Source organism: Hyperolius riggenbachi, chromosome 9, assembly GCF_040937935.1.
Source record: "Hyperolius riggenbachi isolate aHypRig1 chromosome 9, aHypRig1.pri, whole genome shotgun sequence".
Lineage (NCBI taxonomy): Eukaryota > Metazoa > Chordata > Amphibia > Anura > Hyperoliidae > Hyperolius > Hyperolius riggenbachi.
This window is the reverse complement of record NC_090654.1, coordinates 205,047,382-205,108,329: the sequence shown is the minus strand read 5'-3', so window position 1 is coordinate 205,108,329 and position 60,948 is coordinate 205,047,382. Positions and strand designations below refer to the sequence as shown.

The 60,948-nt window shown below is 44.9% G+C and overlaps 1 long non-coding RNA gene across 1 annotated transcript; it reads left to right on the top strand.

Annotated features, from left to right (window-relative positions):
* Positions 1-1,325: 1,325 nt before the first annotated feature.
* Positions 1,326-29,639, top strand: LOC137531833 (uncharacterized). Its single transcript, XR_011023783.1, has 2 exons — positions 1,326-1,670; positions 29,109-29,639. It is a non-coding gene; the product is annotated as an uncharacterized lncRNA (long non-coding RNA).
* Positions 29,640-60,948: the final 31,309 nt, after the last annotated feature.

The window sequence follows — 60,948 nt, the reverse complement described above, 5'->3', positions numbered from 1 at the left end:
TAAATGGTGTAATAACCGTGACAAATGGGCAAATAAAATACATGGGTTTTAATTATGGTAGCAAGTATTATTTTAAAACTATAATGGCCGCAACTGAGAAATAATGATTTTTTTTCCATTTTTTTCCTAATCTTCCTGTAAAAATGGATTTAGAATAAAATAATTCTTAGCAAAATGTACCACCCAAAGAAAGCCTAAATGGTGGTGGAAAAAACAAGATATAGATCATTTCCGTGTGATAAGTAGTGATAAAGTTATTGACGAATGAATGAGAAGTGTAAGTTGCTCAGATGCATAAGGTGAAACAACACTGAAGGCTGAAGTGGTTAACGTTGCACCTAAATTGTTATTTACCGCTATTGTTATTTAACGTTGCGCCTAAATTAGAGCGCAGCTTTTTCAAATGTATGCCCTTTGCACTCCGGCTTTTGGGCATGGGAGCGCGGTGGGGGGTGCAATGTGTGGCTGGGCTGCACATGCACTGAAGCGCATGACTGGCCAGATTACCGGGGAAGATTACAAGAAAACGGAGCAACTGGAGAGGATGGGGGGACCCCAGGCACCTCGTGCTGGAGGAAGCCCCAGATAAGTATAAATACACCATTAAACCCCATCTCATGTACACTTTAAACATACCTCCCAACTTTTTGAGATGAGAAAGAAGGAAACTTAAGCCACGCCCCTGCCACACCCCTGATCATGCCCCCAACACAACCCTAGTAACGCATACCGTAAAGATTTCCTAAGAAAAATATGTTGTTTTATAATTCAAACCACACTGGTCCTTTCTATTCTGGTTCATTTTCCTTCATATTAACATTTTAAAATTAGTAATATATCAGTTTAAAGGATGGGAATAAAGTTTAGAGTCAATCAAACACATTTTTCAGTAGAGAAATATATATATTTACATAGAAAAAGGGACAAAGTCCTGAAAGAGGGACAAATGAGGAGAAAAGAGGGACAGAGGGACAGGGCTCCCAAATTGGGACTGTCCCTCCGAAACAGGGACAGTTGGGAGCTATGCTTTAAATGAGACACTACATTTTGCTTTATATCTATGTCATGAGGTCTGGTAAAAATGCTGCTATTTTTCTGGCCATAGAATGTACCCGTACTTTATTCCAGCTGACGTAAATAGACATGGAAATGAAATAAAAGTTGTATTGAAGGAAACGATTTGCAATTCTTTGGATAGTGCGAGGCTTTGCATGGTATCAAAACCCCCATGTTCATGGATACAATCAAACAGGCATATTTCATGATGCGTAAAACAATACTGGCTATTTATCTATTTATCTGCTGGACATAATATGTGTGTGTCAGCCAGCTACAGTCAGGCACCAAGGAAACAAACAGTTACTTGATAATTATATTTCATGGTACATTTTGTCTGCCCTGTCTAATCTACATCAGGAGGAGGCTACACCCTGGGCTGGCCATACTCACTCTTCTGGGACTCGGCCAAACAAGGAAATCAGCTACACATTGCACTAGAGGAAGCCAAGGGACGGAAGTCTATGAAGAAACCTATCCTGGACCTGCAGGGCGAGCTCCTCATTGCACACTCCACACAGCCTGGGACTATCGTGTCAAACTTACTGGCTTGGGGTTTTGGGTTAAAATTGTGAGGAAATATATCGCTGGAGAGAGAGAGAGGAGTAAATTTAGTAAGTATCATCTGGAGTTAGATCTCCAGTCCTCTGGACTCTCCACTCTGTCCTCTCTCTCAGTCTGGCTCTTCTCCTTGCTAATACCCTGTCTGCATTCATGTGATTTCTTTCAAGGCAACTCACTGTACTCTGTAACTGCTGCTCAGGCAGCTGTGTTCAGAAAAAGAAGCTGAGAATAAAAAAGTTTCCATGTAACAATATTAATACTTTTCTTTCTGTTATTTTTGTTTCATTTGCCATTATTTACAATGTATTTCTATATGAGAAGACAGGGGTTTTACATTATTAGAGGATGTGAGGAGCTGGACTGTGTTATCAGTTACTTAAAAAAGTTGTATTATATCATATACTATGAGAGCAGTGTATACTATCACAGCAGAGCATATATGCTATCATAGCAGTGTATATTGTGACAGCAGATCACATGTATACTATGAGAGTATCGTATACTATAACAGCAGATCTTATGTATGCTATCAGAGCAGTGTATATTGTGACAGCAGATCACATGTATACTATGAGAGCAGTGTATACTATCACAGCAGTTCATGTGTATGCTATGAGAGCAGTGTATACTATCACAGCACGTCACATATATACCATGAGAGTAGTGTATAATGCGATAGCAGATCATTTGTATGCTATGAGAGCAGTGTATACTATCACAGCAGATCACATGTTGTATGCCATAAGAGCTGTGCATACTTAGACATCATATCATATGTATACTGTGACAGCAGATCCTAAGTATACTATAAGATCAGTGTATACTATCACAGCAGATCCTATGTATACTATAAGATCAGTGTATACTATCACAGCAGATCCTATGTATACTATAAGATCAGTGTATACTATCACAGCAGATCCTATGTATACTATAAGATCAGTGTATACTATCACAACAGATCATATGTATAGAATGAGAGCAGTGTACACTGTGACAGCAGTTTATATCTATACTATGAGAGCAGTGCATACTGTGACAGCAAAGCATATGTATAAAACCAGAGCAGTGCATACTACCAGAGCAGTCTATACTATTACATGCATACTATGAGAGTAGGATATACTGTGACAGCAAATCATATGAATACTATGAGAGCAGTTTATACTGTGACACAAGATCTAATGCTAGGTACACACGATCCTCTTATCTTTCTTATCTTTTCTTATCTATTTCCATTCATTTCTATGAGAAATCGACCAGAAAAATGATCAAAAATAATATCAGACATGGCAGAAATTATTGAACCATCTATCTAGCTCAAAGTTGTACGGTGTGTACCTAGCATAATGTATGCTATGAGAGCAGTGTGTACTACCACAGCAGTTCATATGAACTATGAGACCAGTGTATACTGTGACAGAAGATCATATGTATACTATGAGAGCAGTTTATACTGTGACACCAGATCTAATGTATCGTATGCTATGAGAGCACTGTATACTACCACTGTAGTTCATATGTATACTATGAGAGCAGTGTACACTGTGACAGCAGATTATATGTATACTATGAGAGCAGTGCAGTGGCGTAGCTAAGGAGCTGTGGGCCCCGATGCAAGTTTTACAATGGGGCCCCCCCAAGCACTCTATACATAACAATTGATACGGCGCACCAAAACCTGCCAATGGCAACTACAGTGTCAGAGGTGCAAGAAGGGGATGGGGAACAGTGTATTAGTGATTACCACTATTCAAAGTATCTATAGGAGTGATTATTATGAGCACAGGACCAATAGAGAGCTAATAATGTAGTTGAGGGAGAGCCCTTCGGGGCCCCTCTGGCCCAAGGGCCCCGATGCGGTTGCTACCTCTGCACCCCCTATTGCTACGCCCCTGGAGCAGTGCATACTACCTCAGCAGATCATATGTATACTTTGAGATCAGTGTACACTGTGAGAGCAGTGTATACTATCACACCAGATCATATGTACAGTATACTGTAAGAGCAGTTCATATATATACTATGAGAGCAGTTTATACTGTGACACCAGATCTAATGTATCGTATGCTATGAGAGCACTGTATACTACCACAGTAGTTCATATGTATAGAATGAGAGCAGTGTACACTGTGACAGCAGATTATATGTATACTATGAGAGCAGTGCATACTACCTTAGCAGATCATATGTATACTATGAGAGCAGTGTACACTGTGACAGCAGATAATATTGCATACTGTGAGAGCAGTGTATACTATCACACCAGATCACATGCACAGTATACTATAAGGGCCCGTTTCCACTAGCGCGAATTCGCATGCAGACAACGCATGCGGATTCGCATAGGCAATACAAGTGGATGGGACTGTTTCCACTTGTCAGTTTTCATTTGCGTTTTTATGTGCAGGATTTTTCTGCACGGTAGACCCTGCAGAATTCGCCTGCGTGTGGAATGCAGGCGAATCGCAGGCAATGTATTTAATAGGGAAATCGCATGCGTTTTTTGCATGCGTTTTTTGCCGCGATTTCGCGTGCGATTTTGCATTGAAAGTAATGTAAATTGACACAGGCAGTGACATGGTTAAAATCGCATATACCCTGCCTATGCGAAATCGCGGCAAAAAACGCATGCGGAATCGCATCCGCATGCGATTTTGTCAGCGGTGATATGCGGCGATTCCGCACCGCACTAGTGGAAACGGGCCCTAAGAGCAGTGTATATATATATATATATATATATATATATATATATATATATATATATATATATATATATATATATATATATATATATATATATATATATTATGAGAGCAGTTTATACTGTGACAACAGTTCATATGTATACTATGAGAGCAGCGTGTACTGTGACAGCAAATCAGTGTATACTGTGAGATTAGTTCATATGTATTTTACAAGTGTACTCTATAAGTTCATGTGTATAACATAATAGCAATGATACTATCACAGCAGTGTATCCTATGAAAGCAGTATATACCGTGACAGCAGTTCATATGGATGATATGACAGTAGTATTAATTATGACATCACTAGATAGATATATACAATAGATAGATAGATAGATAGATAGATAGATAGATAGATAGATTGGAATCCACAATGAAATTCTCAAATGTAATTTTTGAAAATTGATTGAAGTTTGGTAATATTTTGGTAACATGGAAAAATAGAGGTCAGCTAATTTAATCTGTCAATCCTAAACTGCTATGGACAGATTTTCAAAGAAAGGTGATGCATTTTGTACAGCGTAAACAATCACTTACGGTATCTCTAGAACACAGTGGTACAGTCAGCACTAGGTCCATAAGACACAATTAACAGCCAACAATGCCAGTGTGCCCCCTAATTTAATAATTTATTATTATTTATATAGCGCCGACATCTTCCGCAACACTGTACAGAGTACATTGTCTTGTCTCTTAACTGGCCCTCAGAGGGGCTCACAATCTAATCCCTACCATAGTCATATGTCTATGTACATATCATAGTCTAGGGCCAATTTAGGGGGAAGACCAGTAACTTATCTGTATGTTTTTGGGATGTGTGAGGAAACCAGAGTGCCCAGGGGAAACCCACACAGACATGAGGGGGAGTACAAACTCTATGCAGATAGCACCCCGGCTTGGATTTGAACTGGGGATCCAGCGCTGTAAGGCGAGAGTGCTGATCACTATACCACGGTGCTGCCCATAATGACTTCATAAACCAATAAATATGAGCATTTCCATTAGTAAATACATTCCTGAATGAAATCAGGATTTTGTGTAGTCTCTGCAGCCTGGCAGAGCATGTCTTAATGTTGCTGCCACAGGACGCACCCCAGGACGCCTTTTCTATGTTTTGTCTTTCTCAGGCACATTCTTAGACTCCCCCACAGTCTGACACACCCTGAAAGTTTCACAGTCCTTGCTTCTATTTAAACAACCAACATCCAGATCCTCTTAGTCTGTTTTATTAAAAGTTAAACATTTGCTTCAAGCGCTCCCTTGAAGCGTAAATCGTTCTACCGTATACATAGCAATACAAACCACTCCTGTACCACCCCCCTGTATCAGACTGTGGAAACTCCTGTACCCCCCCCCCCCCCCCCATATCAGACTGTGGAAAGTGTTGCTTCCAGCAGTTTTGCTATGCCACTTCCATCCTGTGTCCCTTTTTCCCCCCATTACAATAAAACAGCTTCACAAAGCCTTACTGCAGAACATGGGCGTAACTCCATGAGAGAAGCTCCTGCGACTGTGGTGGGTCCAGAGCTGTCAGGGGGCCTCAACTACTGCATCTCTGCTTCTTATAAAGGGATCCATCCTTCAGATCAGGTGTTTTTGTTGCTCCCCTTAATGAGTGTGTAGATTATGGCCCTTGCAAGATGGGCCCCCGGGTTGTGTGGGTCACCAGGGATAGGCAAGTGAAAGGGGGGGGGGGCATTGGGGCCCCCATCAAAGTTTTGCTGTGGCCCTTTATGATCTGTAGTTACACCACTGCTGCATAATTGAGAGCTGGGACTGGGAGATAAAATATGATCTTAAAGAGGAACTGTAACTAAAGTAACATTTAATAACTTTATTTTTTTTTTTACAATATTCATTTACAAATGATTTAGTCAGTTTTTGCCCATTGTGAAATCTTTCCTCCTCCTGACTTATTTTGTGAAAATAACCACAGGCGCCAACATTGTTAGTCCTGTCAGGGGAATGTTTGTTACTGAGAGTTCTAAAGCTAGTCCAAAAACATAGCTGGTCTCCCAGAATGCAGGGGAGGGGGGGGGGGGTACTCTGCATAATAAACAGCCTAGGATAAGCCTCAATGGGAGGGCGTGGCAATATATATATATATATATATATATATATATATATATATATATATATATATATATATATATATATATATATATATATATATATATATATATATATATATATATATATATATATATATATATATATATATAGTGTTTCTAGTGCTGGAACCAGGATATTTAATGAAAAGTGGGTATCTTGAATACTTTTACTGCATTCTTAAAAAACTGCTCCTTAGAGCTACCTGTAGATGTTCAGCGTTTGTCACTGATGGCAATCGTTTACATCTGGAAAGAACACCGGAAAGAACTCGTGAGCTTGGCCAAGCTTAAATTGCATGTCTGTATTCTTACCACAGACTTTACAGAGGGAGCTTTAGACGTGGCAGCTATTCTTACATTACTACAGGACTTACTGAAATGAAGGGATCTCTTTATACCAATATGAACACTGGATTTCATCTATATCCTCCCCTTATTTGCCATTTGCTTCTCAAAGGTCATGCCATTATTCACAGAAGAAGCCACCCCTATCACAAGCTCCTGCTAAACATCTGCGCCTGTACTTGTCCTTTGCATGTTGTTGTATGGTGGTTCTCTGTCACCCTCGCTATATTAAGAAAGCAGCAAATATTATGTCCCTTGAAAAATACACTGCAGACCTGGTAGTTTGAGCCTTGCCTGGCTTCAGGGAATACCTGCATGGCAGCATTTTGGGCTGAATGTTGACATGAACAACCGTTCACATAGCCATTGCCACATATATTTCAGAATAGTATAATTTGATTTTGCTAGCATTCAAATTGGGCAATGTTCAGTAGTTCCCGCTATAATTATGGGGTATGGATAGTAGCCATTATAAATTTGGGTAAGCATTTTGATCCAAGAGCCAAACGACTGTGGCAAGTTATCTGCACTCTACTGTAAGGGCATTGGACAATTCCATAGCATGCATCTGCGTTGGAGTGTGTAATGAACCCAGGGCCTATGATCTCTGTTTGGCGTGTGGATGAGTTTTACAAAGGATACCGAGTTTGCATATTTGTAAAAGGGAAGCTGGGTAAATTTTGGCTCTAGTTGAAACTGCTAGTAGATTATTAATTAGTTAATACAGCTGATATTCTACTAAGACTTCTACCTCCTACTAATCCTTCCCTCAGCTACCCCTAAACCTAACTCTACTGATAACACTATGCTTTGTCGAAATTATACACCGCTTTTGTAGTTGCAATTAACGTATGGAACATGAAAAACCAGAACGACACGGGATTCTCTGTACTAAAAAAAGAATATACTGAAAACACAGTACCGTGTTGCCTCTCTTTTGGAGGCTACCGTTACCAGCACATACCCATAAAGACCACAATGGTATAATTTCAGTCGGCATCCCTTTATGCCTGTGTATGCCAAGTAGGTGTACAGAATCATTGGTTTTAACACAGCTTGTAGTCAATTTTTTTTTAGACTTTTTAATTTTCAGTTGTGTGGGTTATGAATTTGTATAACTCTGTGACTAAGATCTGGTTCACACTAGACTAGGAATGGTCTGAGAATGAACTAGTGGACATGTCATGAATCTTATGTTAAACATAGGATCTATTCAGACATGTGTCAATATGTCCAGGTGTGATGTAACACAAACTCATGGCATGCACAACTTTGTCAGACTCGGATTATGCCATGGATGCTGTTGGCAACAATGAAAGAGGGGTCCCTTTTCTACTCTTGCAGTGACATCTGGGAAGGAGCATGGCCCTCTCACTACTTGTGACTTCCCTTCACTGCAGACTGAATTAGGTATGGCTGTAACTGCCACAGACCTTCATCTGCTCTATAGTGGTGGGGACATGGTTTCTGTGAATGAAGGGTGAGGGCAGGGTCTCTTGGGATGCAGAGGAGGACTGGCTCAGGGGCAGGGAGAAATATTTCCTCAGGCTACTCTCTTCTGTTCAAAATGGGCTGTTTGGGGCAGGGGTGTAACAATAGACCCTGCAAGGGATGCAGCTGCAGGGGGCCCCAGAAGCCACAGGGGGCCCCATGGGGTGAGAAGTTTCTTTTCCTGAGAGACTGACAACTAAGTTGTTATGAGATACTGACAACTAAGAGCATGGAGAAAAAAAAACCGTTGTGCTCTCTGCACAATTTTTCTAATGACTGCATCTGCTCAGCCACTGATAAGGAATCCTGCAAAGTTTTGAAGACAAAGATTTGTAGACAGTCCCTGTTCAGCGTGCAGCAGGATCTTGTGTACAGTGCCCAGCCCCCAACCACTCTACCCCTCCCCAAGTGTTCTGTAGTGATGCTGGAGAAATCTGCAGAGCCATCAGAGGAGGACAGAGTTAGTGTAATAAGCTGAAGCTGGGAACACACGCGTCTGTTGGTTTTCTGTATGTTTTTTTTGCACACCATGTGTACGTGTGAAAACATGCAGGTTTTATCACAGAAACTAATGGAATTGATAGAGAAAATGTGTGCAGTGCTTCACTGCTGTCTTTTTATCTGCATGGGGAAAACACATTCAGGTGTGCACTAGGACTGGGACCTTTTGGCCTGGGGGGAAAACACAAACTAGAGGCCCATGTTCATGGCAGCCTCAGCCCAAATGGTCCCTCCACACACACTTACTGTATATCCAAAGAGAGACTGTCCCTTCAAAAGAGGGAAAGTTGCTAGCTATGATGGTAAGAGAGCAGACAAAGTTTTTTTTTCCCACAGACCCTCCGGGCAAGCCTCTTCTCTGCATCATGCTGTGTATATTTACTTTCCCGCCCTCTAATTGCAAATTGGGCTTTTATTTCCCTCAGCCAACCTAGTGGTTCATATTGCCTTATACAATAACCTGAATGCAGCAGGCCATGCACCAGCCCTAAATCACTAAATGAGAGGCAGCCTGGGGGGAAATCTCCACCCTTTCCCCCTGGCCAGTCCTCCCCTGGCACTAGGCCATCTGAATAACATTGGTTCTCAGTTTACCTGTGCAGAAAGTGAAGCGGGAGGGGGCCCCATCCAAAGTTTCACAGGGGGGCCCAGTGATTTCTAATTACACCCCTGCCCTCTATATAAATCTCCTGTGAGGCGACATCTGGAGTATGGGTACAGTTTTGGGCACCACACTATCGGAAGTACAGGTACAAAGACAGGCAACTAGATTGATCACAGGGGTGGAAGGGCACTTGCCAAGTTAGGTTGGTTGCAATTATATTTGTGTTTCTCCGCGTTTGTGTGCTATTTTCTGGATTGCGGTGAAATGTACTGTAACCGGTAACACATGTCTCTTGCAATTTTATATAATGGAAAAACAACAAACGGTACGTGAATGAACAGGGAGAATGTACAAACTCCATGTAAATTATGTCCTCTTGGCCCAGATTTGAATTGGGGCCCCCAGCGCTGCAATGTGAGAGTCAGTCCCGGTGCTTCCAAAGGGGCAAGCTGGCAATCGGCCATGGTCTCAGAGCCTATAGAGGCCCCCCCAAGTCTTGCCCCTTAAAGGAGCTTTGATATAGGGCTGCAGGAATGCATTGCGCATGGGGTGCAGATGTACAGTGGAGTCTCATATCTCACCTTTCAGCATACTTGTCCCTCTTTTTTCCTCAGGGTGCCCCTTCGTCCCCATGGCTCCCTGTAGCGGACTCTCTGACCCCATGTCTTCTGAAATAGTATGTTAGCGCTAGAGATGTCGCGAACGGTTCGCCTGCGAACGGTTCCAGGCGAACTTTGGGGGTTCGCGTTCGCCTGCTTCAGGCGAACTTTTGCGGAAGTTCGATTCGCCCCATAATGCTCTAATGAGCAAAACTTTGACCCTCCATTTCACTGTCAGCAGACACATTATTGCCAAACACACTGGTCTCACTGCTGTAAGCCCACTCTCCCTCCTCCAAGCAAGGTCCTTATACCATTTGACTCAGTTGTCTGCCTACACTAATTAGTTATGGGACAGCTGCTACACACTCTGCTAGGGAGATTTTAATTAGCCTCTTGTGGGTCTCCTCCCACCTCCCTCCTCCCTTCTACCCTTCTACCTCCGGTAGGAGGGAGGAGGGTCTCATCTGCCAGGGAATTATCCTATTTCAAAAACCAGTATACATCATACCATGGCTGGGAATCGAACCCAGATCTCACTGTGTGGTGGGCAAGCACACTAACCACGGTACCACTACAGTAGTAACTGAAGCTGGCCTAAAATTTACCATTTATGCTAAATGCAATAGAAACATTAGGTTGCTTAAAGGGAACCTTAACTGAGAGTGATATGGATGTTTCCTGTAAACAATACCAGTTGCCTGGCAGTCCAGCTGATCTTTGTGATTGCAATAGTGGCTGAATCACACCCTGAAACAAGCATGCAGCTAATCCAGTCTGACTTCAGTCAGAGCACCTGATCTGCATGCTTGTTCAGGGGCTGTGGCTAAAAGTATTAGAGACACAGGATCAGCAGGCAATTCAGGCAACTGGTATTATTTTAAAAGGAAAAATCCATATCCTTCTCCGTTTAGGTTACCTTTAAGGATTTGTAGCATAAAAGCCAGCTCACATTGGCTGGGATTTGAACCTGGGTCTCACTGTGTGGTGGGCAAGCACACTAACCACTGTACCACTACAGTAGTAACTGAAGCTGGCCTAAAATTTACCATTTATGCTCAATACAAGAGAAAAAGTAGATTTATATCACAGGGAGGGAGGTGGGAGGAGGGAGGAGACCCACAAGAGGCTAATTAAAATCTCCCTAGCAGAGTGTGTAGCAGCTGTCCCATAACTAATTAGTGTAGGCAGACAACTGAGTCAAATGGTATAAGGATCTTGCTTGGAGGAGGGAGGGTGGGTCCTCCAGCAGTGATGTGTATTTCACTCTATCAGGTGTGCCTCCAGGTATTAGAGCTCTTGAAACATGTTTTCTATCATTTTTCCAGCCGGTAGAATTTTTTAAAATTTTCAAAGTTCGCCTCCCCATTGAAGTCTTTTTCGCGAACCGAACCTTTCGCGGAGGTTCGCGACATCTCTAGTTAGCGCATACATGTTTGCAAGCGAACTGAGAGGAAGCATTGATCGAGAGATGCAGGAGGTTGTAGCATGCTGAAGGAGGAGTAGAGTGTGGTGCGCAGGATGGGAGGGGGGCCGTGAGAGGAAAACAAATTCCACCCAATACCAATATGTGAGTTGGTGAGAGAGACAGGTCACTAATACCACTATATGAAGGGCATAAAGGCGTATGTATTATGGTGTCGCCGGGGAGATGGGTGCAGGGTGAGATGAATGACCGCTCACCCTGCCCTGCTGCTGTTCAAATTGCCAGCAATGCTATTCCCACCTCCAAGTTGTAGAAACTCGGAGAAAGATGTAATTCGGGATATGGCAAAAGCTGCATATTCAAATTACTTTGCGTGGGCTGCGCAGCATAGCACTAGTGCTATGACGGTGCCCAGCTTCGGCGCTGAAATGACCTGTTTTGGTAAAGAGGCCTCCTAATAATACTGCTATCTCAGGGGCGCAAAAGCCATCTAATATCACATTATGAAGCACAATTTCCACCTTGTACCACAAGTGGAAGGGGAGGGGGCAGAAAGATTACCTAATACCACTGCTATGTGGGGGTGGGGGAGACAAGGGCCACCTAATGCCACTATAGGGGAGGAGGCCATGTTCAGTGCAGAGGACCCCATTTCAACCGAAAAGTGGCCCTCAAGAGGGCTATCCACTACACCATTGTTTCTCAAACCTGTCCTCGTGGCTCCCCAGCAATGCATGTTTTCTCACCTATGCACAGGTGGGGTAATTAGTGTCTCAGCTAGTTGGATTCCATGTAGCTGAGTCACTAATTACCCCACCTGTGCATAGGTAAGGTTGCCTGCAGGACATGCACCATTGGGGAGTCAAAAGGACGGGTTTGAGAAATACTGCACTACACCACTAATGTAGTGAACTATCTCCAGACAGCAAAGAGTCTAACCTAGTTGAAATTCCTTATGCTGATGTCCATTGCTCAGATTAACTAACTAGCTGTAAATATATCATGTTGATGAAAAATTGGCATCTGCATAGTCAGTTCTAATCAGACTTGCTATTTCGCTGTTAGCAGTAGGTAGACTATTGGTACATGTAAATATCGGGGTATTTCCTCCTACTCATTTGATCTGAAAATGTTGCTCTAGAACCAGCTTCTGGCACACAAAAAGGTGAGCAGTGAGAATGAGAAACTTTACAGATGCTTTGAAACATTGTTACCAGGGTGACTTTGCTTTATGACAGGCTGCTTTCTTTATTTATATTGTGCTTTATACAAATGCATTATTTATCAGGTTTTTATGTTTTTTTAACATATTATACCAATTAATCACAGGGTGCTATGAGAAACTGAGTACAAAGATCACTAATGAAAACACATTTACTGGATAAGAACCAAATGTTCACCCTTTGCCCCAAGACTAACCAGATCAAGTGACACACCAGAGAGACATTTATTAAGGGCCTGTTTCCACTAGCCGCAAATTCGCATCACATCAAAGCTGGCGTCAATAGATGTCAATGGAGTAGTTTCCATTGCAGGCAAATTTTGCGATGCGATGCGACCCAGGAAAAGAATCAGATGCATGCTGCAGATATCCACAGTACGCATCCGATTCCCTTAGGTCAGTGATTGGCAAACTTGGCTCTCCAGCTGTCAAGGAACTACAAGTCCCTCAATGCATTTCAGGAGGCTGACAGCCACAGTCATGATTCATAAAGGCAAATGCATTGTGGGACTTGTAGTACAGCTGGGGAGTGAAGTTTGCCTATCACTGCCCTAGGCAGTAACAGACGGCCACACCTGGACTTCCGGTACACAACCAAAAGTCGCCCACAGCTATGTGCAATCACATCCACGCAATGGAAACGGGCCCTAAGGGAAAACCATGCATCCATTTTAAGTGGCAATACAGAGCCCTCTGCAAATGTAATGACTCTATAATTTATTTATTTTCCATTTATTTGATGCCTGATTCACTAAACTTTGCATTATGCTGGCACTGCAAGTAAAGTCAAGTGTAGCTGGCATTACGCAAACTGTAAAACGCCTTTTACGTAAATTGTATAAGTGCACAGTGAATACAATGCATAAGTTACCCTGTTGACCTCGACATTACATTACTATGCAAGATGGCTACTTTCACAGTAGCTGTTGTTACCAGGGGGTGAACTGAAAATGACATTGCTTGTGGTCAAAGAAAGGCAGAATAGCTACATAAGAAATGAGAATTTGGATATTTATCAATAAGGTTTTAAAAAAAAAAAATTAAGAAAAAAATAAAATAAATATATATATATATATATATATATATATATATATATATATATATATATATATATATATATATATATATTAATCACAAATCGCAGCAGCAATCAAATACCAGCAGGAGAAAGCTCTATTAGTGAGAAGAAAAGGAGGTAAAATTAATTTAGGTGCTAAGTTGTATGACTGAGCAATAAACCGTTGTGAAGTGCCGCATTGTGCCAAATCATCTGGTCCCTAGGGGGGTATGAGCCTCTGGTCCTCAAGTGGTTGAAGGACAACTGAAGTGAGAAAGATATAGAAGCTCCCATATTTATTTCCTTTTAAGCAGTCACAGGGCTGGCAGCCCTGCTGGACTATTTGTGTCTGAACAGCAGAAACAAGCATGCAACAAGCATGCATTTTTGACAAAAATTTCGGAAACGCCTGATCTGCTGCATGCTTGTTCAGGGTCTATGGGTAAATGTATTAGAGACAGATGATCAACAGGATAGCCAAGCAAATGTTATTGCTTTAGGCTTCTTGCACACCAAGACGTTGCATTAGGTGCCACGTTAAGGTCGCATAACGTGCACCTAACACAACGTATGGTGCTGCAAGAGCCGACGGTAGAGTGAGCCGCGTTAGGCGGCTCGAGTCCTATAATGTCTCCCAGAGTGGCGCTGATTGGCCAGCGGGTCCACGTGATGCGGAGCGAGACACTCCGCATCACGTGGTCCCGCCGGCCAATCAGCGCCCGCCAGTGCAGTGAATATTAAGTAGCCATGTGCGCGGCTACTGTAGCTGGCTCTCCCCGCCTCCTCTCCGCCCCCCACTGCGCATGTGCAAACAGTCTAACGCGGCTATAGCCGCTCCAACGCCGTAGCATGCTGCACTTTGCACAGAACGTGCAGCGTTACATGTAACGCAACGTGGGCTGTGTGAACAGCCCACTTGTGTTACATTGCTGTGCGTTGGGGGAGCGTTACAGGCGCACTAACGTGCGCCTGTAACGTCTTGGTGTGTAAGCAGCCTAAAAGGAAATAAATATGACAGCCTCCATATTCCGCTCATTTCAGTTGTACTTTAAAAGGAACCCGATGTGTGAGACCTATGGAAGCTGACATGTTTATTTCCTTTTCAACAATACCAGTTCCCTGGTAGTCCTGCTGGTCAGTAGGGACTCAATCACACACCTGAAACAAGCATGCAGCTAATCTTGTCAGATTTGGCATAGACAGCTGATTGGCATGCTTGTTTAGGGTTTATAGCTTAAAGTATTGGAAGAAGTGGGTAAACAGGAGGACAGCCAGGCAATGTTCATTATTTTAAAGAAAATAAACATGTCGTCCACCATATCCCTCTTACCACACCTTTCCTTTAAGTTGTAAGGATGTTTATCTTGTATACAGTGATGATGGCTTTTGTACAGATCTAGCACATCTCTCTTACTGTATGTATCCTCCCTTCCTGCCCCTCTTGCAGCCCACTGTGTCAGCTCATCCATCAGTGGCTTGTCGGGGTCAGTGAGAAGTACTATTTCTATTGCAGTAAATTATACATTTTTTTTTTTTGGTAAAACAAATACTTATGAACATTAATTAGCAGTAAATGATATGTTTTGTTGAACCTACGTAAACTTACAATTTTCGGGCCATCAAAAACAATTGTGATTTCATTGCTATGAATGCAGTTTACTGGAAATTTCGTCCTTCCCACAAACAACTAATCAGTCCAATATATCATAGTTTCCACTATGGAAGAGCTCCTTTAAAGAGGAACTCCAGGGAACATTTTTACTGTTGGCAGGTGATGTAGCTGCTGCATGGTTTTTTGGCAGTTGGAAACAGCTGTAAACAGCTATTTCCCACAATGCAGCAAGGTTCACAGATAGAGATGGCCCCAACCGTTCGCCCGCGAACGGTTCCAGGCGAACTTTAGGTGGTTCGCGTTCGCCGGCGAAGGCGAACTTTTGCGGAAGTTCGATTCACCCCCATAATGCTCCATTAAGAACAGCTTTGACCCTCTACATCATAGTCAGCAGGCACATTGTCGTCAATCAGACTGCACTCACTCCTGGAGCCCCACCCCCCCCTTATAAAAGGCAAGGTTCTCCTGCCGTTTTACTCACTCGTCTGCCTACAGTAATTAGTTAAGGGACAGCTGCTGACAGACTCTGCTAGGGAAAGCTTAGTTACGCTCTTGTAGGCTTGTTAACTTGCTCCTGGCTGATTGTTATTCCTTATATTGCACCCCCCACAGCTCCCCCCTCCTCCTCCGGAGGAGGGTCTTGTCTTCCAGGGAATTGAAGGATTTCAAAAGCCAGCATACATATCTTGGCCGGGAATTGAACCCAGGTCTAAGTGCTTGGTAGGCAACTCTCTTCACCACTATATCACCACCAACACTACATGCTGAAGCCAGCCTAGCATGTACCATTATGATATATCCAAGAGAAAAATGAGCTTGCTTGGGGATGTGTAGGATTTCAAAAGCCAACTCACATGCATTGGTCAGGAATCGAACCCAGGCCTACCGCATGGTAGACTGCTATCCACACCATTATACCACCAACACAACACACTACGATGCTACATCTGGCTTTTGAAATCCTACAATTCCCTGGAAGACAAGAGCCTCCTCCGGAGGGAGTAAGGGAGTAGGCAGGATTACACTTACTGATGTTGTAAAGTAGTGTAGGCCTGCAATTGAACATTTAATGAGATTTCTGACCTTAAAACACTGCTTTGTGTCAAATCTAGAATTTTTTCTGGCACTTTTGAGGTCTATTCCACTCAACCATGTCTTCCTCCAGGTATTAGACCCCTTGAAACATCTTTTTCATCACTTTTCTGGCCAGCATGAGTGTTTCCAGTTTTCAAAGTTTGCCTACCCATTGAAGTCTATTGCGGTACGCGAAAGTTCGCGCGAATCGAACCTTCCCCGAAAGTTCGTGAACGGGGTTCGCGAACCGAAAATCGGAGGTTCGCGACATCTCTATACACAGATACGAAACTGCCAAGAGTACGTACTTTTCTTGTTTCTTGTGGGAGGGGTTTCACCACAACATCAGTCATATAGCGTCCCCTGCTGGTCTGTTTGTGAAAAGGAACAGATTTCTCATGTAAATGGGGGTATCGGCTACTGATTGGGATAAAGTTCAATTCTTGGTCGGAGTTTGTCTTTAAGCAGGACACGTTATAATACACTAGTCAACTAGGCCTGTTTGAAAAAACGTCTGCGCGCACGAACCTACTTACACCACTGCGCGTCCGCCTGAGCGCGACAACGCCTGTCTGCGGCTTCACTTACTGCCTGACACGGATGCAGCCCAATGACGCAGATCCATGGACTTTTATTGGGTAGGATGTCATATGTCTTCACTGCATACACTTTACAATTTCCTTGGCTTAAACTGTTAGTGACAGTCTTGGCTAAAAATCTGACCCCTGACGTCATTGGCCTCCCTTGTAGCAATCTGTGGGGCAGGTCGCCCGTGGTTATTGTGGCGATATCAGTCCAGCATGTAGCACTGATAAATCTCGGGGCAGAGTACTCTGCAGGAGTCAGCTATTGTTCCTAGCCACATGGCTCATTAATATTCACTGCACACTGTGTTGTTCAAGTAGGAGCTTATCTGTGATCAGGAAGCAGGCAGGACATGACGACACATTTGACAGAAAAACATGGAGCCTGCCATGAGCTGTCAGGAGCATCTATCTCTGCATATACTATATACAAATTCTGTGAAATCCAAACGTGGACAGTGAAATGCATATGTAATGTAAGTACAGCCAATCTTTAGCTACTGATATATGTGTTTATTTTCTCTGAGACCTTATACCTAACAGCTCCTCTTTAACAATTCTTTGCCCATGAGTTATGAACATACTCATACCCAACTTTATAGCATGTTACTAAGGTCTAGGGTCTCCATGGGAACACAGAAACACTGATAGGTTCACATTCATTTGGAGCCCCAATTTATTGATAAATTATCATAAAAGAAATCTGGAGGCTGCCATTGGTGACTTTCTTTTAAAACCGATGCTAGTTGCCTAATTAGAGAAAGTTTTTGGTAAATATAGGTCAATTTATGTCAAGGGATTTCATTAAAAATTATTTTTATATTAATTTCAATAAGTTAGCACTTATGTTTTACTTTGAAAAATAAAAAACTAACACATGTAAAAACTTTACATGTACCATTTGTAGGCATTTATGAACACCTGACTATTTCCTCTGCAACACAGTTCAGCCTGCAACTCTTTATTGATCTGAGACGTACCGGTATCTATGCGCTAGAAAAGCGCTTTACAAATGTTATTGTATTGTAATACTCTTAAAGAGACAATGAAGTGAAAAAAAAATGATATAATGATTTGTATGTGTAGTACAGCTAATAAATAAAACATTAGGAGCAGAGACATAAGTCTAATATTGTTTCCAGTACAGGAAGAGTTAAAGCAGGAGGATTAGCCATACTGTGCCAGGGAAAAAAAACACATATATAAGTAGATAAATACTTGATCTACTTACATAACACATGGTACTGTCCACTGTTTGATTTCAGTGAATAGTAAAGGAAGAGATTTCTGTTCCTGGTGGGAACCATGTCTTTTGCCCACAGTTTGAGGTTAAATACTGATGTCATTTCTTCCCTCAACTTTTTTTTCTTTTTTCCTACAAACGCTGAGTCACCTCAGCCTTGCTTGTAAACACAAGTGAGCAGAGGATCATGTTTCAGCTAGGCAGGGAAATAAAGGGAAGAGGAGAGATAAAAAGACCCCCCAGCCTGCAACCATTTGGTAATAGCACTTAAAGAGCCAGTGCTCCTGAGGTATGTGATAACTCCAAACCATAACAGCAGAAAAAGTTTTGAAAGTGTTGCAGGCTTGGCATCTTTATCACTTAATACACTCAGACCAGTTGCTGTTGAAATTTGATGTTTACGGTGACAATCCCACTTTAAGAAACTCCAGTTGTTATATATGAAAAAGTACCATTGAACTCCAGGACTCTCAAAATCACAGAGAGCTCTGTCTTCTGAAGCTTATCTCAACTGTCAGTCACTGTATTTACTTTTCTCTCCAGAGGACAGCCCAATCGTTCACTGGGCTGCTCTGTAACAATCATTTAGTATGCAGAGTAGTGTGTAAACTGCAAATATTAGAGAATGATGCAATGTTATAAAAAACATATAACTGAAAATAAAAATATGAGAATAATTTTTTTGCTACTAATGTTCTAATAATTGAAAATTGCGCAAAAGGTGGATCAGCGCATCACCAGGCCGCCTCCGAATGGCCTCCAATCAGAGGTGCGCTGAGTCCCCCCAGAAACTGCAAACGCACCTTGAACCCAAACAGAAGCTCTGCATATACACTAAAAGCAAGGCTGCTAAGTGGGAGCAGCTGACCAAAAATGAATTAAATTAGTACATAGCAGAGAAATGAACAGCGCTACTTAAAAACAGATAAGTGCCTACCTGCAAGAGAGTGCAAGCCCCACTTGTGGCATAAAATACACACCTAGCATACACGTAACCTGTCTACCACTGGAGGATGTTGGTTTCCTGTAACAGTGGTAGACAGGTTACGTGTATGCTAGATGTGTATTTTATCCCACAAGTGGGGCTTGCACTCGCTTGCAGGTAGGCACTTATCTGTTTTTAAGTAGCGCTGTTCGTTTCTTTGCTATGTACTAATTTAATTCATTTTTGGTCAGCTGCTCCCACTTAGCAGCCTTGCTTTTGGTGTATATGCAGAGCTTCTGTTTGGGTTCAAGGTGCGTTTGCAGTTTCTGGGGGGGTTCAACGCACCTCTGATTGTAGGCCATTCGGAGGCGGCCTGGTGATGTGCGCTGATCCACCTTTTGCGTAACTTTCGATTTTACTTGGTAGCACACCCAGGCTATGCATATGCACAGGTTAGGATTTAGTTAGTGTTGGGTCCCCTCCCATAGGGGGATGACTTCTCCGCAGTGGGAGGGACGAGTACTTAACAAGTTGCATGCAAGCTGTTACAGGAAACCAACATCCTCCAGTGGTAGACAGGTTACGTGTATGCTAGGTGTGTATTTTATCCCACAAGTGGGGCTTGCACTCTCTTGCAGGTAGGCACTTATCTGTTTTTAAGTAGCGCTGTTCATTTCTTTGCAATGCTCTAATAATTATCCGTACTACACAACCAATTACCGTATTTCGCGCCGTATAAGACGCTCTGGAATATAAGACGCACCCAGGTTTAGAGGGCAAAAACCAGGGGAAAAAAAATACTAAACCTGGTGCGTCCATATTCCAGGAGCGTCTTGTACATGTACTTCTGTGTGTCCTCATGTGTGCTCCTGTGCCCCCATATCCTAATGTGTCCTTCTGTGTGTCCTCCTGTGCCCTCATGTGTCCTTCTGTGCCTCCCATGTGTCCTCCTGTGTGTCCTAATAAGCCCCCCATGTGTCCTTCTGTGCCCCCCATGTGTCCTGTGTCCTCATGTGCCCCCCCCCACGTGTCCTTCTGTGCCCCCCATGTGTCCTCCTGTGTGTTCTCATGTGCCTCCGTGTCCTCATGTGCCCCCCATGTGTCCTCCTGTGTGCTCCTGTACCCCTATATGTCCTCCTGTGCCCCCCATGTGTCCTGTGTGCCCTAATGTGCCCCCATATGTGTGCTCCTGTGCCCCCCATATGTCCTCATTTGCCCCCCATGTGTCCTGTGTGCCCTAATGTGCCCCCATATGTGTCCTCCTGTGCCCCCCATATGTCCTCCAGTGCCCCCCATATGTCCTTTTCCCCCAGCCTTCCTCCCTCCCACCTACCTGCGTCTCCTGGCCCCCCCCCCCCCAGATGGAAGTGTCAATAGCGGCGGCAACTTACCTTTGGCAGGCTCCTGCGCTGATCCTAGATCATTGCGCTGCCCCCCGCTAGCCTCCTCTGCATCCCCCCTGCTTATCTGCCCCCCCCCCCCGGGTGAATTAATAAGTAGCGGTAGCTTACCACCGCAGTGCGCCCGCGATGACTGCAGACGTCCGTCTTCCAGGCACTTCTCGCTCTAGTGGCCGGCTTGAACTGATGATGCGCAGTTCAAGCCGGTCACTAGAGCGAGAAGTTTTTGACACTTCCATCCGGGAGGGGGGGGGGGGGGGCCAGGAGACTCGGGCAGGCATGGGGAAGGCAGGCAGGGAATCCCCAACATGGCGGCGGGTCGGCGGTTTGGAACGGCGGGTGTTATTAAGTTGGGGATTCCCTGCCTTTGCCGTATAAGACGCAGGGACTTTTTCTCCCCATTTTTGGGGGAGAAAAAGTGCGTCTTATATGGCGACAAATACGGTAATTATATCATAATTTTTTTTCCGCTTCAGTGTCTCTTTAAAGGGATACTGTAGGGGGGTCGGGGTAAAATGAGTTGAAGTTACCCGAGGCTTCTAATGGTCCCCCGCAGACATCCTGTGTTGGCGCAGCCACTCACCGATGCGCCGGCCCCGCCTCCGGTTCACTTCTGGAATTTCAGACTTTAAAGTCTGAAAACCACTGCGCCTGCGTTGCCATGTCCTCGATCCCGCTGATGTCACCAAGAGCACACAGCGCAGGCCCAGTATGGTCTGTGTCTGCGCAGTACACTCCTGGTGACATCAATGGGAGCGAGTACAGGCAACGCAGGCGCAGTGGTTTTCTGACTTTAAAGTCAGAAATTCCAGAAGTGAACTGGAGGCGGGGCCGGAGCATCGGTGAGTGGCTGTGCCAACACAGGATGTCTGCGGGGGACCATTAGAAGCCCCGGGTAAGTTCAACTCATTTTCCCCCGACCCCCTACAGTATCCCTTTAAGTATATTCTGTAGTTTAACTAAAATAAAAAATACATACAAAAAAAATTTGAAAATGCTTGTGCCCTAAGTGGACTTTCAGTTGTTACTACAGTTCCGTGTTTTGTTTTTTTAAATGTTTTAATCAGTTTCACTTGTTGCTCATTTTGTTTCTAGAAGTACTAAGGCACAAATGCTTTTATTGAAGATGCCATGTTGATGCACACCGAAAACTTATTAAACAATTCTCATGCCTGTGATAATGAGTAAATGTGGAAAGCGCAGTGCTTTCTGATAGAAGAACTGTACATTACATGTGCTTTAGAAGTGACTTTGCTCACTGTGCATAGCTATTTCCTGGTAACTTTATCATCTGTTTGCCTCCCAAGGTCACAATGACCTTAAAGGCTACCAAGATAACCTCATACACACTGCAGGTTTCATTCTGCTTTCTAATCCTGGACTCTCGCTAGATGCTTGCAGCTGATCACTAGCCATATACATTGCAGAGACAAAGGCCCATATGCAATTAACTTTTTCTCTTGCGTTATCTCATAGGAGCTTATTTTAATCTTCTCTTCAAAATATATTTTCAGCATTTTATAATTGAAAAGTACCCAAAAGTTGCTGAAGAAGTAGTATCAAAATAATTTTGAGTATTTACTTGCTTGCTGGTGCTTTAAAGGGAAGGTTCAGGGAGGGTGGGTAAAACATAAAAATCAATTTCCACTTACCTGGGGCTTCCTCCGGCCGTGGCAGGCAGGAGGTGCCGTCGCCGCCGCTCCGCAGGCTCCCGGTTGTCTCCGGTACCCGACCTGGCCAGGCCGGCTGCCAGGTCGGGCTCTTCTGCGCTCCAAGGCCCGGAACTTCTGCGTCCCACGCCGGCGCGCTGACGTCATCGGACGTCCTCCGGGCTGTACTGCGCAGGCGCAGAACTACTGCGCCTGCGCAGTACAGCCCGAAGGACGTCCGATGACGTCAGCGCGCCGGCGTGGGACGCAGAAGTTCCGGGCCTTTGAGCGCAGAAGAGCCCGACCTGGCAGCCGGCCTGGCCAGGTCGGGTCGGCCACCGGAGACCCCCGGGAGCCTGCGGAGCGGCGGCGAGGGCACCTCCTGCCTGCCACGGCCGGAGGAAGCCCCAGGTAAGTGGAAATTGATTTTTATTTTTTACCCACCCTCCCTGAACCTTCCCTTTAAATGGCATTTTAAGACAAGGGGCCATATGCAATTAACATTTTCTCCTGAGTTTTCACCTAAGAGATAATTTTTCATCTTTGATTTATGCCCAGTGCACACCAAAAACCACTAGCAGATCCGCAAAACGCCAGAGGTTTTTGAAGCAGATTTCAGAGCGATTCTGTTTTCTAAACATGCCTAGCGTTTTTTGGAGCGTTTTGTGTAGCACATTTCAAATATTGTTACAGTAAAGCTGTTACTGAACAGCTTCTGTACCAAAAACACCCGGAAAACCGCTCTGTTCTATCGTTTTTCAGAGCGGTTTTCCACTTTCCTATACTTTAACATTGAGGCAGAAACGCCTCAGAAATCTAAAAAATGCTGCAGCCCCCGAGTTTGCGTTTCTGTAAACAACAACCCGCTCTGGTGTGCACCATCCCATTCATTTTCATTAGTCAAGCGTTTTTCCCCCATTTTAAAAAATGCTCCAGAACCGCTCTGGTGTGCACCAGCCCTACGAATAGCTTTTCAGCACTTTGCAATGGAAAAAGTACCAAAATGTTGGTTAACTACTTAAGGACCGCCTCACGCCAATGGGCATGACTGCAGCGGCAGCCCCAGGACCGCCAATTGATGTCAAGTCCTGGGGCTGCAGTTTCCCAGGGAATGGAGTTCCGTGATTAGCCTGCTAGCCGCCGATCGCGGCTAGCAGGCTGCTTGTAAACGTAAGGGGAAAGAAATCCCCTTTGTTTACAAGCGTACAGCGCTGCTGGGGGCCGCAGCACTGTACGAGATCGGCGATCCCCGGCCTCTGATTGGCCAGGGAGCGCCGTCCTCTCATAGGCTGATGCCTATGAGAGGTGGAACAGGACGGATCGCCGTCCTGTTCCAAATTAGATGACGGAGGGGAGGGAGGAAGGAGAGGGAGGGGGACGGGGACGGGGAGAGAGAGAGCCTCGCTGAGGCTTCAATAAGAAAAAAATAAACAAAGTCTGCATTGATCGGACATGTTCCCTTAGGGACAAAAGAAGGTGAGTCCAATCGCTGGGCTCCCAAGCTGGGCTGTGCAGGAGGCTGAAAAGCATATGGGCCAAAGTGTCTGTCATGTTTATTAGGCTTTTAATCAAGAATATTGAAGCGAATCCCTACACATTGCAATTTCATTCTGCGACATGTTTTTGATTTCTTTTTGGTTTGTTTTTTTTGGTTTGCTATGATAGCTTAGTTGCTATGAGGCTATGAGAGTTCCAGCAAGTGATTGTAGAAATTATGAGGTGTGACTGATCCAGGTCTACAGATGGGATTTTTTACAAACATTAAGACTACTTACACAATAGGACATTGCGTTTGATTCGACGTTAAGGTCGCACAACGCGGCCCTAACGCAGCGCATATACACTTTCACAGTGCGACGTTAAAGTCGCACGTTACAAAATGAATTTACTATGGAAATGGCGCATGCGGAACATTTTAAAAAAGGGAAAAAAAACATTACTGAGCATGTGCAACACAAGTAACGCAGCAGATTCATTGTTAAACGCACAGCATGCAGAACTTTTTAATAACTCTACACGTTACACACTAACGCAACGTGTGCACTGTAAATGTCGCACAGACTTTGCATTGCTGTGTGTTACTCTGCGTTAAAGTATTTTGTAACGTGCGACTTTAACGTTGCACTGTGAAAGAGCCCTAAATGGAACCAGAGAGATATACAATAAACGTTTTTTTTATACATACCTGGGGCTTTCTCCAGCCTCATGTGCACGGATCACACCCACGTCACCGCCCTCAGCCTTCTGTATCACCAGTACCGGGTCCCGTAACTTCGGCCAGTCACAGCCAGTCCGACAGCCGCCGGAGAGATACGTAGAGACCGCACTTCTCTTGCGTCAGACTGGCCGCAACTGGCTGAAGTTACGGGACCCGGTACCGGCGATACAGAAGGCTGAGGACGGTGGCGTGGGAGCGATCCATGTGCATGGAGCTGGAGGAAGCCCCAGATATTTAACTTTTACTGCATATTGTCTATGGTACTTTATACTTTAAAGTGACTTTTACTTTTTCACACACAATATGCAAATGCAAATGTTTTAAAACGCCTATTTTTTGGGGGTTTCCTGCTCTTTATTAAAACAAACGACTTTGATCTTTCCCGGATACAGCAGATTAAACTTTATACTTGGCTAGCCTTATCACTAGCATTTTTTTTTTTTGCTTATGTTAGTAGAAACCAAAAAACATTAGATCAGGGAGGAATGGCAAAATGCTCCAAAACAACTCCTCAGTAGTGGCTGCACCTAAAGAATAACTCATTGTTAATTTCAGAAGAGTAGAGGTGGTAATTTTCTGTTGCATGGGTTCACCAGGGTGAACTATCTCATAATGCCCAGCAATGACCTTTGTTCTGAAGTAGGCTGGCCAATAAGGATTGGGAGTCCTGTTGGCAGGGGCGGCCCTAACATGAAGCAGATTGAATCACATGATTCAGGGCAGCAAGCTGTAGGGGGCAGCATCAGACGTTCTATTTCAGTCTCTCCCTCTGCTCTGCTCTGCTGCTTCTGCCTGACTCGTGGAGCACAGAGCTTGCCTGCTTGCTCTTGACAGTTGTGTGCAAGAGCTTGGTTGATCCAGTGCTGGAGTCAAGCAGCCAAAGGAAGCTTTATTGGTAGTGTTTCCTTCCAGCCTCTATTGCAACACTTTCCATCTTTTTCACCACAACTATGTGTCATTGCTTTATGACACACCACAACAACACATCAACATATGTTTCATCATAATATCACAATGTTGAGTAGTAAATGTGTTTGCCTTCTTAGAAAGACAACCGATGAGGAGCCCGAAGCTGCTAAGCTATGCTACTGTGCGTTACCCTTCTAACGCCCATGTTACTTAGGTCCCACTGACTGTGCAATGCATGCCATGTACTCAGCCTATGATATGGCAAATCTGGTGTGCGCTCCCTGCATTCAGCAGCTTTACCAACAGGAATATGGCCCCATATCCAGTTAAATTATGTTGTCTCACACAATTTAGTTCTGTACTGCAGATTAATGCATTTGAGGCTGGAGTTCTGTTGGGTGCTCACAATGTGATCCGGATTGACATCACTGAGCTATTTGCAGGGTTTGCCGTTACTATTATTTATGCTGGTGTAAACCTGTCACATTACTGGAGTCATAACTGGCAGTTATGAGAGACTTCTGCTTTACAAGAAAGCCTCTATGTTGTGCAGACAGATCCATGCGATAACATCTAAGAGGAAGTGCAAAGCGGATCATACTACTCGCTTTTATTATGTTAACTTGTTCAACCGATTCTACTCTGGACTTCATAGAGGTGCATGCAGTACTGTAAATACAACTAGACTTCACTTATTGCTTGATTGTTCTTGGAAACATTGTCAGAAAACAGCTGAGTACCACCCAAACATCTCTTATGTCAATCAGCAATCTTTGTGCTGGGACTTTATAAATAAGAGAATAATAATAATTATAACCTTATGTTTGCTGTACACGTCTGATGCGTAGGGGCTGATTAACAAAGATTTTTCTGTTGAATTATCTCACCTTACTTATTAACTCACAATTTATCTCAACCTTAAATGATTAAACTCATGATTTATCTCTCCTTATCTAACGTTACTCATGATTTATCTCTCCTTAAGAGACTTAAAGGGACCTGAGCAGCTGCATAAAAGAATACCCACAGCTATTTGGTACAGAGTAGACACTCAACGGCCCCTTATCCATTTCAGACCGCGGGTTGTTTTCACCTTATGGACTAGAGACCTTTTCACATTTTAGCACTCTTCCCTTTCTCTTTCCCAATAACTTTATCACTACTTATCACAACGAATTGATCTATACCTTGTTTTTTCCACCACCAATTTAGGCTTTTTTTTGGGTGGTGCATTATGCTAAGCATTATTTTATTCTACATGTAATTTAATGGGAATAATAAGAAAAAAAATGGAAAACATTCATTATCTCTCAGTTTTCTGCCATTATAGTTTTTAAAATAAAACGTTCTATTGTGGATAAGAGCCACACATTTTATTTGCCCATTTGTCCCGGTTATTGCAACGTTTAAATTATATCCCTAGTACAATGTTTGTTGACAATATTTTATTTGGAAGTAAAGGTGCATTTTTTTCAGTTTTACATCCATCACTTATCACAAGCCCTAAATTTAATAATAATAATAATAATAATATACCCTCTTGACATATATATATATACAAAATTATTCTCTAATGTATGTAGGTGTAATATTACTATTTGGCCACAAGATGTCCTCGCGCACTGTTTCTTATTCACGTACAAGAAGTACGCTAAATAGGAAGTAATGCGTGGCTGTTACATTTCGGAAGTGATGCAGGCATCTCATTGAGATCACGGGGGCCTAAGGGGAGATGAATGAATGGGAAAAAAGTTCCCATTCATTAATCTAACGATTGGCGGTGGAAACGAGCCAGCGGGAGGCAGCGCGGTGACACCAATTGAGAATAATCACTGTTTTGGCTTTAGGGGACTTTTCCTTCCCCTGCCACCAATCCCCTTTGTCACTGGGGCCATCGCGATCGCGGGCTTCTGCCCGCACAGGCCCGCAGACTTTACGGACGTGAACTTCACATCCCTGCGGCTACAGCAGCACCTGTCGTTGACGCTATTAATTACATTGGATTCGGCGACTCTAAACTAAAGTCGCACTGTGACCCGTAGTAGGAAGCCTGGGGGTCCTCTCTGAGCATGTGTAGGCTTCCTGGTTTCTTCCCCCTCCCTCTGCCACAAGTAATATTGTGGTTCACGTGTGGAGGGGAGGAAGAAGCCAGGAAGCCTGCACATACGCAGAGAGGACCCGCAAGCTTCCTTTTCTGGCGCGACTTTGTCAGTCACCAGTTACAATGTAATGTATATTGGCCAGCCCGGGAGCAGGAGCACTTACATAAGGGGTCGATGAGTGTCTACTCTGTACCAAATAGCAGTGGGTATGTGTAACGGCATACACACGGCTTCTGCTCAGGGTCTCTAATACATGAGTCAAGTTTAAAAAAATCAGATTTCTTACCTTGGGCTTCCTCCAGCCTCTGGAAGCCTATGTGTCCCACACTGCAGCTCCACTCCCAGCCAGTCTCCTGGGGTCCCCTTCGTAGTGGACCCAGTCAGATTGGCAATTGTGAGCGCGTGGCCGTTCCATAGCCAAGGGCATTCTGAGCAGGCGCAGAAGCAGCCAACCTGGCCAGGTTGACGACTACTACGGAGGGGACCCCGGGAGACTGGCTGGGAGAGGAGCTGCCGCGAGGGACACACAGGCTTCTAGGGGCTGGATGAAGCTCCAGGTAAGTAAATCTGTTTTTTTTTTCTTTGTTTTGAATTTTTGTCTCATGCATCCTTTAACTCATAGTTTATCTCTCCTTATTTGACTTAACTAATGATTTATTTCACCAAGGAGTTGATGCAGAAAAGCCGGTAACATTGCACAATGTGCGGCAATGTCGCCAGCCTATACTAAACCTAGTAACGGTCATTCAGCTGACAGTGCAAGAGCGTTACCATAGCAATGCACATAGTGTATGTGCGGTACGGGGTAGCATACTGCACGCTACACTACTGCTGTACCGCGTGTGCTCTGTGTACGTGCATTGCTATGGTAACACTCTAGTGCTATCAGCGAAATGAGTGTTACTAAGTTCAGTACAGGTCGGTGATATTGCCGTGCTGCGTGCAATGTTACCGGCTTTTCTGTTGCAACCCCCTTGGACCATATCCTATTGTCTTTTCTGCAAGGAGACATTTTTAAACCTTACCAATAAAATACTTTAACTGCTCCGTCCGCCCCCTTGGCATAGCAACAGAATGCAAAGACGGCTACACAGCTGACTTCACATCTGTGCAGCCGGTCCCAGGGATGTCGCCCAAGCAGAGTGGGTGATTTTACTCAAAGGTGTGTATGCACCTTTAGGAGAAAATGTTAATTGGATAAGGACCTGATGAAGGGCCGAGCCCGAAACATGTAGTGTAATGACATGCAGTAAAGTGAACGCTTGTTCAATCCAGTGGAGTGCATCCTTCTGTGTTTAATAGAGTTTCACTGTGTGGAGCAGGAGTGGTGTACCTGCCTGAGGGACGCGCCGGCCAGAACTCTCTTAAATCAGGATTGAGTATAACCTGGAGTGATCAGCCAGATCGTATTGTAATTGGATAATGACCTGTACTTGTTTATCTCATGAATTACAGTATATCTCCATATTTATTTTTCTCTTGCATTAGTTCTCCTTAGGGTTAAGCTGAAAAATAAGTAAGCTTTGTGAATCAATATTTATATCTGTTTTATCCCCTGAATTGTTTCTCCTGATGTGTTTATCTTATGCATTAGCTCTCACAGTCAAGGTTAAAAAAATAAGCTTTGCAAATCAACCCCTATATGTTTTATTTCCTTTTGCTGCAGGTCCACCATGGCGGAGTGCAAATGTATTCTGTGGTGCATATTTTGGGTAATCATCTTGATCTTTTTGGGTTGGCCAATAAGCATCTTCCTGGGAGGTCTCTATGGGTTCCTGTCGCCTCTTACCACATGTATTGGACTGGATCAGGTGACAGACTTGCTGCTGCAGGGAGTAAACTTGGGTCGCACATGCGCAGAAAATGCACGTACGGGCAAATCTCTGTGCTGAAAGGAAGAGGAGGACCAACAGAGACCCAATCAAAGTTTCATCTCACACCTTAAGACTTAACCAATCCCTATCAGAGATCCGTGTCGGTGATACTACAGAATATAACCTCTAAAAGTCGGTGCTTTCAAGTCTTTGGACATGTGACCCAGGAAGAGTATTTTTCACATCAAAGCTTTGTCTCAGATCTGGATATATGTTTGTAAAGCCTATGTGATTTATCCATCTGTCTGTGCATTTTGTCCATCATTGCGTGACTGGACTGCAGTTTTCTCTTTATAATAAAATAAGGAAACACAGAAAGCAAAGCTCATTTGCATCTTTATTAATCAGATGCAATAAAATACCTTCGTAATGCATATTGAGATAGGAGATCTGCTTTTTAGCATAGCCTTGTTATAAAACATTCCTGTTGCAAACAGTTGGCTTCCACCCTGCACTGATTACTGCTGAAACTGGCTACTATGCACAACACTAGCACGTCTCCACCTAATGGGTTTACTCAATGAGCCAGCGAGAAAAGAGGCAATTTTCCAGAACTCATAAAACAATTTTCAGTTCATTAAAGTGAACCTGTGGTAATATTTATATAATGCCAGCTCTGTGCAGGTTGGCATTATACAGCCTTATTACATTTTTCTTTGCATTGGAGAAACAAAAGGTGTGTGCTCCTACCGAGTAGCACCTGACTTATGAAAGCTGCAGAAATGCCTCTGGGCAAATTTAAAGAGGAACTTTAGCAACAAAGGGGAAAAAATAAATCAATACATTGCAAAGTGAGAAGTTAAAAAATAGAGAAGCGAGATCAAGAAATGGTTGATATTCGTCATGTAATTTGTTCATATTGTTTGATCCATATTCAGCCTGCACTTTTACAACTGGCAAAAAAAAAGACAGCACTAACTGCAATTATTTATAACCACACCCTCTACCAGTCCGACAGACTTAAAGGTTGTTTGTTTTTTTTTTTTTTAGATTTACATATGCACAGAGTCATACCGGTTGCTTGGCAGTTGGAAATTGCTATTATTTCCCACAATGCAACAAGGCTCACAGACAGGAAACTGTCACGCCCTAGGTCCTGGCATCACACTGTGGGAGGGGTCTCACTACAATATCAGCAACATAGCGTGAGCAGAGTGCCTGCTCCCAGATTAAGCACGCTATAGTGTGCAAGGACACTAATTAAGGCATGTTAAGTTTTATAGTGCACGTAACAGCTGATAACTCATTGGCCCAATAGGCTGTCTGTCACAGCTAGCCTATTGGGCAAAGGAGTTATCAGAGTGCGGGGATCAGGTCCTTTAATGTGACTGGACCCGCTGGGGCTTGGTGGGAGGAGTGGAGCGGACGTTAAATTATTAGCGTTCGCTATGCTGCAATTCAGTAGCATAGCGTGCGCAGGGTGCTCACTCCCAGATTAACCACTTCGGCCTTCAGTGTCCTTTCACCTTATGCATCCGAGCAACTTTCACCTTCCATTCATTCGCCAATAACTTTCACTACTTATCACAATGAATTGATCTATGTCTTGTTTTTTCCGCCACCAATTAGGCTTTCTATGGGTGGTACATTTTGCTAAGAATTATTTTTTTCTAAATGCATTTTAAGGGGAATATTAAGAAAAAAATGAAAAAAATCATTATTTCTCAGTTTTCAGCCAATATAGCTTTAAAATAATACATGCTCCATAATTAAAACCCACGTATTTTATTTACCCATTTGTCCCGGTTATTACACCATTTAAATTATGTCCCTATAACAATGTATGCCGTCAATATTTTATTTGGAAATAACGGTACCTTTTTTTTCAATTTGCTTCCATCAAAATTTACAAGCTTATAATTTAAAAAAATATAGTAATATACACTCTTGACATGCATATTAAAAAAAAGTTCAGACTCTTAGGTAACTATTTGTTGTTTTTTTATATATATATATATATATATATATATATATATATATATATATATATATATATATATATATATATCCGGGACAAGGTCCTCCAGCATCCAAGGCTGAGACACCAAAGTGCACCCCCCCATCCCATCCCTCCAACCCCAGCCATCATACACTGATTGCTATTAGACTAAGACACACACACACACCTTAATCTCTAGTTATCTGGCTTGCAGTGACTGCCTTGCATCACCTTCTCACCTTCTCTTTTTTCCCTTTTTTTAAACACAATAGGGGAATGATAGCTGAGCGAGTTGTGTGCCCCTCCTACACTGCGCCCTGAGGCTGGAGCCTCTCTCGCCTCTGCCGTGTGTGTGTGTGTGTGTGTGTGTGTGTGTGTGTGTGTGTGTGTGTGTATATATACGATCTTACGAATTATTGCTGTCATTATTGTTATTTACTGTGTTAGGTGTTGGAGGTTAGTTTCACTTGTATTATTGGTGATTCTGCAGATCATCAATGATCAGGTGATATCTGTATTGTTGGTGATACCGCAGATCACCAATAATCAGATTCTCTCTGTTCGCTATATATTATATATATATATATATATATATATATATATATATATATATATAAATATATAGCGAACAGAGATCTGCGGTATCACCAACAATACAGATATCACCTGATCATTGATGATCTGCAGAATCACCAATAATACAAGTGAAACTAACCTCCAACACCTAACACAGTAAATAACAATAATGACAGCAATAATTCGTAAGATCGTATATATACACACACACACACACACACACACACACACACACACACACACACACACACACACACACACACACACACACACACACACACACACACACACACACACACACACACACACACACACACACACACACACACACACACACACACACACACATACAGGGCAGAGGCGAGAGAGGCTCCAGCCTCAGGGCGCAGTGTAGGAGGGGCACACAACTCGCTCAGCTATCATTCCCCTATTGTGTTTAAAAAAAGGGAAAAAAGAGAAGGTGAGAAGGTGATGCAAGGCAGTCACTGCAAGCCAGATAACTAGAGATTAAGGTGTGTGTGTGTGTGTGTGTCTTAGTCTAATAGCAATCAGTGTATGATGGCTGGGGTTGGAGGGATGGGATGGGGGGGTGCACTTTGGTGTCTCAGCCTTGGATGCTGGAGGACCTTGTCCCGGATATATATATATATATATATATATATATATATATATATATATATATATATATATACATATATATACAGTGGGTTGCAAAAGTATTCGGCCCCCTTGAAGTTTTCCACAATTTGTCACATTAATGCCACGAACATGCATCAATTTATTGGACTTCCACGTGAAAGACTAATACAAAGTGGTGTACATGTGAGAAGTGGATCGAAAATCCTACATCATTCCAAACATTTTTTACAAATAAATAACTGCAACGTGGGGTGTGCGTAATTATTCGGCCCCCTGAGTTAATACTTTGTAGAACCACCTTTTGCTGCAATTACAGCTGCCAGTCTTTTAGGGTATGTCTCTACCAGCTTTGCACATCTAGAGACTGAAATCCTTGCCCATTCTTCTTTGCAAAACAGCTCCATCTCAGTCAGATTAGATGAACAGCGTTTGTGAACATCAGTTTTCAGATCTTGCCACTGATTCTCGATTGGATTTAAATCTGGACTTTATGGCTTTATGTTTAGGGTCATTGTCCTGCTGGAAGGTGAACCTCTGCCCCAGTCTCAAGTCTTTTGCGGTCTCCAAGAGGTTTTCTTCCAAGTTTGCCCTGTATTTGGCTCCATCCATCTTCCCATCAACTCTGACCAGCTTCCCTGTCCCTGCTGAAGAGATGCACCCCCCGAGCATGATGCTGCCAACACCATATTTGACAGTGGGGATGGTGTGTTCAGAGTGATGTGCAGTGTTAGTTTTCCGCCACACATAGCATTTTGCATTTTGGCCAAAAAGTTCCATTTTGGTCTTATCTGACCAGAGCACCTTCTTCCACATGGTTGCTGTGTCCCCCACATGGCTTGTGGCAAACTGCAAACGGGACTTCTTCTGCTTTCTATTAACAATGCCTTTCTTCTTGCCACTCTGCCATAAAGGCCAACTTTGTACAGTGCATGACTAATAGTCAGAGGCGTAGCTAGGGTTTTCAGCGCCCGGGGACAAAGACTATTAATGCGCCCCCCAAAGTCAAGGTTGCGCCGCGCCAAAAAGGGGCGTGGTCACATAATAAATGTGCGCGCCGCGCCAAAAAGGGGCGTGGTCACATAATAAATGTGGGCGTGGTTATGGGTGGAGCCAAATGTATATGGAGGTTAGCAGGCTCACGCTCACCCACCCTCCCTCAGTATGTACCTTCCAGCATGTTCCAAGACAAATTCAGCAATCATGAGCCCCCCCCCCATCAAGACAAATTCAGCAATCATGAGACCCCCAACATAACCAACTCAGCAATCATGAGGCCCCCAACAAGACAAATTTAGCAATCATGAGGCCCCCAACAAGACAAATTCAGCAATCATGAGGCCCCCAACAAGACAAATTCAGTAACCATGAGGCCCCCAACAAGACAAATTCAGCAGTCATGAGTCACATAAATAGACAGCATTTCACATAAATAGGTAGAATGCCCCCTTAATATGGTAGACACCTCTCACCTGGCAGCAGTTCTCCAAAATACACTCAATCTGACGTGGTTCCCCAAAAATAGGTAGCCCCAGGTCTATAGTTGTCCCCAGAATAGGTGGCCAGCAGTATAGATGTCCCCAGAATAGGTGGCCAGCGGTATAGATGTCCCCAGAATAGGTGGCCAGCGGTATAGATGTCCCCAGAACAGGTAGCCAGGGGTAGAGATGTCCACAGAACAGGTAGCCAGGGGTATATGTGCCCAGTATATGTAGGCAGGGATATGTGTGCCCAGTATATGTAGCCAGAGGTATATGTGCCCAGTATATGTAGCCAGGGGTATATATGCCCAGTATATGTAGCCAGGAGAATAATATGTGCCCAGTATATATAGTCAGGCGTATATGTGCCCAGTATATGTAGCCAGGGGTATATATGCCCAGTCCATGTAGCCAGGGGATATATATGCCCAGTATATGTAGCCAGGGGGTATATATGCCCAGTATATGTAGCCAGGGGGTATATATGCCCAGTAGATGTAGCCAGGGGGTATATATGCCCAGTAGATGTAGCCAGGGGGTATATATGCCCAGTAGATGTAGCCAGGGGTATATATGCCCAGTAGATGTAGCCAGGGGGTATATATGCCCAGTATATGTAGCCAGGGGGTATATATGCCCAGTATATGTAGCCAGGGGGTATATATGCCCAGTATATGTAGCCAGGGGGTATATATGCCCAGTATATGTAGCCAGGGGGTATATATGCCCAGTAGATGTAGCCAGGGGGTATATATGCCCAGTAGATGTAGCCAGGGGGTATATATGCCCAGTAGATGTAGCCAGGGGTATATATGCCCAGTAGATGTAGCCAGGGGTATATATGCCCAGTAGATGTAGCCAGGGGGTATATATGCCCAGTAGATGTAGCCAGGGGGTATATATGCCCAGTAGATGTAGCCAGGGGTATATATGCCCAGTAGATGTAGCCAGGGGTATATATGCCTAGTAGATGTAGCCAGGGGTATATATGCCCAGTAGATGTAGCCAGGGGTATATATGCCCAGTAGATGTAGCCAGGGGTATATATGCCCAGTAGATGTAGCCAGGGGTATATGTGCCCAGTAGATGTAGCCAGGGGTATATGTGCCCAGTAGATGTAGCCAGGGGTATATATGCCCAGTAGATGTAGCCAGGGGTATATATGCCCAGTAGATGTAGCCAGGGGGTATATATGCCCAGTATATGTAGCCAGGGGGTATATATGCCCAGTAGATGTAGCCAGGGGGTATATATGCCCAGTAGATGTAGCCAGGGGGTATATATGCCCAGTAGATGTAGCCAGGGGGTATATATGCCCAGTAGATGTAGCCAGGGGTATATATGCCCAGTAGATGTAGCCAGGGGTATATATGCCCAGTAGATGTAGCCAGGGGGTATATATGCCCAGTATATGTAGCCAGGGGGTATATATGCCCAGTATATGTAGCCAGGGGGTATATATGCCCAGTATATGTAGCCAGGGGGTATATATGCCCAGTATATGTAGCCAGGGGGTATATATGCCCAGTAGATGTAGCCAGGGGGTATATATGCCCAGTAGATGTAGCCAGGGGGTATATATGCCCAGTAGATGTAGCCAGGGGGTATATATGCCCAGTAGATGTAGCCAGGGGTATATATGCCCAGTAGATGTAGCCAGGGATATATATGCCCAGTAGATGTAGCCAGGGGGTATATATGCCCAGTAGATGTAGCCAGGGGGTATATATGCCCAGTAGATGTAGCCAGGGGTATATATGCCCAGTAGATGTAGCCAGGGGTATATATGCCCAGTAGATGTAGCCAGGGGTATATGTGCCCAGTAGATGTAGCCAGGGGTATATGTGCCCAGTAGATGTAGCCAGGGGTATATGTGCCCAGTAGATGTAGCCAGGGGTATATGTGCCCAGTAGATGTAGCCAGGGGTATATGTGCCCAGTAGATGTAGCCAGGGGTATATGTGCCCAGTAGATGTAGCCAGGGGTATATGTGCCCAGTAGATGTAGCCAGGGGTATATGTGCCCAGTAGATGTAGCCAGGGGTATATGTGCCCAGTAGATGTAGCCAGGGGTATATGTGCCCAGTAGATGTAGCCAGGGGTATATGTGCCCAGTAGATGTAGCCAGGGGTATATGTGCCCAGTAGATGTAGCCAGGGGTATATGTGCCCAGTAGATGTAGCCAGGGGTATATGTGCCCAGTAGATGTAGCCAGGGGTATATATGCCCAGTAGATGTAGCCAGGGGGTATATATGCCCAGTAGATGTAGCCAGGGGTATATATGCCCAGTAGATGTAGCCAGGGGTATATATGCCCAGTAGATGTAGCCAGGGGTATATGTGCCCAGTAGATGTAGCCAGGGGTATATGTGCCCAGTAGATTTAGCCAGGGGTATATGTGCCCAGTAGATGTAGCCAGGGGTATATGTGCCCAGTAGATGTAGCCAGGGGTATATATGCCCAGTAGATGTAGCCAGGGGTATATATGCCCAGTAGATGTAGCCAGGGGTATATGTGCCCAGTAGATGTAGCCAGGGGTATATGTGCCCAGTAGATGTAGCCAGGGGTATATGTGCCCAGTAGATGTAGCCAGGGGTATATGTGCCCAGTAGATGTAGCCAGGGGTATATGTGCCCAGTAGATGTAGCCAGGGGTATATGTGCCCAGTAGATGTAGCCAGGGGTATATATGCCCAGTAGATGTAGCCAGGGGGTATATATGCCCAGTAGATGTAGCCAGGGGTATATATGCCCAGAGTAGGTAGCCAGGTGTCCCCCTCCCTGCCTCCCCAGCAGGAGGGGAGCAGCGCAGAGAAGAGGGAGAGCTGCTCTCTCTCCCTCGCTGTCCCCTCCATTAATGTCCGGGTGCTGGCAGCGGCGGGCGGAACTTACCTCCGTCTCGTCGCAGCGCGGATGGATCTGCCGCCAGGGGTATATGTGCCCAGTAGATGTAGCCAGGGGTATATGTGCCCAGTAGATGTAGCCAGGGGTATATATGCCCAGTAGATGTAGCCAGGGGTATATATGCCCAGTAGATGTAGCCAGGGGTATATGTGCCCAGTAGATGTAGCCAGGGGTATATGTGCCCAGTAGATGTAGCCAGGGGTATATATGCCCAGTAGATGTAGCCAGGGGTATATATGCCCAGTAGATGTAGCCAGGGGTATATATGCCCAGTAGATGTAGCCAGGGGTATATATGCCCAGTAGATGTAGCCAGGGGTATATGTGCCCAGTAGATGTAGCCAGGGGTATATGTGCCCAGTAGATGTAGCCAGGGGTATATGTGCCCAGTAGATGTAGCCAGGGGTATATGTGCCCAGTAGATGTAGCCAGGGGTATATATGCCCAGTAGATGTAGCCAGGGGGTATATATGCCCAGTAGATGTAGCCAGGGGTATATATGCCCAGAGTAGGTAGCCAGGTGTCCCCCTCCCTGCCTCCCCAGCAGGAGGGGAGCAGCGCAGAGAAGAGGGAGAGCTGCTCTCTCTCCCTCGCTGTCCCCTCCATTAATGTCCGGGTGCTGGCAGCGGCGGGCGGAACTTACCTCCGTCTCGTCGCAGCGCGGATGGATCTGCCGCTACTCTGGTCTAGTCCAGACCAGAGCAGCGGCTGCGGGATCCGAACTTCCGGCCGGCGCTGGAGCGAGACGGAGGTGAGTCCCGCCCGCTGCGCCAGCACCCGGACAATAACGGAGGGGACAGCGATGGAGGGAGGGAGAGCCCTAAGGTGAGAGAAGGGGGGGAGATGGCCCCCTTCTCCACCGTCCGCATAGCTCTCCCTCTTCTCTTCTCTGCGCTGCTCCCCTCCGCAGAAAAAAAAAAAAAAATCAGCTCAGCTGGGCGCCCTTAGGGACCCGGCGCCCGGGGGCACTTGACCTACCCCGACCCCCCTAGCTCCGCGCCTGCTAATAGTTGTCCTATGGACAGAGTCTCCCACCTGAGCTGCAGCTCGTCCAGAGTCACCATGGGCCTCTTGACTGCATTTCTGATCAGCGCTCTCCTTGTTCGGCCTGTGAGTTTAGGTGAATGGCCTTGTCTTGGTAGGTTTACAGTTGTGCCATACTCCTTCCATTTCTGAATGATCGCTTGAACAGTGCTCCGTGGGATGTTCAAGGCTTTGGAAATCTTTTTGTAGCCTAAGCCTGCTTTTAAATTTCTCAATAACTTGATCCCTGACCTGTCTTCTGTGTTCTTTGGACTTCACGGTGTTGTTGCTCCCAATATTCTCTTAGACAACCTCTGAGGCCCTCACAGAGCAGCTGTATTTGTACTGACATTAGATTACACACAGGTGCACTCTATTTTGTCATTAGCACTCATCAGGCAATGTCTATAGGCAACTGACTGCACTCAGATCAAAGGGGGCCGAATAATTATGCACACACCACTTTGCAGTTATTTATTTGTAAAAAAATGTTTGGAATCATGTATGATTTTCGTTCCACTTCTCATGTGTACACCACTTGGTGTTGGTCTTTCATGTGGAATTCCAATAAAATTGATTCATGTTTGTGCCAGTAATATGACAAAATGTGGAAAACTTCAAGGGGGCCGAATACTTTTGCAACCCACTATATATATATATATAGACAAGTTACTTGTTATAGTTAGTTTTTCATCTCGGATCCGCTTTAAGGCAACTGGCAGAAATGGTACAAGATCGGACAGCATGGAGAGAGCTAACCCATAGAATCACCAAGAGTCGGATATATATATATATGTTGAGCTTTAAAGGAGTTCTGTGGGGGTTTGCTAAAGAGAAAAACTGCCACTTACCTGGGGCTTCTATCAGCCCCCTGTAGCAGAAATGTCCCACACCGTCCTCCTCTGATCCGCCGTTCGCCGCCGCCGCCGGTCTGGCGTGGCACGGCGTCCACCTGCGGCTGCGCGGCCGTGCTCGCTCCTGCCTATGTCATCAAAAGCTTACTGTGCAGGCGCAGTACAAGAAAACTTTGTGCTGCGCATGCGCAGTAAGCTTCTGATGATGCGAACGGCAGCGCTCATTATTCGTCTATGACACAGACAATTAATGCCCGGTGCCAGCGGCGGGGAACGGCGCATCGGAGGAGGACGGCATGGGACATTACTGCTACAGGGGGCTGATAGAAGTCCCAGGTAAGTGGCAGTTTTTCTCTTTAGCAAACCCCCACAGAACCCCTTGGCGAAGTGTTAACATGGTTGCCACCCAGCTAGGCAGTAATTTCATTCTGTCGCTTATAGTCATTATAAATAGATCCCTTAGAATAGAAGGCTATTATTACACACTCGACTTTCTGTATTATCTCCAGGGCAGAATTGCTCCAACTTACAGGGAAATCTGCTGAAAGCTGTAACTCCTTTCAGATCATCTTCCTTTTTTGCACACTTTTATTGTCTATTGTTAATCTGTAACTTCACCCCAGTTCTGAGTAGCACCAGAGCCGGGACAAGGTCCTCCAGCACCCAAGGCTGAGACAGCAAAGTGCACCCCCCCCCCAAGCCCTCACACTGATTGCTATTAGACTAAGAGGCACCATGGGGCCCACAACCTCCCCAACACCTTAATGTCTAGTTATCTGACTTGCAGGCACTGCCATGTATCCCCTTTTATGATTTCTTTCTGCTTCAAACACAATTAGGAATGACAGCTGAATGAATTCTGCGCCCCCTCCTACACTGCGCCCTGAGGCTGGAGCCTCTACAGCCTATGCCTCGGCCCGGCCCTGGGTAGCACTACATTTTCCAGCACAATAACATTTTCTGGAAGATATTTGTGTTTACACCACCTCCAATAACATCCTATCACACGTGTCACACTGTTGCAATAATGTACCTCATTAGATCATAGTCACTGATATAAATAATTCTGACTTGATGCAGGTCCAGGATTATGAAAATTCAGCATGGAAATGTATGCAGCTTGAAAAATGTACCAATCAGCCTTGGTGGGACCTGACTGGTCCATTTTTAAGCTACATAAATTTGCATACAACATTTACATAATCCTGCATCAAGTCGGATGGTGTCGGCCAGCACTGGGACCTGCTAGTCCATCCTTATTTACACTACATTACTTTGAACAGATTGCTTAGGTGGATCCCCATACTATCCAGTTGTGGTATAACTGTACAAAGGCCGTGTGGTTAGATTGTGCAAATTTAAACAGTTCTAAAAAAAATTAGAATTACAGTATCTAACTGGGTATGAAAATGATCTAAATGTTTAAGAAGTTTATACAGTAGAGTCTCGGTTATCCGGCACTGATGGGGATCCTCTGATGCCAGATAAGTGTGCTTTCTGGTTGCTTGAGACTCAATGTTAAAAATAGGCCTAGCTCATACAGTACTATGTCCCACTCTATATGCATACAGTACCAGGGACTCTGTATTAAATGTATAGTATATTAACCTTGAGAGAGCTGTGGAACCCAGTCTTTAAAGGAACACTATCAATACCCAAGTTTTCTAAAATGACAATGTACAAATAATGTCCGTGTAAACATTTTCCTACTTTTCATGTTAAATATCAGAGGCAAAAGCTGTAATTCACTGTGTGTAGATCGTAGCTACCTTTGGAATGTCTCATTTGCATAGGTGAATCTCTGCAGTCTGAAATGCTAAAAACAGTGTAATATTGAAGCAGAGTTAAATGAAAACAAAAGGCTGTCAGGTATCAGGTTTAGAGTTTTTGTGAACATAGAATTTACCATTTACGAACGCGAACTTCTGCAAAATGTTTGCAAGCAGGCGAATCTGGCGAACTGCCATAGACTTCAATGGGCAAGCGAATTTTAAAACCTACAATTACTGTTTGTGGCCACAAAAGTGATGAGAAAGATGTTTCAAGCGGTGTAACACCTGGATAGGGGCATGTCAGAGGAGGATCCATGCCAAAAGTCTCACCAAAAATTACGGAGTTGACGCAAAGTCGGGTTTTAAACCCTAATGGGCAAAATAGGCAGAAATCACATTATGCACAGCTCTGAGTGTCAGTGGGCTGTGGAGTGTCTCACACAGAGAAATATAATAGTACTATCAGAATACAGTGAAATAATAATGTATTGGAGTGGTTCTGTGCCTGCATTTTAATGAGGCAACAGCAGTAGTGTGCGCACAGCTCTGGGTGTCAGTGGTGGGCTGTGGAGTGTCACACTCAAAAAAAAAAAAAACAACACAAGAGACCGATGTGCTAGCCCTCAAAATGACTGTTTGGAGTTCTTTTGGAGTGCAGCAAGTAAGGAACAAGAATACAGACCTAGCTAATGCTTTCCCTACCTATCTGCAGCAAGTCTGACCCTGCTCTCACTAACCGTTGGCAGCCAGCAGAGAATTGAACCAATATGGCCACTGCAACTGCTTTTTGATAGGGGTGGGGGGTCCAGGAAGGGGTGCTAGCTGATTGGCTGCCATGTGTCTGCTGACTGTGAGGTAGGGGATCAAAGTTTAGCTGAATGATGAAGTATAGTGGGCGCCAAATGTTCGCTGTTTGCCATCAATGCGAACAGCCGAGGTTCACAGAATACTGCTCACGGACAAACTGTTCGGGCCATCTCTAATCAGGTTTCACACTCACAATTACAAATGTGAGTGTTGCACATAATGTTTATATTGCACATAAGATACATTTCCTCTGCTCTCTGTGAGAGAAAGCTCTGCCTGTCTCTGACTGAGCTAACAGGTGCACTGTGAGGAAATTCTCCCTCCCCTCATGGCTCATTCTGCTGTCAGATTACAGCAGACTGCCATCAGAAAAGTGTGATTGGAAATAGATAACAGTAAACAAAAAGGATTCAAATGTATACACCAGTACATAGCAGCACTTCCCAAACATTTCCTATCTCAATTGAAAATAACATGTAAATCTATAGTGTTCCTTTAAGCACAGTAGAGCAGAGCCCACAAACAGCCTAAGAAGTTGGCCTTCAACACGGTGAGTGCTGCCGACAATTTGTGCCATTTGAAGCCCTGAAGAGCACCAAGTGGAGGCAACTGAAGGGGTGTGAACATTTTGGGGGCCCATCAAAGTTCGGGGGCCCCATAGATTATAGTTGCGCCACTTCATGAGCCAGTTTCAGTGGGCTTGATAAGTGCCAAAACGTAGATCTGGCCCTCTGCATTTGGCAACTTATTAGAATGTAAACCATGATCTGAATAGCCACAGTCTGTCTATTACGTCATTCCAGTAAAGTAGTCTATTTACATTCTACTTACATATTAATCTATTTGTTGAAAACAGAATTATTTGTAGTCTTCAAATTTAACTATAGACTGATATGCAAATCCAAATCCAAATGAAATATCATCAATTATGCTGCTTGTTTATCTTCACATTAATACATTGATTCAGACGCTTGTCTTACAGTCCAAGCTGTCATGCTTCCTCTAAATCCAACCTCACTGATGGCAGCATGTGCTGCATTGTATGGATTGGATCTCTGTTTTGTCCTAGACGGAATCCATTTATTTCCATTAATTATGAAATCTTGGTATGCAGTGTTTCTACATCAGGAGAGTGAAGGCTTTATAAGGTCATGAGAAAATATATTCAAAACAACCTCTTATGAACTTGAGAACCCTGCATACCCAATGATTCCACCTCTCTCCATACATACTTCATGTTTTCTCCAGCTTATTATTATTATTTATTGTATTTATAAAGTGCCAACATATTACGCAGCATTGCACAATAGATACATGTACAAGGTGGAACATACAAAACAAAACAAGATCATTTAAATGATTTGATAACAGTACAGTGTCATAGGTCAAAATACAAACTGTTCTAGTCCACAAGAGGGGTGATTGACAGTAAGATTGCATAATCAAGCTGGAAACACTAGGGAGGAGGGCCCTGCCAGAGACTTACAATCTAAAGGGTGGAGGTGGAGACAATAGGTGCATCTGTTGAGAGGGGGTCTAACAGAACATATTATGGTGCTGGTGTAGGGGGTACGCGAGCATGAAAAGGTGAGTCTTGAGAGCTTGTTTGAACGTATAAAAGGTGGGGGCGAGTCTGATGGCTGGTGAGAGTAGGTTCCAGAGAGTGGGGGCAACCCTAGTGAAGTCCTGCAATCGTGCATGTGACTGAGATATGCGTGGTGCGACTAGGCACAGGTCATTGGAGGATCGGAGGGGGCGGGCTGGTATGTGCCTGTGGACCAGATCAGAGATGTAAGTCGGGCAGGTCTTGTGCACTGATTTGTAGGCCAAGCACAGGATTTTGAAATTGATCCTAAAGCTTATGGGGAGCCAGTGTAGGGCTTTACAGACCGGAGTCGTAGAGGCGCTGCGATGAGAACAATGTATCAGTCTGGCTGCCGCATTCATTACCGATTGAAGTGGGGCAGTAGGGTTAGAGGGGAGGCCAGACAAAAGAGAATTGCAGTAGTCTAGGCAGGAGATTACAAGGGCGTGAATGAGGAGTTTAGTGGTGTCAGAGGAAAGGTAGGAGCGGATCTTGGAGATGTTGCAGCTAGTCCCTTGATTCAGACAGTCCAGCCAGTGGTGTCACTAGGCGGGTGTAGTAGGTGCGGCCTGCACCAGATGTCAGCTGCAGAGGGGGTGACACCAAGCATCAGGCTAAAAGAGAGTCGAGTAAGCATATGTAAATATAGACCAGGCTAGCGCCTGATGTACCTCTCCCTTCTGACTGCTCTGTGCTGAGCTGATAATGGAGTTCAAAGGCCACCAGGACAATTTGGTGATCACCTCAACATCACTCTATTCGTGGATGTCCCACCCAGGGCCGGTTTAAGCAACAATGGGGCCCCAGGGCAAAATAAACCTGGGGGGCCCCCCCAACATATACCCCGGAACAAAAATCGGCATTAAGGGACCTTTTTCGCAGCTGTTATAGTCAGGGTGTGAAGCCCCAATCGGTTGGACTCCACATTCTAGCTATCCCAGCCTGCATGGGGGACAAGGGTTTAAAAAGTTTCAGGAGGGGGGACCCCACATAATAATTTTTTTTTTTAAATTCCCACACTCTAAACATAAAAAAAAAATTGGGAAAATAGGGAAGAATGCCAGGGATCTTCATACAGCCATATTGCGGCTGTATAGCGATCTCTGGCCAAAGCGCTGCGGCTGCGTATGGACCCCCTGGAAACCCCGTCAGGAAATTTATTGCGCTTTCGTTTGATGCATGTAAAATTACACTACCGTTAGGTTTGCTACTAAAAGTTACATTTACCGCATTTAAAACTATACTTTTTTCCAAACTTTAAAATCGATTTTCTCAAAAACTATAAGGTCTTATTGAAAAATTGTTTTTTCCTCTTATTCCTAATGATCTCCTTAACATATCCTGCAAATTTAGGGGTTCTAGCATTTAAGGTGGATTTGCTATTAACCATTAAAGTCAGCAGGTTTTTAAATGTGTTTTTTTTCCCCTTTGAAACTTTAAAATCGATTTTCTCAAAAACTATAAGGCCGAATTTAAATTTTTTTCCCTCTTGTAGCCACTGGGGGCCCCTACAAGCTCTGGGGCCCTGGGGCAGCTGCCTCCTTTGCCTTAATGGTAGCGCCGGCCCTGGTCCCACCCAAACCCCCCACCCCCAAATAGCAAGTATGTCCAGCATGCTACGCATCCTTCACCCCCCCTAAAGATAACATGGCCAGACCCCCCTCCCCCAGCGTGTGGTACGCATAACAATCATAATCCCTCCCATAGCAAGTATTTTCTGTACAAACCCTTCCAACCAACAAGTGTATTCGGTGTGGCACTGCTCTCTCACCCCCCATAGCAAGCATTGCCAGAACCCTCTTCCCTACACCAGTATTATGGCCAGTGTAACAATCCCTAATTGCTCTCTCCCCCTATAGTAAATGAGTCCAGTATATCCCCACCCCAACTCCATTTTCAGAAAATTCCACAAATAACGTTATTACAAAAAAAATGATTATTGGTTTTGTTTAGCCTGGTGGGGTTGGAGGAGATTAATGGAGTAAGAGAGGGGTGACACCATGATTTTCCGCACTTGGTGACACCAACCAAAGTGACGCCTCTGAGTCCAGCCACACACCAGCAGCAGCATAACTAGTGCTGCCAGCTCATTTTACTCCATTGAAATTGGGCAACGGCTTTTATACACACTAGATCAGGGGTCAGGAACCTTTTTGGCCATAAACGCCACATATTTTAAAATGTAATTCTGTGAGAGCCATACAATATGTTTCAAACTGGGACAGTGCGCATGCGCAGCAGAGGGCTCACGTCCCTGTTGCCATGGTGATGTGTATACAGTTGATTCGCTGGGCAGTGGAAGTGTCAGACACGTCTTCAGCTTCTCTTGGGTTTCAGCAACATCAGCAATTTCCCATACAGGAGAAATACCTACTAACAGCTTGTACAATTAGCTAGCTGACTTGGGGGTTCATTCACTTTGTGGGACGAGATCCCTACACTTTAGCCCAATAGGCTGTCTGCCAAGTGACAGGCAGCCTAGTGGGCCAATCAAAGTGTGGGGATCGCGTCCTACAAAGTCACTGGACCTGACAGGATCCAGGGTGGGACAATTGGAGCAGCCGTTCGTTTTGGGGTAGCGCGAGTAAGTTAGTAGTGCATGCTACAGCAGTAGCGTACCTACTTTGAAAATGTTATTTGCAATGCCACACTAAGCTGCGCTGCTTGAACAGTGTAGCTTAGTGAATCAACCCCTACTGATTTATATGTGAGCCAGATGTAGCCATCAAAAGATCCACATCTGGCTCCCGAGCCATAGGTTCCCTACCCCTGCACTAGATGGTTCTCAGCTAAAGTGGCCAGTCTGGACAGTTTCTGCCAAGAATGTATACAATGGCCTGATGTGTAATTGAGAGATCTGGAGTGCCAGGTCGCCTTACCCCTCCGGCTGGAAGCTGCTCCTTCGTGTGCAACACTGCCATCCTTCCTCTGTTTCCCTAGCAACAGAATGGGACATGTCTTTATAGCAATAGCACTTGGCCCCCAAACTGTAGGCATTGAGTCCTGATCCTTCCAGGTGACAGTAACGGGGCCCATACACTAACCGATATAGCGGGCTGATCGACCTTACAATTAATTAATTTTATTGAATTGTAAGAGAATAGTGCTGCAACATGGCCAACCCATCAAACTTTTGATCAATTTCCTGCCAAAATCGGTCAACTGGCAGAAATGGAATTCGGTTTTGCGACAACTGATGGAGCCCCAGCCGGTGTCCCCCTAAGTATATAAGTGCCCCCCCATGCCCATGTACAGTGTTGAAGGCTCAACTAACCGCCGGTATGACTTCTGGCCTCCTCTGGTGTTCAGCGTCATTGTAAATGCCTATTCCACGTGATACTGGTGTACAGTATGTTGTGATGTCACTACATGCAAGCGTTGTACAGGCTCTCACAGTGATGCTGAACACTGCAGGAGGCCAGGAGTCATGCTGGTGGAGAGGTAAGCCTCTAACACTGCACATGGGCGCGGAGGTTTGGGTCGGCACTTACACACTTAGAGAGTGGCCCACAGGCAATGGTGGTGGCACTAGGGTGATTTCCAATGGTGTTTATGGTGAAATCAATTGGAAATCACTGTGCAGTGTGGGGGCAGGCAATAGGTCCCTATCTGATCAGAGAGAGATCTATCTATTGTTCGATCTGGCCATACAGCGAGCAATGTATGGCCACCTTCAATGATAACCCTTCATTCTGCTCCCCCCTTTGGTAAGAAGATTACTCTGCTAGATTGACAGCACCCTGCAGACAGTATTGCCAAACTGGCTTATGGCACTATTCATCCCTCAGCCACCATGAAAGCAGCTGTGCTGTGATATTACATCACATTGATATAAAGACAGAGTCAGGTGCTTATAATAGCTGTGCAACTATTTAGAAATGTATGGGCTTTAATGAGTTCATAACTGGACGAAATGGTGATTTTACTGCACAAAAGAAGGAAATGAAAAAGGTGAAATCACAACATTGTCTTTAGAATGAAGTACAATTGTTACACGATAGTTCTTTCTTTTTAGCAAGTGGGGATACCTGACTCTGAATAGATGGACAACTTCCAGGCACTGTTCAAAGCAAGAAAAAAGAAATAAAAATGGGAAGAGAAAGATGAGAATGATCAAACAAACACAGAACATTTATATCACGCTTTTCTCCTGGCAGACTCAAAGCACCAGAGCTGCAGCCACTCGGACGCGCTCTATAGGCAGTTGTAGTGTTAGGGAGACTTGCCCAAGGTCTCCTACTGAATAGGTGCTGGCTTACTGAACAGGCAGAGCCAAGATTCAAACCCAGGTCTCCTGTGTCAGAGGCAGAGCCCTTAACTATTACATTATCCAGCCATCTCTGTTTCTCAGTTATCTCTGTCTCACTGAGTTGTAGCTAATATGAAATGTGGAGTCCTAGAATGTTTAAGTTCAGACAATACAATGGACATTATTATGGACAAAGTTCTCCTGGGCTGGAGATCAATGAAGACCATAAACCATCCTGTAGATCTGCGATGAATTTAAAAATTGGCAGTTAGTATTAAAGGTTAAATATTTTCAACTCATACCTGGGTCATAAATCTGGAATACGCTGCTCTACCACCCAACCACCACTAGGAGCAGAAACCAAGGTTAGCCAAGACCTGGTTACTACCAGAACAATACTGAAAGCGTATTCCTTTCGCTGTCAGGCTTAAGCTCCACCTTTGGTGGCAAAGGCGGAGGCAACATATTTATTTCCTTTTAAACAATACCAGTTGCCTGGCTGTCCTGCTGAGCTTTCTGGCATCAATAGTGTCTGACTCACACACCTGAAAGCATGTAACAAGTCTAGTACTGGCCTCCCTGCACCCTCCGTTAATAATTCTGATGATGGGGGTACAACCTATGAAACAGCTGTAGGGTAGAGGGGAGCGTTTCCCACCGGTGGCTTCCTCTGCAGTTGTCTGCTTATGTAAAAGAAATATGCTTCACTTCTAACTGTGCCTGCCAGTCTGTTCTACTGGATGAAGCCACTTTTTTATGATGGGCAGCAGCAAGTTTGAGTAAGTGAATCTTATAGGAAGGAATCTATTGTTTGCGGTGAGCTGGCCTGGTCAATGTTCTTTTGTTGGACTTGGAAGCAGATCCAGTCAGACTTCAGCCAGAAGCATCTGATCTGCATGCTTGTTCAGGGTGTATGGCTAAAAGTATAAAGCTGAGTACACACGTACGATAACGATCGTTCAAAAACGAACGATAACGACAATCGGAACGATAATCGTGCGTTCAAAAAGTGTGAACGATCGTTTTTGTGAACGATAACGATCGTTATCGTTCAATCGGACCGATCCAACCCGGCGGATTTTTTCGAAAGATAATCGTTCAATCGTTGCAGTGTGTACAAAGATCGTCCGATAACGCATGTTCTTATTGCCTGTCATAACGTCACTTCCGTTTGCGCACGCATTTTTTAATCGTTCGTCGTTCAGTACTTTATACTTATATCGTTCACGTGTGTACACAATCGTTCATTACGAACGATCTTTTCCGTCTAATTTGAATATCGTGTAAACGTCACGAATCGTTCGTAACGAACGATCTTTATCGGACGTGTATACGAACCTTTAGAAGCAGGGGGTCAGCAGGCAATTTGCATTTTTTAAAAGGAAATAAATATGTCAGCCTCCATATCTCTCTCACATCAGGTGTCCTTTAGGGCCCTTTTACAGTTAATGTGTTGCACTGAGTTGAAGAGCCGACTGGCGTGACTGAGTCAGTTTACCAGGGCTAATTGCGGCTGAACGGAAGCACTCGGGGGGACGGCAAGGGTCGCATCGCTGCTCATGGGGCTGGAGGAAGCCCTGGGTAAGTATCAAATCTTTTAGTATCGCCGTCTCTGGTACACTTTAAAGTGAACCTGAGGTGAAAATAAACTGATTTAATAAACAATTGTATTTATACTCCTACTCCTAAAAATGACCTTTGTTAGATATCCCAGGGTTTTGTTTTACATTTAAACATATACAAAGTAGATTGAATGTTTTGTTGTCTTCCCTCAATGGCAGCCTATTAACCTCCGTGGCGGTATGATTATTTCCAGATTTTAGGGTCTTTTCTGAACATTTCAGACCCTAAAATCAGGAAACGATGCTGCCAGAAAGCCAGCAGCAGCCCCAGCACTCAGCAGGGTGGCGCTGTAACACTTTGGTGAGTTCAATGACGGCGATCTCAGAACCTCCGAGTGATTCAGAACCTCCGAGGATAGGAAGAAGAATGGCTACCGATGTCGGGATCCTCTGGGAGGTGAGTAAAACCTCCCGCTGCCCTCCATTGCCTTGCAATGAGCCTCCGGCAGCTAGCCGAGCTCAGCTCGAGATTACTGCCAGGGAGGTTAAAGGGCATCTAAAGTGAGAGAGATATGTAGGCTGTCATGTTTATTTACTTTTAAAGTGGATCTGAGCTCAGAACTTCCTCTCTGCTCTAAAAGATACACAACAGCATAATAAACTTTAAAGAAAAACAATTCTTTGTTACAGTTGATACAAATCTCACAATAAATCTGCAGTGTTTCAACTTCCTGCTTTCATGGAAGTAGACATATTGATAACATCCTGTGCTTTTAAATGAGCTTATGTGCCATGGCAGTCAGCTGATACTGGAGAAATCAAATTACAACTTGTGATTAGAGACAGATGAGGGGGAATTAGACAGGCTACACTCTCTAAACACAGTAAATGTGGGTGCATTTCTCTATGTTTTCCTTTTGTCCTGTGTAAGAGTTCAGGTTCACTTTAAGCAATAACAGTTGCCTGGCTATCCTGCTGATTCTGGGCCTCTAATACTTTTAGCCATAGACCCTGAACAAGCATGCAGCAGATCAGGTATTTCTGACATTATTGTCAGATCTGAGAAAATTAGCTGCAAGCTTGTTACTGGTGTGATTCAGATACTACTGCAGTCAAATAGATCAGCTGGACTGCCAGGCAACTGGTATTGCTTAAAAGGAAATAAATATGACAGCCTCCATATGCCTCTCACTTCAAGTTCACTTTAAGTGTCCCAGGGTTAAAATACATGAACTATTGACCTTTTTGTATCTCTCCCCTGCCCTCAGAAATTGTACTCTACCAGGAAAACTGTTATGCCTGTAATTTGCTTATCAGGGAAGTTTACTATGGTACCGACAAGAGAGAAGCTGTCACTCGCATGCCTGAAAATTAACTTTTTAAGGCAGCAAAATAAAACACAACAGCCTGGTTATTAATATGTTTTGCACTGTACATACACATTTATCTCATGTCACATACACATTTATCTCGCCTTCAATAATCTTTTTTTTTTGTGTGTGTGTGTGCAAATATCTTGTTGGCAGCTTTATACATAGGCCTCATACTGGGGCACTTTGATGCTTATTTTTCTGTCAGTGTAAAGCTGAATAAATTGCCTCACTAGAGCCCAGGTGGAGACATGTGCCCAGAGCAGGTGCTGAACAGCTGCATGTTTTATATAGATGTACAATAAACACACACTAGACTTGATTTCTTACAATGCTCTTACCTACTAAGTATTAGGCTGACAATGCCATGGTTATATATGTGTATGCACTAATCAATGTGCTATCCTGATTTTGTGATGTGATATGAAAACACACACACACACACACACACACACACACACACACACACACACACACACACACACACACACACACACACACACACACACACACACACACACACACACACACACACACACACACACACACACACACACACACACACACACACCTCCTACACACCTCCTACACACCTACACCCACACACCTACACACACACACACACACACACACACCTACACACACACACACACACACACACACCTACACACACACACACACACACACCTCCTACACACCTACACCTACACACACACCTACACACACACACACCTCCTACACACACACGCACGCACGCACACTCACACCTCCTACACACCTACACACACACACCTCCTACACACCTACACCCACACCCACACACCTACACACACACACACACACACACACACACACACACACACACACACACACACACACACACACACACACACCTCCTACACACCTACACCTACACACACACCTACACACACACACACACACACACCTCCTGCACACCTACACACACATACAACATACACACACACACACACACCTCCTACACACACACCTACACACACACACACACACACCTACACCTACACACACACACACACACACACACACACACACCTACACACATACACACATACACACACACACACACCTCTCAAAATAACTTGCCCTACCCCAACTGAAAAATGCCACAATGCCCAAAAGTTCACCCGCCTTTCATTATACAAAATAAGCTTGCAAGGAGGTGGCAAAACCACATTATTTATTATTCTGTCCAATTTATATATTTTTTTTATTGCTCACGAGATCTACATTCCCATCTTAGCACTTGCGCTTATGAAAGCACACATTAAACAGTACTGGAATCTCTATTCATTTTGGCAGTGCTGTACCAGATGTGTCTGTAGTCATTTTATAGCATTCAATGTTTATAATAAAGCAAAACATGATAGAGACATGACTAAATAAAAGAAATGTTTAGAGAAAAGTCTAAAGTTATATAATGTGTTTAACCCTCTGGGCGATACAATTATATCGCCCAGGAGGTGGCGCAGCACTATTTTTAAATTTTTTTTATTTTTTAAATCATGTAGCGAGCCCAGGGCTCGCTACATGATAGCCGCAGCGCAGCGGCATCCCCCCACCCACTCCGATCGCCTTCGGCGATCAGAGTAAGCAGGAAATCCCGTTCAGAACGGGATTTCCTGCTGGGCTTCCCTGGTCGCCATGGCGACGGGGCGGGATGACGTCACCGACGTCGTGACGTCATAGGGAGTTCCGATCCACCCCTCAGCGCTGCCTGGCACTGATTGGCCAGGCTGCGCAAGGGGTTGGGGAGGGGGGGGGCTGCGCGGAACGGCGGGTAGCGGCGGATCGGCGGCGAGCGGCGGCGATCGGAAGTTACACGCAGCTAGCAAAGTGCTAGCTGCGTGTAACAAAAAAAAAATTATGCAAATCGGCCCAGCGGGGCCTGAGAAATCCTCCTGCGCGACATACCCCGAGCTCAGCTCGGGATTATCGCTCAGGAGGTTAAATATGATAGGCCCATGTGCATGTGTCTGAGTTTTCTCCCGGTTGATATTTTCACAACTTGTCAAAAAAATGCCTTTTAAACCACCAGCAAGCAAGAAAATACTCAAAATAATTGTGACAGTACTTTAGCAAATACTGTTTGCCATTTTTTCAATTGAGAAAATTCAGGAGAAAAAGTGAATTGCATATGAGGCTGTGACTTTTATTAACAGCTTATGATTCAAACGTAGCCTATTAGGACCGAATCAGAATGTGGCACATACACCACTATCCTTCAAATCACAAGCATAGTAGAAATATTGGTGTCCAGCGTACCAGTACCACTAGTATCAAAGAACAAAAATCCAATATTTCTGCATAAATCTACTGTAATTATAAATCAAGTAGAGAAACATGAGAAAAGCAGCGGTGGCGTAGCAATAGAGGATGCAGAGGTAGCGATCGCACCAGGCCAGAGGGCTCCTCCTTCATCCGCTTTATTAACTCTTTATTGGTGCTAAACTGGGGATTATCACCATTGTATGTGCTTTGATTAGTTGTAACCATTTATAGACTGTTCTCCTCCATAGCCTACACCTTTTTGGATAATTATATCAATTGATATGTACAGAGTGCATAAAGGACATGTCCAAGGAAATGTAAAAAAATGAGATCTACTTAGCTGGGGCTTCCTCCAGCCCCTGGCAGCCGATCTGTCGCCGCAGCTCCGGTGTCCGACCTCGCTCATGTGGCCTGGAGTGTTTTGTGCAGGCGCAGAAGAACTGCGCCTAGTACTGCACCTGCGCAGAACACTCCAGATCACGTGAGCGCGATTGCGAGCGGTGTCTTCGCACAGGCGCAGAAGATACCGACCTGGTGATGTCGGCATCTCCAACGGAGGCGATCCCGGGACACCGGAGCTGCGGTGAGCTACAGATCAGCTGCCAGGGGCTGGAGGAAACTCCCGGTAAGTAGATGTAATTTCTTTTAATTTCCTTGGATGTGTCTTTTAAGGGGGCCCAGTAGCTGCACGAAGGAGCAATGGTTACCTCTTTGGTTAGCAATATGCATTAAATGGTCAAATACCCATTGAACCAAAAAGAAAATAATGATGTACACAACCCTAAATCAACTAGAGTTGATTTAGGGTCCAGGCAGCAATCAAAAGGATAGTCATGCACACAATCAAGTTCATAGACAAGAGACACAGAGATAACACCCAGCGGCTAACTCTAGCGACTAAAGGTGCGTACACACGCACTACGGCCGCCAACGACGGGTCCGTCAGACCCTCCCGCTAGGCGGACTTTCAGGCGACAGTAGCGCGTGTGTACGCGCTGTCGGCAGACTGATAAGGCTGTTTCTGAACAATCTGCTGAGCGGATCGCTCAGAAACAGCCTTAACAGTCCACCGACAGCGCTTACACACGCGCTACTGTCACCTGAAAGTCCGCCCAGCGGGAGGGTCTGACGGACCCGTCGTTGGCGGCCGTAGTGCGTGTGTACGCACCTGAATGTTATCAAAGGCAACTAACAAGTCTCACTGCCTGGTTTTTATTCTGACATCAGCCAATGAGAAAGAGCCACCGACACAGCCAGCCAATAGAATGCACAGGCCGCCCATTAGGGATTGACTCTGAAGCTAAGAGTCAATCACTTCCTGGTTTAGTGATATCGCTGGAGAGCGTACGCCAAGTGTTTTACATGTCTACGTTGTTTGGTAACAATGGAGGAAACCCATCCACATGAGTTTGCGAGATTTTCAGAAGTGCCATCAGTGCTCCAAGAGTTACTTGATCTCCCAGAACTGCCACTCAGGAAATGCTTTTGAAAACAAACAAAACCCAGAGAATACCCCTAGTCTAAAAGCTGTCGGTTGTGTCGGATTTTAATTGCTTAAATTTTTTTCGCTGTAGTGGTCCTTAAAAGTGTAACTGAGGCAATATGTGACATGATCAGATAAACATGTATGTACAGTACATGTTTTATTTTGCTGCTTGGAAGAGTTAATTTCTAGGCATGAAAGTGACAGGTTTTGTCTTGTTGGTACTTTGTAGGGAATATAGTAAACATCACTAATAAGCAAATTACAGCCATAAATGTTTTTCTGGCAGAATGCAACTTCTGAGGACAGGGGAAAGTTAGGACAAGTTCAATAGTCCTTGTATTTGCACTCTAGGACACTTAATAGACTGCCGCTAAGACGGGCGTAACTAGAAATCACAGGGCCCCCCTGCAAAACTTTGGATGGGGCCCCCTCCCGCCCACCTTTTCTCCATGCCTAGTCTCCTCAATTATCAGTACAGGACACAGCAGTTGGGGAGGGGTAGAGCAGGCTGTGCACAAGACCCTGCTGCACACTGAACAGGGACTGTCTACAAATTTTTGTATGATTCCTCATCAGTGGCTGAGCAGTTGCAGTCATTAGAAAAACTGTGCAAAGAGCAGAAAGTTTTTTTCTCTCCTTGCCCTTAGTTCTCAGTCTGTCAGGATGAGCCCCTCTGCGGCTTCTGGGCCCCCCTGCGGCTGCATCCCTTGCAGGGTCTATTGTTACGCCCCTGCACTAAGAAGAGTTATTTAAAAATTTGACCTACTTTGTAAATGTTTAAATATATAATAAAACCATGGGATACTTAACCTCCCTGGCGGTAAGCCCGACACAGTGTCAGGCTAGCCACCGCAGGGGATTGCATGGCCCAGGGAGGATTTTTTTTTCATAAAATGTATTCAATTTTCTTCAGCTAGCACTTGGCTAGCTACCTGTGCCCCCCAAGTGCCTCCGCTCTCCCCCCGCCGCAATACATACCCCCAGGGATCCCGCGATGACGCAGCCTCCTGATCAGTTACAGGCTTCGCTATGGGGAGGATCGGGACTGCGCATGACGTCATGTCAGATCGTCGGCATAGCGACGACTGAAGCTAATTGGGAAGCTACGACTCTCGCGGAATCACGGACGGGTGAGTGTTGCCGGCGGCGATCGGGGGGAGCAGATAGGTGCCGGGGGACTTGGGGGACACAGGTAGCTAGCCTAGTGCTAGCTACGAAGTTTAAAACAACTTTTATTCTAAAAATCCCTCCCACGGACGCAGCCTCCTAAACTGCATACCGCCAGGGAGGTTAAGTCATTTTTAGGTGTAGGAGGATAAATACAATTGTTTATCTCATCAGTTTATTTTCACCCTGGGTTCACTTTAAGGTGAGGTGTCAGGAACTGGATTTCCATCAGGGGAGGAAGTTAGAGAGAAGTTTCAGAAAGGTGAATGACAGATGAATGCAAAAGTACTAAAGGAAAGCTTAGTACATACATACATGAAAACTCACAAAAACCCAAGACATGTGGCAAAAATGTGCACAAACCACCGGCATATTTTCTGAATGTATTTGTTTTTGGTTTAGTATTGGTGCGTGTGCATCACACAGCATCACTGAAAAGCTTGTTATGTTCTTAGACACATTCCTGAGAACGGGTGCACATCAAGCTGTTGTTTCTAAATACAAAATGGAACAACTGCAGTGTGTCCTAAGGGTTAGGGAAATGCAGTGTGGTCTCAGCTGTCAGTATGTGTGTGTGTCTTGTGCTTCCATCCTAGTTCCTCCTCTCCCAGCATTGCTCCGTCACATCCCTACGATACATTTGTGTGATGTTCATCATTTTATTTGGCACAGAAGAAACAAAAGCGAACCTGTGCTCTGTGCCTCGCTCATCATAATCCCCATGAGTAGAATATTGACAGTGTGATTTAAAGGAAGCAGCCCCATAGAAAAATACCTCAAGTGTCACTTTTGACCCCTTGCCTGGTTTCCATAGTGATTCTTTGAAACAAATTCAGAGCAGGCTGGGATATATTACAAAAAGTTGTTCTGTGCATGTATTGCAAAAACAAGGTTCTCCAGTTCTCTGCTCTTTCTCTAAATCTATAAGCAATCTTATGAATGGTTTACAGTGAGGATTGCACATTTTTACCACTTAAAAGACTTTCTAAAAAAACCCACTCCAAGTTTGCTGAATTACCAAAAGGATACCGGAGTCTAGGGGCGTAACTACTGGAGAGCTGAGCAGCCCATGTCAGATCTCCTGTCTCCCCTCAGCCTCTATGCCCCAATCTGACACCATGATCCTCACCTTTAGACAAGCCCCCGCTTGAACAGGAGACAAGTAGGGTCTGCTTGACTTTGGTTGCCTCCAGGACTTAGGAACAGCGCCAGGGCCGGATTTACATCACAGGAGCGTATAGGCACAGATGTCCTGCACCCTAGATGTTGCCCTTCATGAACCTACAAACACCTGCTGAACCGCAAGGGTGCTGGCGGGCCCAGCTGTCACTTCTTCCTTTCCTTGCCCATCATACAGGTGCCCCTTAGTATTAGGTAGTCAGAAGTATCCTCAGTATTAAGTAACTAGTGGTGCCCCAAATTAAGGGAGAGGAATGCCATAAGCTGGGTGAGTAACCTCTCATTTACGCTCTGCTCGGGACTCTGCATAGGGAAGCAGGGAGAAAGGCGCTAGGGGAGGGGAGTGAGCCGCCTTTCCATCATCAGGCGCCTGTGGGCATGTGCCTATAGTGCCTTATGGTAAATCCGGCCCTGACCGGCGCTGTAAGGTGGCCCCACGCGCGGTTTGAAGATGGGCCTATTACTGTAAGGGGCCCCAACTACTATTTCACTCCCTCTGATAAAAGGGTCCATCCTTCAGATCAGGAGTTGGCTACACTTGTTATGGGTGTGAAGATTTTGATGACCCTTGCAAGACGGAGCCCTCAAACTGAGAGGGTCACCAGAGTAGACAAGGGAAAGGGTGTAAATACTGAGGGCCCCATTCAATTTTTTCTTGGGGGCTCCATGATTTGTGGTTATGCCCCCGCCTGAGTCGAACTTAAAGAGTACCATTTTACCTACCCGGGGTTTCTTCCAGTCCTCGTAGTCTTGTAGGCCCCTTGCTGTCCTCCCGATCCCCTTCCTTGATCCGCTGTGTGGCCTGGAAAAGTCTGTGACTTACCTAAGTCTCCCACTACTGCACATACGTTGCATTATAACATACACATAAAGCAACCAAGAAGCAACTGACCAATAAGAACCATCATTTACTTAAAGAAAACCTGTATTAAAAAAAAAAAGTCCCCGGGGGGTACTTACCTCGGGAGGGGGAAGCCTCTGGATTTCCCCGTCCTCCTCCGTCCCTCCGTTAGCCTGTACGCGTCCCCCGAAGTGTAAATATTTACCTTCCGCGATCCTGCGCAGGTGCACTAGCCTCTCTTCCTTCAGGTTAAGGCAGAAATAGCCAAACCCGTTTGATCTGCTCTACTGCGCAGGCACGAGTCCTTTTGTGCCTACGCAATAGAGCGGATACGATCAGGTTGGGCTATTTCTGCCTAGCCCGAATGAAGAATCGCTACTGCTCCTGTGCTGGATCCCAGCAAGGTAAATAAATCATCCCTTGTCAGCCTTGTCGGGGGAGGATTAAGGGGGAATTTGAGGGAGCCAGAGTTGGATTGCCTCCAGCTATAGGGATGGGGGTAGCCTCAATGGGACCCTGAGACTTTCCCCTCCCGAGGTAAGTACCCCCCAGGGGATGTTTTTTTCTATACAAAGTCTCCTTAAATTGTGTGTCTATGTGTGCAGTTATGGCACCACAATGCATGTTCTGTGTTACAACGGAATCAGTTACATTACGTCGCAACTGAAGAATAGCCTGGCCATGCAGGTCATGCAGTTATTTATTAAAGTGATAGGTGTACAGCGCTATCGAGTGAAATTGCATTACGGTAAACTAATTCTGTATTTTTTTCTGAACTGCTTTCCTGTATATGATGGATAGAACAGTGAGAGGAAAACATGCCACACATACAAGAATAAAACGAGAAGATGGATAGATGATGGCTTTGCAATCCATATCCACTTGTTACAGGCAAAACTAGATACAAGCTAAGGTGTTGGTAGAAAGCCTCTGGGGACCATCCACGTAAAGTCAGCTAATAGCTATTCAACTGATTAGGAAGATGGATAGTGCTATTTAGTGTGTGATATGATGCTGGGCAGTAAATGGACCCCTGGGTAGTGAATGGATCCCCTGTTGCTTTAATTCTAGGATAATACTTGGCAGAGGATCATTGTACAAAAAACGTTTAACAGAGATGGATTGCTTTAGAGCTACTTTGCAATTGTAATTTTTAGAACAGAAGTTTTAAGAGCTTTATAATTGGAAATCAATAATTATATGCAAAAACGATAGTCAATTTACGTTTTTTTGTTTCAGTTCAACTTCTTAAAAAAGTTTCTAATGAAATAGTCTCAGAAAACAGTATAGTGTGTATTGTTTCTCTAATGAAACTCTGATTTTGATATATGCCTAATGCATTCTTTTGACATTTGGGGGGCTTTAGTAAAGGGGTCTGATGCAAGGCCGGTTGAAGCCATACAGGGGCCCCAGGGCAAAATTATTCTGGGGGGCCCCTAACCCCCCAGGTCCTTGAACTGCTCCCCCCATCTCTGACTGTTTACTATGTCCTCCCAGAGCCCCTGTGTAGTATGTATCAGTAATATCAATGCACCTATCGTGACGCATGGTCACTCTGTGTTTCCGTCTTCATCCACCCATCCTCGCCAGCTGCCTCTTCTCGGAGACTTGTCGCATGTTATTGTGTATCCCCTAGTGTAGGGTCCATGTGCCAGGATAGGTGCAATGATATTATTGATAAAACTTCACAGGGGCCCCGGGAGGGGTGGACGGCAGCTGACTAGAGGCCCCAGGAGGGACATGTTTAAAGCAGAGGGAGACTTAGGGGCCTCGGAAGCGAAGAAGCCGGGCCCTGGGAAAATGGCCCCCTTTGCCTCAATGGGAGCGCCGGCCCTGAGCAGATGCAGACATGGGGCGGCATGGTGATATAGTAAACACTCACACACTGCCGGGTTCCCAGTTCAAATCGGTGTCTGTATTTGATCATTACTCCCTCCAACATATCAACCCTTGGTGTCTGCTGCTACCTATGGACATGAGATCTATTAGGTATTAATTTTACACGTTCTTTAACGTGTACCCTTGGTGAGAAAAAAAAAGTTAGCAACACACCTACAAAGAGGAAAACTTCCCACATCCTCCTGGCCCCCACCACTGCCGTGTGTAGACCCACAGAACATATATCACTCTAACAACTGGCTACAACTGTTAAAGCAGATATCTTATCCTACAAAGGTATAATTACCTGCCGGGCCTTCTTGTTGGGATCAATATTGGCGTCCTGTGTCCGCCAACTTCCTGCACATAGGCCTGCCCCCCTCTTGAGTAGAGAGAACATCATGGCATTGTTCAGGGGAACAGGGCTACGTGCTGAAAGCCGGTGGATATGGAGCCCCGAGAATTATTTACAACAAAAAGGCCCAACAGGTAATTACAACTTTACAGGAGAAGAGGATCGGTTCAATATGTGTTGTAGCCCGGATATCCTCTTTAAGGGCAACCTATTTTGAGAGTGGGTCAGTTGCGTAGCAATAGGGGGTGCAGAGGCTGCGACCATGCCGGGGGTCTTGGACCAGCAGGGCCCCACGGGGTCCTCCCTCAACTGCAGGATTAGCTCTTTATTGGTCCTGTGCTGGTAATTATCACTTCTATAGATGCTTTGAATAGTAGTATTGATTAACAAACTGTACTCATTCCCTTCTTGCACCTCTGACACTGTGGTTGTCCTTAGCAGGTTGTGGTGTGTAGTACCAATTGTTATGTATAGAGAGCTTGGGGGTGAATGTAAAACTTGCACCAAGGCCCAGAGCTCCTTAGCTACGCCAGTGGAGTGAGTACAAGCCATTTCAATAATCTTGATTCAATTAAATAATTTTTTTTGCACTTAAACAATCAATTAAATGATGACATATAACTGAGCATAAATGTAGTTCTTCTATTTTTAACTTCCCAGTTTAACTTTTCATTAATGTTATTGTTTTCTCTAATTGAAAGTGCCATCAAGCAACCGCAGCTGAGCTGCGTATGCCTACATACTGTAATAACGGAGATTTGCTGGGCTCTGCAGTCCATCAAGGATCTTTATACAAGGGCAGAGTGTGGGAATCAGGATCGCTGTTGTTAGGATTCCTTATATTCCTAGACAAAGGTATTCATGATAGGAAGAAAACTAAGAGATGACCACAGCAGCCAATCACATATCGCCTGGATAGAAAAGCTGTGTGAGCCACATTGTTATAGCTACAAAGTAATTCAGCACCAATGGCCCAATGGACAACAACGTGCTAGGATCCAATCCCTGGAGTCACAGGTAAGTATAATTTGAATCAAAATGAGCCACATTGTTATGCATTAAAGCAAACTGGAGATACCTGTTTTTGTGTTCGTAGGAACTTACTAAACATCGGTACAGTTGCCATGCGCTAGGAGGGCAATTAGCACCACCTGCATTACCTACCTACACGTTACCATGAGCGTTGTCAGAGTAATGCACGATATGTATGTATCCTAGCCAGGGCCGGCCCTAGACTTTTTGCCGCCTGAGGCAAATTTAGGAGAAAATTGCTGCCGCCACCCCCCCCACCCGTCCGTGGGTGTGGGGCGGCCGGCCGCCGAGCCGGAGGGGTAGCGGGCAGGTTGGGGGTATTGGGCCTAGCTATGGGGAGGGGGTTCGAACCCCCCCTCCCTCGCCTGGGTCCCCCGATCTGCGCTCCCCTCCAGCTGTAATTAGGAAGCAGCCGCTTGCAGATCGTAAGAGGCACGGGCGGGGAGGACTCACCTTATCCGTGTTCCATCGTGCGCTCCACTGACGTCACTTCCTGCATCGCCGTCCACTTACAATACAGAAGAGCGCTCGCTGGAACGCGGAAAAGGTGAGTCCTCCCCGCCCGTTGCCTCTTACGATCTGCAAGCGGCTGCTTCCTAATTACAGCTGGAGGGGAGCGCAGATCAGGGAACC